This window comes from Chlorocebus sabaeus, chromosome 20 (assembly GCF_047675955.1).
Source record: "Chlorocebus sabaeus isolate Y175 chromosome 20, mChlSab1.0.hap1, whole genome shotgun sequence".
Taxonomy (NCBI): domain Eukaryota; kingdom Metazoa; phylum Chordata; class Mammalia; order Primates; family Cercopithecidae; genus Chlorocebus; species Chlorocebus sabaeus.
In genome coordinates this window covers 114,720,795-114,792,732 of record NC_132923.1, presented here as the reverse complement: position 1 = coordinate 114,792,732, position 71,938 = coordinate 114,720,795, and the positions used below count along the sequence as shown (strand labels likewise).

Here is a 71,938-nt window from a genome sequence, read left to right as displayed (position 1 = left end):
TCTTCCAGCTCACGTCAGGTTAACGCTGGCCGAGAGCTCCATGGATCAAGGGGGCCAAAGTTAGTTTCTCCAAATGGACTGGAATTGTAGCAGATCTGGGACAGGGGCATTCATAGGTTGCTGTGGCCATTCTCGGGAGAAGGCAGACACAGTGATCAAAGAGTTCATTCGGCTGGACTCCCTCAGGATGGAGAGATAAAAGAGAGAGAGGAAGGAACAAGAGAAAGAAGATGGATAGAGGGTCATTCCACGGGGAGGGCCACTCTGCCCACCTGTTGCCGATCAACTTTGTGTGCAGTTGGTGCCTGTGAGCCTCTGCTGGTGGCAGGCAGCCTCGGTTCCACGTGCCCCTCTGGAGCTTCTCCCTCTTGCTGCCCTGTGACGATCCTGAATTTTCATTCTGCCAGGCGCAGAAACCCTCCAGGTGTGAGATGTGGAGGAAAGAGCACCAGGCTGGGGTCATAAAAACCAGGTACTGGCCCTGGCTTAGACCTTGAGTGAACTTGGGGAAGTCTGTTCCCTTTCCTGGGTCTTGTGATCCCCCTCTGTATAATGGAGTGATGGCAAGAATGGGTGAGCTACTTTTCAGCTCTAAAATTGAATGTAACTGATCATTCGTTCAGTCAACAAACATTTATTGAGCACCTGTTATGTGCCAGGCTCTGCTCCAGGTGTTCAGGTTACCAATGAGAGGGAGACAGACAAATTCTGCTCTCAAGGAGCTTGTACTCTTGATGGAGAGATGGTGAACACACTAATAATAAATAAAGTAATTCCATTTTTAATTTTATTAAATTTATTTTTCTTTTCTTTTCTTTTCTTTTTTTTTTTTTTGAGACAGAGTCTTACTGTGTCACCCAGGCTGGAGTGCAGCAGTGTGATCACAGCTCTCTGCAGCCTCCACTTTCCAGCCTCGGGTGATCCTCCTACCTCAGCCTCTCAAGTATCTAGGACTACAGGTGCATTCCACCATGCCTGGCTAATGTTTCTGTAGAGATGGGGTCTCCTTCTGCTGCCCAGGCTGGTCTTAAACTCCTGGGCTCCAGGAATCTGCCTGCCTCAGCCTCCCAACGTACTGGCATTACCGGTGTGAGCCACCACACCAGCCTACTTTTATTTTTGTTTAAAAGGTCACCTTGGCTTCAGAAAATAAGGTAATTTCAGGTATCAAGAAGGAACAATAAAACACGGCCATGCGTGCGAGAGAAAGATGCTTTGGATGGGGTGATCAGAGAAGGGCTCCGTGATGAAGTGCTATCTGAGCTGAGATCTGAAGGAAGAGCTCATCGTGTGAGGATCTGGAAGAGCAGGCAAGGCTGAGGGAATGGCGAGTGCAAAGGCCCTGAGGTGGGACTGAGGTGGGAGTGACGAAGGGATGGAAAGAAGCCCAGCATGGCTCGGGTGGTGAGCAAGGGGAGAGTTGCATGAAATGAAGCAGGGGAGGTGGGCAGGGTGGATGGCTCTCAGCCAGGGAGGCACTGCCCTCCCCAGTGAATATTTTCTGGTTGTCACAGGGACTGGGGGACAAACTGCTGGCATTTGGTGCTGGGAGGGATGACAAATGTTCTGCAATACCCAGAAGTCCCACACAATACTGTCATTTCCCCCATTAAGAAACACTGGGGCCAGGCGCAGTGGCTCATATCTGTAATCCCAGCACTTTGGGAGGCCGAGGTGGGCAGATTGTTTGAGCCCAAGAGTTCGTGACCAGCCTGGACAACATGGCAAGGCCCTATCTCTATTTTAAAAAATGCAAAAATTAGCTAGGTGTGAAGGCATGTGCCTGTAGTCCCAGTTACTTGGGAGGCTGAGGTGAGAGGATCAACTGAGCCTGGGAGGTGGAGGCTGCAGTGAGCCATGATTGCATCATTGCACTCTAACCTGAGTGGCAGAGTGTAACCCTGTCTCAAAAAAAAAAAAGAAAAAGAAAGACAGAAAAAAAAGCAAGAAAGAAAGCAAGACAGCAAGCAAGAAAGAAACATTAGATCCCACTTCACACCGTTAAGATGGCTACTATCAAAAAACCAGAAAATAGCAAGTGTAGGTAAGGATGTGGAGAAACTTGAACTTTTGTGCACATTCTGTTTGCGGTAGGAATGTGAAATGGTACAACCACTGTAGAATACAGTATGGTAGTTCCTCAAAAAAATCAAACACAGAATTACCATATGATGCAGCAATTTCACTTCTAGGTATATACCCCAAAGAATCGAAAACAGGTTTTTTGTTTGTTTGTTTTGAGATGAAGTTTCGCTGTGTTACCCAGGCTGGAGTGCAGTGGTGCGATCTCGGCTCACTGCAACTTGTGCCTCCTCGGTTCAAGCAATTCTCCCACCTCAACCTCCTGAGTAGCTGGGATTACAGGCAGCTGCCACCATGCCTGGCTAATTTTTTTGTTGTTATATTTTTAGTAGAGACGAGGTTTCACCATGTTGGCCAGGCTGGTGTTGAACTCCTGACCTCAAGAGATCTGCCTGCCTTGGCTTCCCAAAGTGTTGGGATTACAGGTGTGAGCCACTGTGCCTGGCTGAAAACAGGGTCTTGAAGAGATATTTGCACACCTATGTTCATAGCAGCATTGTTCACAATAGCCAAAACGTGAAGGCACCCCAGGCATCCATTGATGAATGAATGGATATGGACAATGTGGTATCTCCGTACAATGGAATATTATTCAGCCCTGAAGAAGAAGAAAATTCTGACACTTGCTGCAACATGGATGAACTTTGGGGACATTATATCCAGTGAAATAAGCCAGGCACAAAATGACAAATACGGTCTGATTCCAGTTATATAGGGCACTTAAGGGAGTCAGATTCATAGAGGCAGAAAGTAGGATGGTGGCTGCCAGGGACTAGAGAGGAGAGGAAACTGGGAGTTATTGTTTAACGACAGAGATGAGTATGCGAAGATGAAAAAATTCTGGAGGTGGATGCACAGCCACGTGAATGGCTTTCTAGTAAACTGTGCACTTAAAGATGGTTAAGATGGTAAATTTTAACTTACATATATTTTCCCACAATTTAAAAAGAAACATTGAGCCTGATGCAGTGGCCCACACCTGTAGTCTCAGCACTTTGGGAGGCTGAGGCGGGCAGATCATTTGAGGTCAGGAGTTTGAGACCAGCCTGGCCAACATGGTGAAACCTCATCTCTACTAAAAATATTAAAAAATTAGCTGGGGGTAGTGGCAGGTGCCTGTAATCCCAGCTACTTGGGAGGCTGAGGCAGGAGAATCACTAGAACCTGGGAGGCGGAGGTTGCAGTGAGCTGTGATTTTGCAGCTGTACTCCAGCCTGGGCAACAGAGCAAGACTGCATCTCAAAAAAAAAAAAAAAAAAAAAGAAAGAAAGAAAAGAAAAGAAACAGAAAGAAACATTTGATCATCTTTTCTCCTTGGCTGAGTTTGGATACTTTTCTATTTTTCTAAGAGTAATGGGATGCCATTAGAAGGGCGATGGCCCTAAATATCTGGGCCGTTGTGTTTTGTGGCTTGGCTGTTGGGTTTTGTCTACCATACGAAGAAAGGGTGCCAGGGTAGTGGGCGCAGACAGGCCGGTGAGGAGACTGAGAAGTTGGCTGGGAGAGAGGGTGGCTTGGACTAGGGCAGTAGCGGCAGATGTGGTGAGAGGTGGGTGGATTCTGCAGGGACTGTGGAGGAGCATCACAGGACCAGTGGCAGATTGGAAAGGAAGGCAAGAGGAAGTGTCACTTGTGGGGTGCCTTGGGGAAGGCTCCCTCCATACACGACTTCTGAGCTCACATTACATGTTCAGCGCATGCTGGAGAGATGACAAAGGGGCTGGGCTCCTGTCTGGTGGGAATTTAGAGACGTCTAACCGCACTATCTCCAGGCTGGGCAATTCCACTGAAGGTTTTAAAGGATTTTGAGACTTCCTCGTGCCATCCTCCATCCTCCTGCCTTCAGATCAGATAGACTCATCCTCTCCCCAGACCCCAGCTCCAAGGGACAGCACACTGGAGGATTCAGAACCTGCCTGCCTCCCTCCCCCATATCCATAGAGGGGGTCACTATGAAGTGCCCTGTGAGACAGGCTTTCGAATTTCCCAAGACATGGTCACAGCCGCCGGCCATGTGATGGTCTTAGCATGCCTCAGAGGTTGGCTAGGAAGGTTTCTCCTTCATCACACAGTTGAGGACATAGACTCTCACAGTAACACATGCCTCATCCACGAAGATGTGTGTACTCCCTGGATGGCACATATATCCTCGGATTTCCAGATGACAGGAGGAGTTGAAGCAGGGGGTTAAGGGGAAGTGCCTGGCCGAGGGAAGCCAGGTTGGGGGACGTGGGTATGAGGCCAGGTTGTCACTGTGCAGTACGGGGTGGGAGCCTGGCAGCCTTGAAGAGCCAAGAGGGCATTTCCCTCTTTTTCTCCAAGCACAAAGCAAGGATTTCTGAGCTCCGCAGCTGCAGTCTCTTCCCAGGGCGGGCTCGGTGACTACTCCAGAGCGGCCCTGGACACTGCTGCCCTCTGACAACCTGGAAGCCATCGGCTCTCTCTCCTGCAAACTGCAGAACTTGGGCAATTTGAACAGGTCAGGCTGCAATTTTGTGTGCAGGGCTGCAGGATGGGTGCACACGTGAGTTTGGAGCATGCAGATGAGAACATCAGAGGTGTTCCTACATCTTTGAATCTCATCTGTGCCTTTTTGGCTAAGTCCAGGAATGTGTCTGGCTTCAGACCATTGGCGTCACAGCTGCAAACCAGAGACTTCCAGGGCTGGGAGTAACCGAGAGCTCCTCTCATCCATCCTTTTGCCTTCAGGGGGACTTCTACCCTCCCCCGAAGACCAACCCAGCCAAAGGGAACGTTATCTTTTCCCTAAAGAGCTCCTTTCCTCTCCCTCAGGCCTTCATTCCTGTGGGGAGCAACTTCCAGCCAAAGACCTCTTCCCACAGATTGCAGACAACTTTAATTCTGCCTGCCCAGCCCATGCTCCCGCTTCTGATGGCAGCACCCCCTCCCCACTCTCAAGTTGTGGGTTGGGTGGGGTTTACCTTGAGTGCACCTGTGGCCCAAGCCCGGCCAGTGAGAGCACCACATTCCCCTCGTCTTGTCTCAGGGTTGGTTTGGGGATGAGCATGTGATCAAATCAAGGCAAATCAGATTAAGTTCTGGAATTTCGCAGCAACAATGGAGAAGGTGTCCTTTCAGTTGGGTTTGCTGTTAGGATGGAAGCCTAAAGTTGCCATCATTTGGAGAAAGCCTACCTGAGAATGGATCCAACACAGAGGAAAGCAGGGTGGAGGCCTGGAGAAAGACAGCTCCTGACAACTGCAGTTGAGTACCTGGATCCAGCCATGCCTGAAGCTAAAAACCATGGACATTTTAGATATGTGAACTGATAAACTCGCCTTCCTGCTAAATATGCCAGTTTGAGTGGGGTTTCTGTCATTTGCAGCAAAGGTGCTCCAACCCCACCCTAGGTCCCTTCTTCTGCCCCACAGCCTTTGGCCTTTGGCTCTGCCCACAGTGGGACTGGAGGGTCTCTGGCTATGCCCTTAGCAGGAGATTCCTTCATCTCCTTGAGTCTGCTGGTCAATTGCTGCTCAACATCTGTGTCTCCACTTGGACCCACCCTGCTCCTCTGACTGTTTTCTCTTTGGCTTACTGTTATTCAGAATCCTTCCCATTACAGCTGAGAGAAGCCACATCACATTATCTTGAGCACAAAAGGGGACTTGCTGGCCTGGGAAGTGGCCCTGGGGAGTAGGGCTAGGGGGCTGGAATCCTATTTGCTCAGGGCAAATAGGATTATCTCTATCTGTCATTCACTCTTGCTGTCTCTGCTTCCCTTTGGGGCTGGCCTCATTCTCTCCCTTCTGTGAGGTGGAGAACTTGGCTACCATCAGCCCGGCTTGGGAACCCCAGTCTAAAATCAGGGAACTGCTTTCTTCTAAGATCCATATGTCAGTTCCAAGGAAGGACTGACTGACCTTGTTTGGGCCATGTGCCTGTGAGGCAATCACTGCGGCTAAGGAAGTGGGGGGACAATCATTGACCAAGTCTGGGTCATGTGGATGAGGCATTGGGGTTCAGTAATTGACAGACTCATGTAAGGAAGGAAGAGCAGTTTCCCACAGGGGACCAGGTGGCTGATAGTAAACTAAGGTTGGGGTAAGAGGGGTGCTGGGCAGAAAAGAGCAAGAGATATCCATCCCAGACACCACTATCATCACAACCATCATCTCCATCTGCCAGCATCTCCTGAATCCCTAGTACGGGCCTGGCTCCATGAGCAATCCATCCATCCATCCATCCATCCATCCATCCATCCATCCATCCCTCCCTCCCTCCCTCCCTCCATCCACCCACATATCTATCTATCCATCCATCCATCCATCCATCCATCCATCCATCCCTCCCTCCCTCCCTCCATCCACCCACATATCTATCTATCCATCCATCCATCCATCCATCCATCCATCCCTCCCTCCCTCCATCCACCCACATACCTATCTATCCATCCATCCATGCATCCATCCATCCATCCATCCATCCAGGCAAGCATCCATCCAGCACTGAATCTGCACCAGGCCCATCTATCCATCCATCCATCCATCCATCCCTCCCTCCCTCCCTCCATCCACCCACATATCTATCTATCCATCCATCCATCCATCCATCCATCCATCCATCCATCCCTCCCTCCATCCATCCACCCACATATCTATCTATCCATCCATCCATCCATCCATCCATCCATCCATCCATCCATCCCTCCCTCCATCCACCCACATATCTATCCATCCATCCATCCATCCATCCACGCATCCATCCAGCACTGATTCTGCACCAGGCCCATTATCCATCCATCCCTCCATCCATCCCTCCCTCCCTCCATCCATCCACCCACATATCTATCTATCCATCCATCCATCCATCTAGCACTGACTGCGCCAGACCCTGAGCTAGAAACACAATGGTGAGTCTCATCTCACTCAGAGATAGGGACTCCAGTCCTAGTTCAGCCTAGAGGGGAAGAACATTTAACAAGCCATTATATTCCTCTGGGGTAAGAGCACTGATAGGGAAGTATAATGGACTCAGAGCAGGGCCAGCTAATGTGGTTTTGGCAGCGTGGTCTGGAAAGGCTTCCAGGAGGAGGTGACAGTTAAGTGGAGACCTAAAGGAAGAGGAGGAGTAACCATGTGAAGAATAAAGAGTTTCCAGGAGAGGTGACACTGGGAGGTCAGGAGTTTCTGTCCCCGTGGAGTTGACAGTGATGTGGGAAGACAGGACTCCTCCCTTCCCTCACTCAGCAGTACGAACAGGGTGCAGGGATGGCCTCACCCTGGGCTGGGCCCAGGATCTGGAAGTGAGATTGCCCGGGTGCCTTCCCCCAGGAGCTCCTGATCCACAGGGGGAGGCAGGTGTGTGGTGTGAGAAGTGCACCGCATGGCGGAGGTGGTCTGGAGGAGAGCAGGGGTGCGGTGGGTGCTCCAGGGAGGACGTGAAGACTGCGCTCAGCCTTGACAAGACAACTCACTAGGAAAAATGAAGCCACAAGCTCCGGATCCTCAGGGCTGGTGCCTGGCGCCCTCCATCCTCATAACTCCCAGTATGTGGGTGTCCCGAACTGTGTCCTCCTGAGCACCCCTCACTCCCGGAGAAGCCTCCACACCAACGCTCCTTGGTCAGGGTCAGCCTGTCCTCTCTCCTTGGGCTCTGGCGGGGGTGTAGGAAGACGTCCATTCCAGATGCTGATGAAGAGGAAGGTAGGTACTTGGGCAGGGAGGGTAGAAGATGGAGGTTTGGTGAAGATCTGAGGTCAGGAGATGGGATTCAGGGCCTCCTTCAGCTACAGACTCACGGTGTGACGTTGGGCAAGTCCCCGCCCTCTCCGGGCCTTGGTTGATCCCTCGGTTTGGATGGGAGAGTGCATAGGCCTTATTCAGGCGCCATTTCTGTGCATTTGGAGGTGAGGCTGCACTGGGGCTCCTGGCTCCCGGCCGCGCCGCCTGCAGCCTACAGGTCCTGAGTCATCTTCCAGGCAGCGGGTGACCTCTCCATACCCCTGTCTCCCCACAGCCCCGTGACCCTGGGCGGCGCACAGGGCCAGGCCGTCCCAGGCGGGCGGCACAGTGGAAATCACAATATTGACCCAGCGCGCAGGAAGTGGGGAGGACAGGCCGCCGGGGTTCCCGGCCCAGGGGGAGACAGCTCTCTGAGTGATGAGCTCAGAGCCAAGCTCTCCCTCCCTCCTGGGTCACCGCACCGCTGCCCGCCGCCAGGGTTGTTCCTCCCGGCTCCAGGGCCCCCCTCCCCGGACCTCCCTCCTACACATTCCCCCGGCCCAGGCCCACGAGGGGAGCTGCTGGTGAGCTCCAGGCCTCAGGGCTTCTCAGGGCTTCTTGGGTCCTGCCTCCCTCTAGCCCAAGTCCCGGTTCCCTTGTGCTTCCAGCATCTGAGGGGCCAAAACTGGAACTGCACCCTCACAGGCCACTGACCTTTGGAATAGTCCTGCCTCCCATTTAACAGATGGGGGAACTGAGGCTCAGAAAGGTACTCAGCCAGTTGTATCAGAGCCAGGATCCACACTCAGATCTGTCCAACTCCTGGTCAGTGCTCTGTCTATGCTGTGAGTGAGTTATCCTCGGTCGTGATAATAGTGTAATAAACTGCTCAGTTAGTGAAGTCTTGGTCTCACGCAGCCCTCATGTCTGCCCTAGGAGTGGTTCCAACTTTACAGACGAGGAAGCTAAGGCTTAGAGATGGTGAGATAACTTTCCCAAAGACACAGCCGGGGAACAGCAGGGCTGGGATTCGAACTGTGGTCTGCCTGATCCCAAAGCTCATAATCTGGCTGTTCTGCCAAGCTGTGGGGCAGGAGGGGCCTGTCCTTGGAGGCCTACTCAAATGCCACCTACCCTGGGGGACCCCAGGACCACCTGTAGATCGTGTTCCTCCCGAGGGGTTCCTTGGGGACAGTGTAGCCCACAGCCTTGCTCTCCGGTGAGGGGTCCATCAGTTGGTGTTGCCTGGGGGGGTTGGGCCGTGGGGTTTGGGGGCTGGTGGGTCAACCCTGCTGGTGGGTTGAGCTGGACTAGGAAGTGCTGCTCAGGGGTGAGCAACCTCCAGGGGGAGTGGGGAAGTAGAGGGGAAATATTCCCCAGCTTAGAGTTGGGGACCTGGAGCCCCCTCCCTATCCTCCCAGGGTCTTGGTTTCCTCATCCGTAGAAAAGGACTTGGGGTCCATTTGAAGGTCTACTCTCCAATACCAGAGACTTAGCAGAGCTTTGGGCTTCTGTTTCTTCCAGCTCCATTCCCAGGAGCTGGGTGTAATGGGGGAAAGGGTTTACAGCACTCTCACTGGGCTCTGGTTAAGTTTTCTACCCAGGGCTTTCACTGTAAGGAGTCACCAGTGAAAATCTGCCAATGTGTTTCTTCTAGGGCTGCTGTTGAGGGTGTTTTCTGATTCATCACATGATCCCATTATGAGGAATCCCAGGAAAAATTGGCCGAGAGAATTCAATGTAGGCGATTTGCGTGAAGTCTGAGAAACTGGTATCATTTTATATTTTGGACACCGATTGTGTCTGTGGGTATGTGTGCATGCTTGCCTGAGTGTTTACATCTTTGTTTTGCCCATGATGAAGCTCAAGGCTAAAATTATGACACACGATAGCGTAGGACTTCCTGATCCAGGTCACCTCCCCTTCCCCTTGCCACAGGCCCCAGAATATAATTTTCATTTATTGACCTACTGCGCAGCATGAAGATACAGCCCTTTACCGATTTCCTCGTTTCCTTTGGGCTAGGGTGTAAACTGACTTTCAGAATGTGAACAAGGTGCATGATGGATCCATCCATTAGTGATGTCTGCCGTGGGCACACGAAGGGAAGTACTGGTGCATATGCCTCATTTTTGTCTTCCCTCATTCAAGCAATGTATAATATTGTATCTAATCACATTTTCTATTTAACCATATATAATTTCATAAGCTGCCTTTAAACCTTTGTGGAACAAGTCTTCATATTAATAATGGTAATTCATCGCAAATAACCATTAGGTTATTTAACATAGGTTATATTACTATGTCCTTACCATATCTCTGTAGGAGAAAATGGGTGGGTCATATGGCACCTTTGTGTATATTTGAAAACTATGCCCCTCTGGGCAATCATGGCTTAGAGAGCAGAGCACAGAGTAGATTTTAGCCCGATTCACTTCATCACCCAGGTGTATTTGTTCAGTGCACAACCTTAACAACCACACACAGCAACCCTCTTCAGTGTCTTGCCAAATCCCATGGTTATATCCTTCACTCCAAATCCAGTTCTCATTTTATTACATGCAGCACACAGACCATATTCTGAGTTTTGGACATCTATTCAGGCTCTAGGATGGTTGGTATTTGGTCTGAGGCTAAGTGAGGCAGTGGAAGGAAGAACAACGTAAACAACTTAGCTCGCATTTGTGCCACAAACAGGCAAGATCCCTGCGGGTGCCTGGCCCTGCCTGCCAGATTCCGGTGAGGATCCTGGGCTATGAATAGTCCCAGTGATGCCCTCTGAGAGGACCCACTGGACTTCCCCCAGGCCTGGTCCTTGGCCTCCACCCCACACTGGTCACTGGGAAATCAGGGACAAGACCTCTTCCCTGGCACCTTCATCCCGCATGTTTCTTCCCGCTCACTTTCCGCCTGGGATTACCAACGAGGCTGGGCTTCTGCACGCGGCTGTTGCTTGGGCCCCCACGTGGGCTGTTTGAAAAACATCTCTCTGAAAGCAGAGAAAGTGTGAGCCGTCAAGAAGGAGGGTGTGGAAGGAGAGAGGTCCTCAGAGGAGGGGAAATTTACAGCATTCATTTGGCCCGTTCTAAGGACACCGTGAGGCCTGCATGAAATGCCTTCCGGAGGTGAGCACGGGTATTTTACTGCCTAAAATTCAATGTCAGTGCTTCCATGCCCTTGGAGATTGCCTCCACCACCCCCTCCTGTGACAGATAAGGAAACTGAGGCCCATGATGGAAAGTGACTTGCCTAAGCCTGTACAGCTGAGTGAAAAATCTCAGGCACTGATGGGGGAGGTCCTGAGTGCATGCTAATTTCTCTGGACCTGATATGTGTATGATGTCAGGGCTGGAGATGCAGGTGGATGCCCTGCTTGGCTCCCTGAACTGTCAGCCTACTATGTGCTTTAGCATAGGTTATATCACTGTGTTCTCACCGTGTCTCTGTAGGAGAAAATGGGTGGGTCATTACAGAGGCAGAAACTCAGGTTCAGGGTCGGGACCACTGCAGGCCCATCGGGCACCTTTGTATATATTACAAAAATTTTCCCCTCTGGGCAGTCATGGCTTGGTGAGCAGAGCCACAGAGGGCCAGAGAGTCTGACTCACTTTCCGAAGGTCACACCGCACCGCGGCAGAGGAGAAAGCCACGTGATCACGGTCAGGAAGATCCTCTTCAGAGTTCAACAGTCTGGTTTCTGTGAATACCACTTACTGGCTCTGTGACCTTAGCCAGGTGACTTTGTCTCTCTGAGCCTCAATTTCCTCGCTGATAAAATAGGAGTAGTAACTGTAAGGCTGTTACGAAGACTTGGTAAGACAATGCAGAGAGGCACTCGGCACAGTCTTGGGATATCCTCATGCCCATAAATAGTAGCGCCAATGTCAGTGTGATTATCACTACCAACAGGAGCAGGCTGTTACAGCAGACATTTGTTGGATTGGTTGCCAGAGTCCAGCTTCTGGATTCCTTGGGGCAAATGGCCATGCCCTCTGTGTGCCATCTCGGTGGGGATGGTGGCGATGGGGGTAATTCTAGGGGCTCCTCTCCTTCTGTGAGAATAGAGGGAGCCACAGTCCCCCTCCGTCACCCCCATTCCAGCGCACACTCCCACTTGACCAGCTGCTTGTGCTCTGCTAAGTCTTTGAATCTTGAGCGCTGATCCAAGGTCAAAAGGAACAACGGCTGGGGATTTGTTGTTGTTGTTATGGTGGTTGTAGCAATGTCTTAATTGGCCTTTTCCTGTCATCAGATGCCCGTGGATTTATTCATTCGGCAGCTATCCCCGGAGCGCCACTCAGAGCCAGGCACCAGGCTGGGGGCTCAGGTCCCAGAAGTGCCCACAACAGGCAGCTTCCTGCTCCCCTCATTCCAGTCCTTCCAGAGCCTCCCTGAGACCTGCCTCTCCTGAGCTCACTCCTCCAGCCTCCTGTCAGTTCAGAGAGCCCCTGTGCTCCTTCTAGTACATTCCCCTCTGCTTATGTCAGCCAGGGCTGACTTGGCTGCTGACGATGAGGGAGGCCTGGCTAATTCCAGGCTGTGGTGGGCTTGAACCTCACGCTTCTCTGTCTCCCATGCCTGGACTCTTCTTGCCATCATCCTCCCTCCTGGTGCCCACAGTCATCTCTATGCCTGAGCCCTGCGGACCTTAAGGGTGACCTGGGTGGGATCAATCAAGTCACAGGATTTGTCTGAGAAGAACCAGGGTATAAACAGTTTTGTGGGTTTGAGATGCCATAAAACCGTCCAACAATGACTTCCGAACTGCGGTGTCTGCAGAGATCCCTCCTGGGCTGTCAGGATGTGAGAGTGGGTTGGGGCAGTTGAGTACAAGGGCTCACTCCCCTCCCTACTCCCACACCTATTTTAACCAGAGTGGCTTTACCTAGCACAGTATTTAAGAGGCATGCACTCTGGAACCACGCTGCCTGGGCTTGGATCCCATCTCCACCATGCATGAGCTATAAGACCTTGGATAAGTCACATATCACTCTGCACCTCGGTTTCCTCATTGGTAACAAGAGAATGGAGAGACCTCTGAATGGTGCAGTGAGGATCCCAGGAACGTATGCTATAAAATGCTTCACAAGTGCTGGCCTGTGGTGAGTCTTCAACACACGCAAGCCACTGTTACTCTTTGCTTTTCCTAGTGGGTTTCAGCGGAATATTCCATAAGAAAAAAGAAGGGTCTTTTTTTGTCGTTTAAGAAATGCCTGGGAATCTGTCCCCCGGTGCTCTCTTGGGCGTGACCCCCTAGACCTGCCTGGCGCTGGTGTCTTCCTCCAGCACAGCGCTCCTCTGTGGGATAACACCCAGCTCGAAAAAGCTGCTCTCCATTTGTGTAAGAAGTCACTCCTCGCTGGTGCTCTCGCCCCAGGCCATTTCAGGACGTCTGGCCTTGTGGCCAACGTGGAGAAGCAGGTGGCAGCTGCCCCTGCTCTGGTGCTGAGCTCCCTGGGCAGCGGGATTCTGTGGGATTCTGTTCTGCGCTGCAAGATGGACCTTTTACACAGGCATTTGGGCAACTGGAGGCTTCGTTGGGCCCAGTTTCTCAACACATCAAAAAAGTTTTCTGGCTGATGTCGCTGGTGTGGGGTGGGGGAGACCTCCCCTCCCCTCCCCTCCTCTCCCCCGCCCCGCTCCCCTCACTTCTCTTCTCTCTCTGCCACTCCTGTGTTTGTTTGTTATCTTTTGCATGGCTTACTTTATTCAAACACATAAACAATGAAATTTAAAAAGCACCGATTCTGGAGTCAGACACAAATGGTTCCTGTCCTGGCTTTGCCATTTACTGGCTGTGTGTCTTAGAACAAAGCACTCAACCTCTCTGTTCCTGTCTCTCCATCTGGGAAATAAGGATGGTGAGAAACTGAAACAGCAGGGAGGACTGAGTGAGCTCATGCATGTGAAGCACCGAGTGAGTGCTCAGGAAATGTGAGTTTCTGTTTTTTTTTTTTTTTTTTTTAATTATTTAATTTTTATATAGAGACAGGATCTCACTATGTTGCCCAGGCTGGTCTTGAACTCCTGAGCTCAAACGATCCTTCCACCTCAGCCTCCTGAAGTTCTGGATTACAGGCATGAGCCACTGCTCCCAGCCAAATGTGAGCTTTTGTGAGACCTGGGTTTAATGTGGTACAGGAAGGGGAAGCAACTCCATAGGAGGGAGTCAGGGAAGGCTTCTCAGAGGAGGTGATGTTTGGATTGAGTCTTGATGGATGTATAGGAGACTGTCAGGAGAAGGGCAGCTCAGGCAAAGTAAGCCCAGAGGCCTGGAATTGTCTGGTGTCTTGGGAACAGCATATCATTCCAGAGGCCTGAAAGGTGGGATGGGACTTTTGGGGGAAGCAGTTGGAGGCAAGGCCTGAGAGGTGAGCAGGGCCACATCATGCGGGACCTTTGGGCCAGGTTAAATGTATCCTGAGGGCAGTAGGGAGCCATGGAAGGGTTTGAGCAGGGGAGTGACCTGGTCTGCTTTAAGTTCTAGAAAGACAACTCAGCAGTGGCATGGAGAATGGGCTGGAAAAGGGGACTCTGCAGCTCCTTGCAGTCACGGTGATGAGGCTCAGAAGGAGACAGGATGTCAGCAAAGCCCTTTGACCTGGGCCTGGCAGTCGTCACTCTGGTCCCATCTGATCAGGGTGGCCGAGCTGACCTCCACCCCACGGCCCGAGGCCGCTGCTCTGAAGGCCCGCCGAGCTGGCTGGAGAAGAGGCCGACTCCAGCCTGCAACGGGGAAGTAGAAATATTTGCTCAGCTGCAAGGACAAGCTCGAGTCTCTTCTTCCACACGAAGGGGAAAGACGCTGCCTGGGCTGGGGTCTGTCCACGGTTCTCCCTCGGATCCCAGAGCTTGCCCCCGCCCCTCCATTTCTGCCTTTGAGCCATCCAGAAAAAGTGTCCCTGCTCTTTCCTGCAACAGCCACTCAGAGCTCTGAAGTCAGCAAAAGTGACCTTTTTCCTTTTCTTCTCCAATTGAACACACCCAGCTCTTTCATCTTTCTCTCATGTGACAGGGACTGACCTTTATTTTTATTTTTAGAGAAATGTCCAGATTCAGCAGCCATTGATTCAAATCTTTTTTTTTTTTTTTTCAACTAGCTGACACAGACAAGTCACCATAAGGGTTTAGAGCCAGGACTTTGATGTGAGGCTGCCTGGGCTTGAATCCCAGCCTGAGCTCTGCCACCACTCTGCTGTGTGACCTTGGACAAGTCACTTAATCTTTCTGACCCTCACTGGGCCTTTTCTCTAAAGAGGTATTTATAACCTTTTCTCAAAGAGTTGTTGAAAGAGCCATGAACAAGTATTTACAAAGTGCTTAGGACAGTATCTGGCATGTAGTAGGTGCTCAGTAAATAGTAGCTACTATTGTCTATGTCCCTGGATACCTCAGCCCCTCTTCAGCTTCCTTTAACGCATGGTGCTAGGCAGCTGTGCATTCATCAACTGCCAGGCCTTGATTCAACACTTCTGGGCTTGGAGGACTCTAAGATGGTCCCTCCCTAGGGGACAGGCATGGTGGCTCACGTCTGTAATCCCAGCACTTTGGGAGTCTGAGGTGGGAAGATCACCCGAGCCCAGGAGTTCAAGACCAGCCTGGGCAACAGAGCAAGACCCTGTCTCTACAACAATTTTAAAAATTAGCTGGGTGTGGTGGTGCATGTGTCTGTAGTCCTAGCTACTCAGGAGGCTGAGGTGGGAGGATTGCTTGAGCCCAGGAGGTTGAGGCTGCAGTAAGCTGAGATCACACCACGGCACTCCAGCCTGGGCAACAGACCCTGTCTCAAAAAAAACAAAAACAAAAACAAAAAATAATAATAAAAAAAGATGATCCCCAGTGATTTTTACCTATTTTTATTTTTACTTTTATCTCCTGCTATTATGCCTTGTGTCATCCCCTCCCCTTGAATTCGGGAGGATCTGTGACTTGTTTCTAACCAGCAAAGGTGACAGGAAGTCGCTTCTGGGATGATGTTTGGTAAGACTGTAACTTCCTTCTTGCTGGTAGGCTCTGTCCCTGACTGGCTTGCTGCAGCCAGCCGCTATGCTGTAAGCGGCCCCACGGAGAGGCCCGTTTGGCCAGGAACTGAGGGTGGTCTACAGCCAATACTAGCAAGACAACCTACAAGGAACTGAATGCTGCTGTGATACGATGAAGATTAAAAAAATATATTTATTCTTCATCTCTGATTCCTGGCTCAGAGCTTCTAAAATGCTTATAATTTCCTGCATGATGGGATGATAGGAGCATCTGTTGTTATAAAAGTTGGTCATAGTCCTTGGTTCCTGGCGTAAGAGCTTTTAAGACCCTTGGAATCTCTGGAGTGATGAATGTCTTTTGTGTGCTGATGAGATGACTGGTGGTTGGGGTTCCCTAGATAGCTTCAGGGTGGGGGCTGGTTGCCAGAAAGACTGAGGCAAGATGAGAAGGTTGGAACTTTCAGCCCTATCCCCCAGAGCTCTGGGGAAGAAAGGAGGGCTGGAGATTGAGTTTATCACCAATGGCCAATGATTTGATCAATCATGCCTACATAATGGGACCTCCATAAACACCCTAAACAACAGGTTTGGAGATCTGGGTTGGTGAACACATTTAGGTGCTGCCAGGGAGGTACACTGAGAGGGCACGGAGGCTCTGCACCCTCCCACGACACACCCTGCCCTATGCAACTCTTCCATTTGGCTGTCGCCGAGTTGTATTCTTTATAATAAACCAGTAATAGTAAGTAAAGTGCCTTCCCAAGTGCTATGAGTCTTTTTTTTAAAAAAATAAAAAATAGAAGTTTTTACTGAGTTCTTTAAATTCTACTCCATGTTTTTCTTCTTCTTGGAAAAGTTTTTAAATCAACCACTCATAATTTGACCAAACTTTTAAAAAACTGATATTTTGTAAATGTCTCACAGACACATGGGACAGAACCCTGCTTTTTGTAGAGGACCTTAATCTGAATAAAGTCATGAGTTTTTCAGTAAATCTCCACTGAGTTTTCTGGTAATGTTACAAAAACAGGCCCATCACTGTCCATTGGAAATGGGTTAAATAGATATTCTTTCAGTTTATCCATGATTTCATTCATCTTGTCGCCTGGAATTAACATCACAGTTCGCAAGGGTGTCATCCGTACGTCATCAAAAGACCATTTGCCTTCCAGACAAGTGTCGCTCTCCTCCTGCACTGAGTAGTTGAACTTCAGAATTGCCTTCTCATAGAAAAGTTCTTCCTCTGCATTTGCAAACATGAACGCAGCTTTCTTTTTGTTGCTAGGTTTCTTTTTTGGAATTATTTTTTCCTGCTTCCACAAATGTCTTACTAATCAGAAGGTAAAAGTAGCACTTCCCACATGGTTTATTGGTTCTGTGTGCCTTTGCCAGTTCTTTCTGAAGCTGATGGTACATGGGCAGAGCGATCTGTGGAGGGATATTAATGAATCTTTCACTTAGGAGAAGGCCCACAGGCTTGGTGGTGTCATTTAAAAACTTGTCCAGCTGTTCAACCATGCTCTTTTCACAGTTTTTCTCACAGAAGCTTAGAATCAACTCTTGAATTTGTTCAGCACACTGGGTACCCTTTCTTTCAGTTAAATTTAAAAGGCTTATGAAACCAAAAACCTCATCTTCATCCACATCATATTCGCTGTCTTCTGAAACATCCCTTTGCTTAATCACACTCACAATATGGTTCTGTTGAATTAAGAGATCTGTTAGTTCTGCAGTGTTCACAGGATCCTTTAGAAAAAGCTGCTGCAGTAATTTCTTAATTCCATCATAATCATTATCTGATAGGGAGTAAGCTTCAAATTCAATATTCACTTTCTCGTCAGTGACGTCATCCTCTTCATCCTCTTCCTCGTCACTGTCGTCATTGTCTTCATCCTCATCCTCGACTTCATCTTCCTCTTTGTCATCACACTGGACTAGGGGGTCTGGTGACTGCAGAACCCCACTTTCCACGGCCCGCCACTTAGACCTGGATGCCATGTTACTGCTCACCTCTGTGAGTCTTTCTAGCAAATTATAGAGAGGTGGTCATGGGAACTCCTGATTTATAGCTTGTTGGTGAGAAGTACAGGAAGCCCAGGACTTGCAATTGGTGCCTGAATGGAAGCAGTCTTGCCAGACCGAGCCCTTAACCTGTGGGGACAGATGTTAACTCCCAGTAGTTAGTGTCAGACTTGAATTGAATCACTGGACACCTAGTTGGGATCTGGAGAGTTGGAGAACTGGTTATTGTGGTATGGAAAAAAAACCCCTACACATTTGGTGAGAGAGATGTTGCACTATAAAAGACTTCAGCCCTGCCAACAACCACATGAGCTTGGAAGTGAATTCTTCTCCAGTTGGTCCTTCAGATGAGACCTTGACCTTGGCTGACATGTCAATTGCAGCTTTGCATAGGACTCAGGTAAACCATGCCCAGACTCCAGACCCACAGAAACTGTGAGATAATAAACGTTTTTAATTTATTTATTTTTATTTTTTTGAGATAGAGTTTCACTTTGTTGCCCAGGCTAGAGTGCCATGGCATAATCTCAGCTCACTGCAACCTCTACCTTTTGGGTTCAAGCGATTCTCATGCCTCAGCCTCCTGAGTAGCTGGGATTACAGGCGTGTATCACCACGCCTGGTTAATTTTTTGTATTTTAGTAGAGATGGGGTTTCATCATGTTGGCCAGGCTGGTCTCGAACTCCTGACTTCAAGTGATCCACCCGCCTCAGCCTCCCAAAGTGCTGGGATTACAAGTGTGAGTCACTGTGCCTGGCCTAAATGTGTTTTAAAAGCACTAAATTGCCTGGGCACGGTGGCTGATGCCTGTAATCCCAGCACTTTGGGAGGCCAAGGCAGGCCGATCACAGGGTCTGGAGATCAAGACCATCCTGGCTAACATGGTGAAACCTCGTCTCTACTAAAAATCAAAAAAAAAAAAAAAAAAAAAAAAATTAGCCAGGCGTGGTGGCAGGTGCCTGTAGTCCCAGCTACTTGGGAGGCTGAGGCATGAGAATCGCTTAAACCCAGGAGGTAGAGGTTGCAGTGAGCTGAGATTGTGCCACTGCACTCTAGCCTGGACGACAAAGCAAGACTCTGTCTCAAAAACAAACAAGCAAAAAAACGCACTAAGTTAATGGTAATATTGTTATTCAGCAACAGAGAACTCATACATTTGAGAGTGCGTTCGAGCAAAACCACAGTGGGCTGGCAGAGCTCTAAACTCCTCACACCAGCCGATGTGGCATCATGGGGATACTGTTAGTGAAGTGGTTTTACTAAACAACAACAGCAGCTTATGATTATTGAATGCTTGCCATGTTCCTTGCTCTATGCCAAGCCCTTTACATGTTTTATTTCATTTAGTCTTTGACATAACCCTATAAACAACAACTATTACCCCACTTGTCACCTGGGAGGGCGAAGGGTTTTTGATTTTGAGATGACCTCCTCATCAGCAAGGGATTTGGCCAACTCCCCTTTGGCCTGTCTAAAGACAAACACATTTCATCACTGCAAATGCTAGCTTTTTTTGTTTAATAAACATTTTATCCTGAAAAACATTTAGAGTTACAGAAAAGTTGTAAAGATAGTACAGAGAGTCCTTGTATACCTTTCACTCCATTTCTCTTAATGTGAGCATCTTGCATTACCATGGCACATTTCTCAAAACTAAGACATCACCGTCAGTACATTACTCTTAACTAAACTATAGATTATTCAGGTTTCACCCATTTTTCAATGAATGCCCTTTTGCCATTCCAGGATTCAATCCAGGATCCCACATTGCATTTAGTAAGCATGGATTTTTTCTTCCCCAGACCCAAGCCAGTCTGGTCTCACACGACGAGTGTGTAGCCCTCTGTTGCTATGCGTTGACCCTAATCCTCGCAAAAGAACAACTCTGGCATCACTGAATTAAGGGCGCGTTTGCTTTTTTCCTGAGCAAGAAAAGAATGTCCCATATTGGCTAAGAACACCTTGGTCTGAACCATTTGGGAGGTTGACTGATGTCAACCCTCAAATAATTTTGCTCTGGTACCCACATTTTTGAAATTTCTGAAACAGGGGGAGGAGATGTCAGGTCATCACTCAGCACACACTGTCTCACAGTTCCAGAGGCTGGAAGTCCAAGGTCCAGGTGTCAGCAGGGTCGGTTCCTTCTGAGGACTGTGAGGGAGAATCTTCCAGGCTCTCTCCTACAGACAGAAGGAGGGGCCCCTGGAGGTCATCTAGCTCCTCTTGTCCCCTCTTCCCACCAAACGTTGACTGAGCATCTCAGCATCTCTGTTGTCAGTTATAGGACTCCTCTAGTCACAAAAGATAAAAGGCATCCCAGCTGATCTAGAGGAAAAATAAAGGGAGACTTTTTAAGGGACTCAGTTCACATCAAAGTCCAAGTGAGGCAGAACCTTCCAGGCTCTGATGGTTTCCTGGCAATCTTTGGCATTTCCTGGATTGTAGAAGCATCACCCCCATCTCTGTATTTTCACATTGCATTCTCCACATGTGCATGTCTCTGTGCCCAAAATCTCCCCGATTTATAAGGACACCAGTCACATTGGATTAGCCACCCTATTCCAGGATGACCTCATCTTAACTAAGTACATCTACAACAACCTTATTCCTAGATTAGGAAATTCTGAGGTGCTGAGGGTTAAGACTTCAACAGATGAATTTGGGTGGGATGGGGGAAACACTATGGAACACATAATACTATCTGTGATTTCTCCCTGTGTCTTGGGCTTCCCATAGTGGGTGGCTGGACCCCTAGAGGGAGCACCCCAGGGCGGGTGTTCTGAGAAAGACAGCGGGGACTGCAAGGATTCTGACCTCCCCTCCGAAATCACACAGCATCCCTTCTGCTGCGTTCTGTTGGTTAAAAGTGAGTCATGGAGCCTGTGCAGGTCCAGGGGAGGGGCCCCACAATGGTGTGAATTTTGGGAGTTTGCTGGGAGCTGGCTTTCGAACCAGCTACCCCAGGTTCATGGCAGGCTAACATCCTGAATCCCAGATTAAAGCATGTTCTGTTCCCTGATTTTTGTCCCTCTGGGTAGCTCCCAGGGGTAGTTGCTCAATAAATTGTTGTGGCCTGGAATTTTATCGTGACGGGATCTGTTCCATCAGCAGGAAAGTGCCAGCTCCCACCACTTCTCTAGTGCACTCCCTGCCTCTTTTCCTTGGGAACCCAAGCCTGGCAGGGGCCAAGTCCTAGTACCGGAAGGACCCAAAGCTGGAACACAATGGGCTGCTTTTTCCTGCCCACACACCTGGGCCTGGCACTCAGGGGGAAAAGTGCCCCAGGCAGGCGGGCTTGCCAGACTTAGAAAGAAGGAGACCGAACTTGAAATGTTTTCTAAATCCTCCAAATGGAGCTTCTGCAGCACCGGTACCAGCTTCCCCCATCCCTACCCCGGGAGAGAGGAAAAACAGGGAGAGGAAGAGAAGGAGTAGGTTTTCAGTCTGTTTATATTTCAGGCTATTTTGGAACCCCCTGAAGGCACTCATACACAGGGGCACATTTAAATGCACCAGGAAGTGCTCCCGGAATGGAAACTGGAGTCGGCGGAACTCTGGGGCACTGCACTGCCCGCTCTGTTCTGCTGTCCCTCAAACAACCAGCAATTCAGGCCCTTCAATGCTCAACTCAAAGCCTCTCTCAAGGGAAGGGCTTCTGGAGGTCATCTAGCTCCTTCCATACCCCCTTCCCACCAAACATTCACTGAGCACCTCAGCATCTTCATGGTCAGTCACAGGACTCTTTGGGTCACAGGGAATAGTGGAAAGGTACTCAAGCTGATCTAGATGAACACCAAAGGGGGATTTTTTGAGGGGCTCAGTTTACATCAAAGTCCAAGGAGAGTTTGGCTTCAGGTATGGTTGAATCCAGCTGTTCCAACCACGTCATCAAGGGTGGGTCTCTGAACATCCCTCAGCTCTGCTCCCTCCATAGTAGCCTCATTCTCAGTATTATAAGGAGGCAAGGTGCCCGCCAGCAGCCCCAAACCTTTGTCAAGTCCCTCAGAAGACCTTGGGATGTGAGTTCCCATTGGCCAGGCTTAGTCACATGCACTGCTATCCTTACCACCTGGGAGTGGAGTCAACTCCACCTGAAGCTCAGAGGTCCCTCTTCCACCAAACCCTTATACCCAGACACCAGGCAGCAAAAAAAAAAAAAAAAAAAAAAGTAGTACCCATGCTGTCTGCTTATATCCCTCTAGTGATGTAGGACTCATCAGCCTAGGGGCATCCCTGTCCTCTGATAACTTTATTCAGATTTCAATATTTCATACCATACTTCAGTGCAATTTATTTGTTTGCCTACATCCCTTATTGTACTCCTTTGTTTCTGTATCTTCAGCACAAGGCCCCCACAGAACAGGTGCTCAATAAATGTTTATCAAATGAAGGATTAATATGTTCCATTACTAAGCACATACGATGTGCCAGGTGTTTGATGCATATTATCTCATTTGATCCTCGTGACCACTGTCTTAGCTAAAGAGCACTGTCCTGTTTTTGTATGTGAAGAAACAGGTTCAGACAGGTTAAGAAGTCAGCTTACCAAGGTCATCCAAGAAGAAGACAGTGGAGCCAGGATTCGAGCCCAGGTCCTTCTGACTTTAACCCGATATGGATGTGGGAAAAGCCAGGAAAGAAGGGCAGAGGACAAGAAAGAAGAAGAAGAGCAGATACAGTAGGGGAGGAAAAGAGGACAGAGGAAGGGGAGTGGGAGGAAGCTGTGAATGTTAAAATTTCTTCCTCTGATGGTTATAATTATTATTATTTAAAGACACAGTCTTGTTATATTTCCGAGGTTGGACTAGAACTCTTGCTCAAACTGCTGAAGTTTGAGTGGTCCTTCTGCCTTCTGCCAGAGCTACTGAGCTGGGAACACAGGTGTGCGCCACTGTGCCCAGCTGGATGGTTGTTCTTTCTTTATTTTTTCTTTTGAGATGGAGTCTTACTCTGCTCACCCAGACTGGAGTGCACTGGCCTGATCTTGGCTCACTGCCACCTCCACCTCCCAGGTTCAAGTGATTCTCCTGCCTCAGCCTCACCAGTAGCTGGGATTACGGGTGCACGTCACCACACCCGGCTAACTTTTATTTTATTTTATTTTTTAAGTAGAGATTCCATTTTACCATGTTGGCCAGGCTGGTCTCAAACTCCTGGTCTCAGGTAATCCACTTGCCTTGGCCCCCCAGAGTGCTGGGATTATAAGTGTGAGTCACTGTGCCCGTTATTCTTAATTTGCTTTTCGGTCACTAACTCCTTAAGGAATCTGATCCAAGTTAGTACCTTTTGGCGTGGCAATGCACCAAAGTACCACACAATGAGAATATTAAATCGAAGTAAATGTCATCCATATACTGACATAGTACATTAAGAGTATTAAGTTCAGTAAATGAAGAAAAAAGATGATATTTTATTTGGGGTACAGTTCAAAAATAATTTCAGCTTGGGAATTTTGTGGTGGGGTAAACTACTTATCAGTACTGTTTTTGTTTAGCAAGCCTCAAATCATTTTGTGAAACACTTGCAGAGAATTTAAAAAAAAGACTCAAATATCTGGGTCACCAGAGTCCCTCATTTTAATAAGTGACTTTCTGTTATGCTTGATAATGGCATTAATAGAATAAGAAGGGAGAAACAGAAGACCAAAACTGGTGACCAAGGATTACACCTGGCAGGTCTACAGTGTCCCCAAATCATGTCATCATCATTGGATTTGCTTTTTGAATTCAGAATAGGTGTTGGGTTGGAGGGTGGCTCTTTGTCTTCATTGCTGTGATGTTTGGAATATAGAAAAACTATGGAAAATAGGATGGAGGTCAACAGCCTCCTAATACTAAAACCGGGCAGAGATACAACAGGAAAAGAAAATTTCAGGCCGATATCTGTGATGAACATCAATGCAAAAATCCTCACCAAAATACTGGCAAATCGAATCCTGCAGCACATCAAAAAGCTCATCCACCATGATCAAGTAGGTTTTATCCCTGGGATGCAAGGTTGGTTCAATATATGCAAATCAATAAATGTGATTCCTCACATAAACAGAGCTAAAGACAAAACCACATGATAATCTCAATGGATACAGAAAAGGCTTTCGATCAAATTCAACATCCATTCATGTTAAAAACGCTCAATAAACCAGGTATTAAAGAAACATACCTTGAAAGAATAAGAGCCATATATGACAATTCAACAGCCAACATCATAATGAATGGGCAAAAGCTGGAAACATTCCCCTTGAAAACTGGCACAAGACAAAGATGCCCTCTCTCACCACTTCTATTCAACATGTTATTGGAAGTCCTGGCCAGGACAATCAGGCGAGAGAAAGAAAGGGCACCAACACCACTGAAAGAAATAAATAGGAAGGGAGAAAATCAAACTACCCTTGTGTTTGCAGATGACATGATCCTATAGCTTGGATAATCCCACAGTCTCAGTCCAAAAGCTTCTTAAGGTGATAAACAACTTCAGGAAAGCAGCAGGATACAAAATCAATGTGCAAAAATCACTAGCATTCCTATACAGCAACAACAGTCAAGCAGAGAGCCAAATCAGGAATGCAATCCCATTCAAAATTGCCACAAAAAGAATAAAATACCTAGGAATACAGCTAACTAGGGAGGTGAAAGATCTCAACAAGGAGGACTACAAAACTCTGTTCAAAGAAATCAGAGATGACACAAACAAATGCAAAAACATTCCATGCTTATGGATAGAGAGAAACAATATAGTAAAAATGACCTGCCTAAAGCAATTTATAGATTCAATGCTATTCCTATTAAACTACCATTGAGATTCTTCACAGAACTAGAAAAACCTATTTTAAAATTCATATGGAACCAAAAAAGAGTCTGAATAGCCAAGACAATCCTAAACAAAAAGAACAAAGCTGGAGGCATTATGCTACTCTGCTTCAAACTATACTACAGGGCTACAGTAATCAAAACAGAATGGCACTGGTACAAAAACAGACTGAAAGACCAAAGGAACAGAACAGAGATCCCAGAAGTAAGACTGAACACCTACAACTATCTGATCTTTGACAAAGCTGACAAAAACAAGCAATGGGAAAAAGAATAAATGGTGCTGGGATAACTGGCTAGCCATATGCAAAAGATTAAAACTGGACCCCTTTTTAAACACAATATACAAAAATTAACTCAAGATGGATTAAAGACTTAAATGTAAAACCCAAAACTATAAAAACCCTGGAAGACAACCTACGCAATACCACATAGGCACAGGCAAAGATTTCATGACAAAGATGTCAAAAGCAATTGCAACAAAAGCAAAATCTGACAAATGGTATCTAATTAAACTAAAGAACCTCTGCACAGCAAAAGAAACTATTAGCAGAGTAAACAGACAACCCACAGAATGGGAGAAAATTTTTGCAAATTATGCATCTGACGAAGGTCTAATGTTCAGCATCTATAAGGAAGTTGAACACATTTACAAGAAAAAAAAACAACCCCATTAAAAAGTGGGCAAAGGACATGAACAAACCCTTTCAAAAGAAGCTATACATGTGGCCAACAATTATATGAAAAAAAGCTCAATACCACTGATCATTAGAGAAATGTGAATCAAAACCACAGTGAGATACCATCTCAGACCAGGCCAGATGGCTATTATTAAAAAGTCAAAAAAAAATAATAATAACAGATGCTGGCAAGGTTGTGGAGAAAAAGGTGCGCTTATACACTGTTGGTGGGAATGTGAATTAGTTCAACCATTGTGGAAGACAGTGTGGCAATTCCTCAAAGAACTAAAGACAAAAATACCATTCAACTCAGCAATCTCATTACCAGTTATATGCCCAAAGGAATATATGCTCTTCTATTATAAGGACACATACACATGTATGTTAATTGCAGGACTATCCATGATAGCAAAGACATGGAATCAACCTGAATGTCCATCAATAGTAGACTGGATAAAGAAAATATGGCACATATACACCACAGAATGCCATGCAAACATAAAAAGGAGCTAGATCATGCCCTTTGTAGGGACATGGATTTTGCTGGAGGCCATTATCCTTAGCAAACTAACACAGGAAAAAAAAAACAAATACTGCATGTTCTAACTTATAAGTGGGAGCTAAATGATGAGAACACATGGACACAAAGAGAGGAACAACAGACACTGAGGCCTATTGGAGGGTGGATGGTGGGAGGAGGGAGAGGATCAGGAAAAATAACTAATGGGTACAAAACTTAATTCCTGGGTGATTCCATAATTTATATAATAAACTTCCAAGAAACAAGTTTACCTATGTAACAAACCTGCACACGTACCTCTGAACTTAAAATAAAAGTTTTTTTTTTTCTTTTTTTAAAAAAGAAAATAGAGTGGAGGCTCCAGATGACAGGTGAATAGTCAGGGGTCTTTCTGTGCATAGTTTCAGGGCTTTTGAACATTCCCTAAGTCCCATAAGCATATAAGCATGTGAAAAAATTGCCCAAGATGAGAAGAACCACCCCAAAGCATGAGAGAGTACTCAACACTCACACAGAGTATGCAACAGAGCCTATTCTCATCTGGCAATTGAAAAACCTCAAAACTCATGGGGCACTGGGGAGAGTACTCAAAAGAGTCTTGCTTCAACAGTGGAAATAATTATCCCTTTACAAAATGCAGCTCTCGTCACTCCTAACAAATCTAAGAAGCAAGACAAAATCGAACTATTTTCCAGCAATTTAATTGTGTCCCAGAACAAAGATCAAACATTTTTATAAAAATACAAAAATAGGCAGCACCCAATAAGGTCAAATTCACAATGTCTGGCATTTGATAAAAAATATCCAAGCATTTAAAGAAACAGGAAAATGCAACTCCAAAAGGAGGAGAAAAGTCAATCAAAACCAACCCAGAACTGACACAGAGGTTCGAATTAGCAGACAAAAAGCATTCAAAAAATTATTATAACTGTATTCTATTTGTTAAAGAAAAATGAGAGGAAAGATTGAACAGGTTAAGTGGAGTCAGAGAAGATATCAAAAGGACCCAAATAAAAAATCTGTTAAAATGACAACATCTGAGATGAAAAATAAACTGGATGGGAATAATAGCTGACTAGACATTGTAGAAGAAAGGATCAGTGGACTTGAAGATATATAAATAAAAATTATCCAAAATGAACCACAAAAAGTCAGGTGAGGTGGCTCATGCCTGTAATCCCAGCACTTGAGAGGCCAAGGTGGGTGGATCACTTGAAGCCAGGAGTTCAAGGCTAGTCTGGCCAATATGGTAAAACCCTGTCTCTACTAAAAATACAAAAATTAGCTGGGCATGGTCATACCTGCCTATGGTCCCAGCTACTTGGGAGGCTGAGGCATGAGAATTGCTTGAACCCAGGAGGCAGAGGTTTCAGTGAACCAAGATCATGCCTCTGCACTCTGGCCTGGGCGACAGAGTGAGACCCTGTCTCAAACAAAACAAAACAAAACAAAACAAACAAAAGCCAAAATGAACCACAGAGAAAAAAGATATTCAATTTTAAAAAATTGAACAAAGCATCATTGATCTGTGGGACAACTTCAAGCAGCCTAATACATAGGTAAATAGAGTTCCTAAAGGAGAGGAGAGAAAGGGGGTAAGGGAAAGCAACAAATCATTGGAAAGAAAAATACTCCAAGAAAAAATTATTGTATTTTTTAAAATTTGAGCCAAGACTTCCACTGAACTCCAAACATAGAAGCATGAGGAAAACTATACCAAGTTACACCGTAATCAGATTGCTCAAAACCAATGGGAAAGAGAAAAATCTTAAAAACAGCCGGAGGACAAAAAGACACAACGTACAAAGGAACGAAGATAAAGATGACAGCAGATTTCCAATTGGAAACAATGCAAGTGAGAAGACAGTGGAGCAATGTCTTTAAAGTATTAGAAAAATAAAAAAATATTGAACTGGAATTCTACACCCAGAAAAATATCTTTTAAAAGAGAAGGTAAAATGAACACTTTTTCAAGGCCAGGTGCAGTGGCTCTTGCCTATAATCTCAGCATTTTGGGAGGCCGAGGTTTGCAGATTGCTTAAATCCAGGAGTTCAAGACCAGCCTGGGCAAAACAGCGAAACCCTGTCTCTATAAAAAAATTAGCCAGGCACATTGGCTTGCACCTGTGGTCCCAGCTACTCAGGAGGCTGAGATGGGAGGATTGCTTGAGCCTGGGAGGTTGAGGCTGCAGTGAGCAATGACTGTACCACTGCACTCCAGCCTGGGCAACAGCCTAAGACCACGTCTCAAAATTTATATATTATAAAGACTTTTTCAGACATACAAAAGCCAAAATAATTCACTACCAGCAGATTCACACAGTAAGAAGTGTTCAAAGAAGTTCTTCAGGCAGAATAAAAAAATGATATTGTGTGGGATATGAAATTACACAGAAGAATGAAGAGCACCAGACATGATCACTCTAAAGATTAAAAATACAAACTTTTTTCTTATTTAAATCTCTTTAAAAGATAACTGACTACTTATACCTGTTAGAATGACTGTTAATGAAAAAGGTGAAAGAGAACAATTGTTGGTGAAGATGTAGAGAAAATGGAAACTTGTATGGAATTGGTAGCTATGTAAACTAGTATAGCCATTATGGAAAATGGCATGGACGTTCTTCAAAAAACTAAAAATAAAACTACCACATGATCCAGCAATTCCACTTCTGAGAACATATCCAAAGGGATTGAAGTCACTGAAGAGACATCTCCATTCCCATGTTCATTGCAGCATTATTCACAATTCATTATTGCAGATGAGCTATGGAATAAATACAAGTGTCCATCAGTGAATGAATGATAAAAAAAAGTGGTATATAAACATAATGGAATACTATCAAGCCTTTAAAAAGAGGAAAATGCTGTCATTTGCAACAACATGAAGGAGCCTGGAAGGCCTTATGCTAAGTGAAATAAGCCAAGTACAGAAATACTACATGATATCACTTATATGTGGAATCTAAAATAACTGAACTCATAGAATCAGAGAGGTCAATGGTGGTTACCAAGGACTGGCGTGGGAGGGCAGGAAATGGGGAGATATTGGTCAAAAGGTACATTTTCATTAGACTAGAGGAATAAGTTTTGGAGAACTGTGGTACAGCATGGACTATAGTTAATAATCATGCATTGCATGTTTGAAAATTGCCAAGAGACTAGATTGTAAATGACCTCACCACAAAAATAAGTATGTGAGGCGATGAATATATTAGCTTGAATTAATCATTTCACTATATATATATACACATATATATATGTTTAAAAAATCATACTGTACCCTATAAACACATACAATTAATATTTGTTAATTTTTTAAAAATCTAAGAGATATCTGACTAAACAAAATCAATAACAAGATAATGAGGAATTCATAGCATAGATAGAGGTAAAATGTATGAAAATAGCACAAATGCTGAGAGAGGAGAAATGAAAGAATACTGTTTTAGGGTTCTTATACTATTTGTGAAATGGTATAATATTCCTTGAAGGTCGGATGATAAGTTAAATATGCATACTGTAGACCTTAAAGCAATGACCAAGATAGCAAAACAGTTGTAGCTAATAAGCAAATAAAGAAAAGAAAACGAAATTAATTAATCTAAAAAGAGGGGGAAAATAGAGGAGAAAGGGAACAAAGAACGAATGGGACAATTAGAAAACAAACACTAAGATGCTAGATTTGAACCTAACTATGTCAATAATAGCATTAAATATAAGTGATCTGAACATCTCCATTAAAAGATAGAACTGTTAGGTTGGATGAAAAAGTAAGACCCAACTATATGCTGCCTATAAGAAACCAACTTTAAATATGGGGACACAAATAGGTTAAAAGTAAAATTATAGAAAAATAAATATCATCTTAACACTAATAAAAAGAACGCTGCAATGACTATATTAATGTCATACAAAGTATATTTCAAAGCAAATAATTTGACAATGGATAAAGAAAGTCATTTCATAATAATAAAGAGGTCAATTCATCAAAAGGACATAGCAATTCTAAGTATATATGCACCTTATAAAGAGGTTAAAGTAGAAGAAACAGAAACTGATAGACTGCCAAGGAGAAACATACAAATCTACAGTTATAATCAGAGATTTCTATACTCCTCTTTCAAGAATTGATAGGACAAGTAGAAAAAAAATCAGTGAGTGTATAGAAAGTCTAAACAGAATTATCAACCAGCTTGATCTAATTGATATTGATAGAACACACCACTCAAAACAGTAAAATACATATTCTTTTCAAGTATACATGAAATGGTTGCAAGATGGACTATATTCTCAATATAGTCTCAATAAATTTAAAGTGATTCAAGTCATAAAAGAATGTTCACTGATTATGATGGAATTAAATTGGAAATCAATAAGAGAAAGATCTCCAGAAAATCCTCCAAATACTTGGAAATGAAATAACACACTTCTAAATAACTCAAGGCTCAAAGAAGAAATCAAAAGGGAAATTAGAAAATATTTTAATGGAATGAAATTAACAACACAACATATCAAAATTTGTGGGATGCTGATAAAGCGGTTCTTAAGTGGAAATTTGCAGCACTAATATGTTACTAGAAAAGGAAAAAACATCCCAAATCCTGGACCTCAACTTCCACCTAAAGAAACTAGAAAAACAGGAGTAGGATAAAACCAAAGGAAGCAGAAGAAAGGAAATAATACAACTCAGAGAGGAAATAAATGAAATAGAAAACAGAAAAACCTGAGAAAAATCAATAAACACAAAAGCTGGTTATTGAGAATATCAATAAAATTGATAAACCTCTAGTCACACTAGTCAAAAAAGAGGGAAGATACAAATTACAATACCAAGAATGAGAGGTGACATTACTACAAATTCTATGGATACTAAAGAGACAATAAAGGAACAAGATGAATAACTTTGGGCTAATAATTCCATGAGTTAAAAAAAATGGACAAATTCCTTGAAAGATGTTAGCTACCAAGGGTCACTCAAAAAGAAATAAATAAGAAATAGACGTAAACCCATATCTATTAAAGAAATTGAATTATAGCTAGAAAACTTCTCTCAAAGCACCTTATAAAGAGGTTAAAGAAGAAGAAACAGAAACTGATAGAATTCCAAGAAGAAATAGACAAATCCACAGCTACAATCAGAGATTTCTATACTCCTCTTTCAAGAATTGATAGGACAAGTGGAAAAAAATCAGTAAGCGTACAGAAAGTCTGAACAGAATTATCAACCAACTTGATCTAATTGATATTGATAGAACACAGCACTCAAAACAGCAAAATACATATTCTTTTCAAGTAACTCTCAAAGGAAACCTCAGGCTTCACTGGTTAATTCTACCAAATATTTAAGAAAGAATAATATTGATTCTGCACAATCTTTTCCAGAAAACCAAAGAGGAGGGAATACTCCCCTACTCATACTATGAAGCCGGCATCAACCTTATACCAAAATCAGAAAATCACATTACAAGAAAAGAACACTACAACTAATATCTCTCATAAACATAGATGTAAAAATTCATAACAAAATGTTATCAAATTGGGTCCAATAACGTATAAAAAGGATAATACATCATAACCAAGTAGGATTTATTCCAGGAATGCAAATTTGGCTTAACATTGAAAATTAATCAATGTAATTCACCCTATTAACAAACTAGGATCAGGAATAAGACAAGGATGTCTGCTCTCACCACCTCTATTCAACACTGTACTGGAAGTCCTCACGAGAGCAATGAGGGAAAGTAAATATATAAATACATAAATAAGAGGCATTCTGATTAGAATGGAAGAAGTAAAGCTGTTGCAGATGAGATAATCTTGTGTGTAGAAAAACTAATTTGCACTGGAATTTGTTACTGAGTTTAGCAAGATTGCAGATTAATATTCAAAATTCAATTCTATTTCTGCATATTAGCAATGAACACTACAGAAACTGAAAATTTTAAAAAGCAACATTCACATCAGCCTCAAAAGACATGAAAACACTGAAACACGGTGCAAACTGAAAAACTATGCAAAACGTGTACACTGAAAGCTATAGAACGTTGCTGAAGTGCGAGAAAACCTACACAAATGGAGAGGTATACTATGTTCATGAGTTAGAAGACTCAATAGTTAAGATGTCAGTTCTCCCCAAATTAACCCATAGAGTCAACATAATCCAACCAAAATCTCAGTCTTTTGTGTAAGACCGATAAGCTGATTCTAACAGTTGCATGAAAAGCAAAGGACCTAGAATAGTCAAAGCAACCCTGAAAAACCATGAAGTGGGAGGACTTAACACTCCCTGATGTCAAAAGTTAGCATAAAGCTGCAGTAATCAACACTGTGTGGCATGGGTATAACAACAGACACATAGATCAATGGAATACAAAAGGAAATCCAGAAATAGATCCACATGTATACAGACAACTGATGTTTGACAAAGATGCAGAGGCAATTCAGTGGAGAAAGAACAGTCTTTTTATGGAATGGTGCTGAAACAATTGAATATCTACTTGCAAAAACAAAGAAAGAAAGAACTCCTATCTATAATTTGTACTATATTTTAAAAAATGAGCTCAAAATGGATCATAGATGTAAATGTAAAACTAAATCTATGAAATTCCTAGAAGAAAACGTTCAAGAAAATCCTTATGACCTTGGGTTAGGCAAATATTTCTTAGATGTAACACCAAAAGCATGGTCCATAAAAGAGGTGGATAAACTGGACTTCATTAAACATTTTTAATAAAAACCACTTATACTGTTCACAAGACAATGTTAAGAGAATGAAAACACAAGCCACATAGTAGGAGGAAATTTTTTCAAATCATATATCTGATAAAGGACTTATGTTCCAGAATACATAAGAACTCTCAAAAACACAAATAAGAGAGCACCCAACTTAATTTTTTAAATGAGCAGGATTTGAAGTCATTTAACCAAGTCACATATTCGGATGGTAAATAATCATGTGAAAAGATGTTTGATAGAAAATATGTCGGGGGTGGCTGGGGGAAGTGAGAGCATCAGGAAGAATAGCTAATGGATGCTGGGCTTAACACCTAGGTGATGGGATGATCCGTGCAGCAAACCACCATGGCACATGTTTACCTATGTAACAAACCTGCCCATCCTGCACATGTAGCCCAGAACTTAAAATAAAAGTTGAAGAAAAAAAAAAAAAGAAAGAAAACATGTCAGTCTCGGCAACATAGTGAGACCTCTTCTCTACAAAATATAAAACAATTAGCAGGCTGTGGTGGCATACACCAGTAGTCCCAGCTACTTGGGAGGCTGGGACAAGAGGATTGCTCGAGCCTGGGAGGTCCAGGCTGCAGTGAACCATGGTGGTGCCACTGCACTCCCACCTGGGTAACAGAGCGGGACCCTGTCTCAAAAAAAAAAAAAAAAAAAAAAAGTAAAACATGTCATTAGAAAAATGTAAATTAAAGCATAAGGAGATATCTATCACTACACATCTCTTAGAATGGCTGGTATCTGAAAGACTGATCATAGCAGGTGTTGGTGCTGAGTGTGGAGAATGACTGGGTCTCTTATATGCTGCTGGTGGGAGTGGAAGCTGGTACAAACATTTTGGAAAACAGTTTGGCAACTTCTAACAAAGTTAAACATGCATGTACCATATAACCCATGAGCAAAAAAAAAGCACGTGACCCATCTATTCATACAAAGACTTGTTCACAAATACTCATAGCAGACTTATTTGTAATAGCCTCAAACTGGAACCAAACAAATGTCCCTCAGCTGGTGATGAATGAGCAAATTATGGTATGTTCATGCAGTGGAGCAATAAAAAGGAACACACTCTAACATATGAGACTGCGTAGATGCATAGCAATATAATTAGGTGGAGTGAAAAAGCCATCAGTAAATACTGTATGATTACTTTTATATGAAATTCTAGAAAATGCAAACTGATCTTTAGTAACAGAAAGTAGAACAGTGGTTGCCTGGAGAACAGGGTGAGTTGGAGGAAGGAAAAATTACACAGAGGCTCTTTTGCTTGTAGTGTTGGTTTCACAGGTGCATCCACATGTCAAAATGCATCTAACTGTACAAGCTTATTGTAGTTCAGTAAAGCTGTTTTTATTTTTATCTTAAAAAAAAATTTTTTTTTGAGATGAAGTTTCACTGTGTCACCCAGGCTGGAGTGCAGTGCCGCGATCTCTGCTCACTGCAACCTCCACCTTCCAGTTTCAAGTGATTCTCCTGCCTCAGCCTCCCAAGTAGCTGGGATTACAAGCGCACACCACCATGCCCAGCTACTTTTTGTGTTTTCAGTGGAGACAGGGGTTTCACCATGTTGGCCGGGCTGTTCTCGAACTCCTGACGTCACATGATCCGCCTGCCTTGGCCTTCCAAAGTGCTGGGATTACAGGTGTGAGCCACTGCACCCGGCCTTTTAAAAAATGTTTTTGTAGAGACAGAGTCACTGTTGCTCAGGCTGGTCTCAAACTCCTGACCTCAAGTGATCCTCCCTCCTCAGCCTCCCAGAGTTCTAGGACTACAGGCATGAGCGGCCACACCCTGCCAAAGCCGTTTGTAAAAGCCACGTACACTTATTGGCTACTTACTATTCACAGACTATTACTTATTATTAATAAAACCTTTTTTGGAACCACAGACATACATTCATTTGTTCACTCAAAAGCATTTTTTGAGCACCTACTGTGTGTCAGATACTGTAATAAGATCTGAGAATACTTCAATCAACAAAATACACATGACATTTTTGACCTCTTAGAATTCACATTCTTGGGAGGGAAAAGTGGAGAGTGGGGAGACAAATGCTAGTAAATAAATACCTGTCCTGGCACAGTGGCTCACGCCTGTAATCCCAGCACTTTGGAAGGGCGAGGTGGGCGGATCACTTGAGGTCAGGAGTTCAAGACCAGACCGGTCAACATGGTGAAACCCAATCTCTACTAAAAATACAAAAATTAGCGGGGTGTGGTGGTATGCACCTGTAATCCCAGCTACTTGGAAGGCTGAGGCAGGAGAGTCGCTGGAACCAGGGAGGCAGTGGTTGCAGTGAGCCGAGATAGCACCACTGCACTCCAGCCTGGGCAACAGAGCGAGACTCCGTCTCAAAAAAAATAATAAAAAGATAAATAAACATCTAATATATCAGACAATGATAGGTAATATGATGGGAAAGAAAAAGCAGTGTTAGGGGGTGGGGTGTGGGGTGGGGTGGAGCTGTCATTTTAAGCAGAATGATCAAGGAAGGCCTGAACGATAACATGACATTTGAGCATCAACATAAAGAAGGTGAAGAATCCAGGTGTGGTGGCATCTTGGAGAAGAGACTTCTTGACAGAAGGAAGGACACATGCAAAGGTCCTGAGGTGCGAGTGTGCTTGGAGAACCTAGAAACAGCAAGAAGCCCAGTGTGGCCGGAGCAGAGTGAGGAGGGGGTGAGTGGTAGAAGATGAGGTCAGGGCTGGGGCAGGTCAAGTTCAACCACTGGAAGGATTTGGTCTTTTACAAACGTGCAATGGACCGTGCTCTTAGAAAGAGGGACGGTAAGTCAGTTAGCATTTTCCGTGGATCTACCATGTGCCTTCTGCCTCAGAAGTCAGAAAGTTCAGGAGGCTGCTTTATCCTACTCACCCAGTGGGCTAATACCTGAATGGCCCCCAGCACCATGCCTGGCACACAACTGGCATTACAAAATGTCACCTGTGATTATCAGGTTGTGGGAGGAGATTGAGACAGGCTTTTCTGAGCGAGGCATTTGAGCTAGGCTTGGAAGGGTTACTAGTATATTCTAGAACCTTTATAGTTGAAAATTATGGTATCTAGAGGAAGCCAGAAGGAACAGTAGGCTGTGGGTCTGCTGAAAAGATGGTCTCTGTGTTTCTTGTTAGCCTCCATCTGCAGGGCCTGACACAACATCTACATGTTTGTTGAATGAATACACGACAGAAGGAAGGAGCAAATGAATAAATGTGTCTGGGGCAGAGCCAGATGCAGACCTTCCTTTTATTTCTTTTTTCTTTTTTCTTTTTTTTTTTTTGAGACAAAGTCTTGCTTCATCACCCAGGCTGGAGTGCAGTGGTGTGATCTTGGCTCACCACAGCATCTACCTCCTGGGTTCAAGGCTCACTGCAACCTCTGCCTCCCGGGTTCAAGCGATTCTCATGCCTCAGCCTCCAGAGTAGCTGAGATTATAGGCATGTGCCACCATATCAGCTAATTTTTGTATTTTTATTAGAGATGGAGTTTCACCATGTTGGCTAGGCTGGTCTCGAACTCCTGACTTCATGTGATTCACCTACCTCAGCCTCCCAAAGTGCTGAGATTACAGGCATGAGCCACCGTGCCCGGTCAGACCTTCCTTTTCTATCCAGGAGCTGCCTGGATCCCAGCAAGACTTCAGCTCCTAGAATCAGAGAAACAGGATCCAAATCCCAGCCTCATCCCTTTTCCTGTGAGACTGTGGGGAGGCTACTTGACTGCTTGAAATCTCAGTGTTGTCCTCCGCAAAATGGGAACAATAGTAACATCTACTTCACAAGGTGATCATGAAGATCAAATGTGACAGTGTGGAGTGCCCTGCGTGGTGCTGGGCACATGGCAAGTGCTCAACAGGTATTAAACCCGGCTTTTATTGAGTAGTGCCTGGTAGCAGGCACTGTGCTAGGGACTTTGCATGGATTCACTCTAAATTTCAGCCTTATGAAGTAGGTACCATTATTATCAACCCATCTAACAAATGAGGACCCAGAAGCTCAGAGGGGTTCACCGACTTGCCTGAAGCCACACAGCTCAGAAGTGTGGAAGCTGGGATTTGAACCAGAGTCTGTGCTTGTCCCCGCTGTTCTGTTCTGTTAGGTCTCTCTTACTCTATCTCTTCCTCTCCCAGACTGGGGACTGGGGCTGTGTTCATGAGGCAGCAGAGAGCTGTGCACGGCTCTTGAGGAGGAAATTGGGGAGCCAAACCTTTCCTCCCCTCTTCTGTGGAAGGCTGGAGTCTCATCTGGAAACCGAAGGGGTGCGGGGTGCTTTGTGTACGAGAACTCACCCATGACCCTCCTTCCTCCACACTCTCCCAGCTGAGCTTGCCGTGCCCTTGGGGGAACTGGGGGGAACCTGCCCCCCACAGCCACGCTATCCCTGCGCTGGACAAGAGTAGCTGGGTGTGCTTTTTGAGTTGCTAGGTAGCTGGCCCTTTGGGGTCATTGGCCTCTTCTCCTAGAGGGACTCTTGCTGGCTGTGACCTGCCTGGGCAAGGAGAAGACCAAAGAGGTGCCTGAGGCTGGTCGTCTGGGCGGGGTGCACGGCAGCCGTAATTGCTGGGCACCAAAGTCCAGGCTGGGCCCTTCTTATGAAGACATTTATAGCCAGCCCGCCCGGAGGACCATTCAAGTGGTTTTCTCTCTTTTGTGTCCCTTTAATAAACGAGAAGAAGAGACATCAAATTAAAGCTGATTCTGGACAAACTTGGCTTTGCTGAGAGGCTCTGGGGAGGTCAGGGGAAGGTTATTCTGCTTGTGACCCTGAGGCCTGGATGTTTGACCACATGCTTTGAAAATGTAGATTTGGATGTCAGGGCCAGTAGGGCCTTTGAAGTCACCCAAGCCAACTCTCAGCCTTGTGCAGGGATCCCCTGAGCAGTCTCTGGTTGCAGCCTTCCAGGGATGGGGAACACACTACTTTTCTTTTCTTTTCTTTTCTTTTCTTTTCTTTTCTTCTCTCTCTCTCTCTTTCTTTCTTTCTTTCTTTCTTTCTTTCTTTCTTTCTTTCTTTCTTTCTTTCTTTCTTTCTCTCTCTCTCTCTCTCTCTCTTTCTTTCTTTCTTTCTTTCTTTCTTTCTTTCTTTCTTTCTTTCTTTCTTTCTTTCTTTCTTTCTTTCTTTCTTCTTTTCTTTTTCTCTTTCTCTTTCTCTCTCTCTTTCTTTCGAGACAGAATCTCACTTTGTTGCCCAGGCTGGAGTGCAGTGGTGCCATCTCAGCTCACTGCAACCTCCATCTCCCAGATTCAAGCAATTTTCTTGCCTCAGCCTCCCGAGTAGCTGGGACTACAGGTGCCTGCCACCATGCCTGGTTAGTGTTTGTATTTTTAGTAGAGATAGGGTTTCACCATATTGGCCAGGCTGGTCTCGAACTCCTGACCTCAGATGATCTTGCCCACCTTGGGCTCCCAAAGTGCTGGGATTACAGGCGTGAGCCACCTTGCCCGGCTGGGGAACTCACTACCTTTCAAAGCAACCATGATGTTAATAGGCAGCTCTCCATAGTCTCTCTTCTTGGGGGGCTTTGGAAACAGGTGAACTTTGGAAACTTTGGAAACAGGTGAAACAGGTAAAATCCCAGCTCAGATATCCTGAGCAACGGCTGTCACCCCTGTGAGTTTCAGCTTCCTCCTCTGTCAGGAATCCTTCATTCATGCATTCATGTATTCCACAGATATTTTGTCTTCGGCTGGGCTTCCCTGGAAGCAGACTGGAGACAAGGATTCGCGTGAAGTAGTTTGGAAGGGAAGCTCCGGAAGGACCTTGGGGATGAGAAGATTGAGACGGGGAAGGTGTTGTGAATTGAATCATGTGTTCCCCACACAAAGAGTCCTAACTTCTGACACCTGGGAATGCGACCCTGTACTTGAAAATAGGGTCTTGCAGATGTGATCAAGTTGAGGTCATATTAGGTTAGCGTAGGCCCTGATCCAGTGACCGGTGTCCTTATCAAATGAAGGGAATTGGGGCTCATTGCCATACAGGGAGGGTAGGGAGACATGTGAAGGCATAGGGACACACATGGGGGACACCATGTGATGATGGAGGGAGACGGCAAGATGCTGACATGAGCCAAGGAGCGGAATTGCCAGCAAACACCGGAAGTTGAGAGGTGTGGAACAGATTCTCCCTCTGCGCCCCCAAGAAGGAACCAAGCCTGCTAGCATCTTGACTTCAGACTTCTACCCTCCTGAACTATGAGAGAGTCCATTTCTGTTGCTTTAAGCTACCTTGTTTGTGGAAGTTTGCTACGGCAGCCCTAGGACACTAGAAGAGAAGGGGAGAGAGTCAACATAGGACAGTGTGCATGTATAGCAGATTCCAATGTGGGAAACTGAGGCCCAGTCCCTCGGGGTTGCTCAAGGAGACGGGGGGATCATGCCTCGGAGTTACCCCAGCTCAGGCTGGGGTCTTTTCCACCAGCTTCCGTCTGTTCTTGCCTGAAGGGTTCTCCTGGGGAGCACCCACCCCTGAAACTTCTGGTCTGAGTAATGTGTGGACAAGGCAGGCTTTAGGCTGCCAGAAAAGCCCCCGGGTGAGAACTGCAGGTGCTGCCAGTTGGGAATGTTGGGAGTCAGGAAGGGGGTGCTGAGGGGGTGTGGGTGGACCAGCAACAGTGTCCATCGGGTCTTTACTGAGGGCCTACAGCGTGGCGCAGGTGCCTTCTAAATACATGCGGTGCAGCTCCCCACCTGATACTCAGAGAGGGAGGCAAATGGTGACCTAGCAAGCCCCAAGGCAGCGGACAATGCCCAACAGAGCAGGCAGGGAACACACAGCGGTAGGTGGTTGGCCAAGGTCCCTGGAGGACACAGGGATGGCATTCATTCCTCCCGGATGGTCAGAACAGGCTTCTCTGAGGAAGTAGCCTCTGGGAGTGAGACCTGCACAGTAAGAAAATCAAAAATTCAGACATCTGGTGGAAGAGCGTTCCAGGCCAGGGAACAGTCAGTGCGGAGGCGCTGAGGGGATGGAGGGCCACCGTGAAGATGGAATGAGCAAGAGGACCCGGCGTGGGCCTGCTGCGGAGGAGGCTGGCAGGAACTGACTTCACTCCTCCCTTGTCAAGCTTCTGTCCCTGGCGCTGCTCTCCAGCCAACCAGTCACTCCACTTCCTAGTCCGAGGGAAGCCCTGTGAGGCCCCGGGCACAGGAGTCAGAGTGAGAAGGACTTGGACTCCCCCGTCCCCGCCCCTCACAAGCCTTTGACCTTGGACCAGGCGTTAGTGCTGAACCTCACTTTCTCACGCTGTAAGATGGCCATCATAACTGCATGCACTTCTTGAGACTGGTGTGAAACTTAAAGGCTGCCTTTTCCTTGGAGGTCCCTAAAGGGAGTGGGGGTCGAGAAAGGGAGGTGCAAATCCTTCTGTCCTTGGATTTCCACTGTTCACTCCTGTGGAAGGCTGGACAGTGGTCAACAAATGCTTTCTGGGGTGAAGGAGAGTCATTGGTGTTCAATTAATTGGAATAACACTAATACATCTTTACACATCTTTAATATACCAGTTTATAAAACACACAAACTGGGAATGAACAAGACCCCTGAAGAGAAAAAAATGAATGAGAAGGTGGGGGCTGGGCTGCCTCCCACCCCCGCCACCACCAGCCTTCTGTATGCATTTGCCCTTTAGATCCTCACAGCAAGAACGGGGGCTGAGGTTAGATTGTTTTTAATTTCAATTTTTTGGTTACAAAATTAGTACGTGCTTATTGGTTTAAAATTTTTCAGGCCAGGAGCTGTGGCTCATGCCTGTAATCCCAGCACTTTGGAAGGCCGAGGCAGGCAGATCATGAGGTCAGGAGATCGAGACCAGCCTGGCCAAGATGGTGAAACCCTGTCTCTACTAAAGATAACAAAAATTAGCCAAGTGTGGTGGTGTGTGCCTGTAATCCCAGCTACTTGGGAGGCTGAGGCAGAAGAATCGCTTGAACCCGGGAGGCGGAGGTTGCCTGAGCCAAGATCACATCACTGCACTCCAGCCTGAATGACAGAGCAAGACTCCGTCACAGAAAAACAAAAAAGCAAAAAAAACAATTCAAAGAGTGTATAGAGTAGGAAATGAAAATCATCCACCTCTCCCGCTCCATGACCCTTCTACACCTGTTTGGGGCGTTTCCTTCCAAGGTTTTGCATGTATAGCGAACATATAAATAAAAGGGTTTGCTTTTGTTTTTGTTTTTAACAAACATGGGAACATATTTGCCCTTTTAACTTATACCCTGGATGTCTTCCCTTATCAATGATCACAAGGTAGATATGATAGCCTCATGTTATTGACTAAAATGGCTGGGAGAGGTCAAGGCTTTTGCTCAAGGTCTCACACAGGTGAGTGGCAGAGCTGGGCCTGTGATCCGGGTCTGTCTGAGTCTGGAGCAGAAGGCCTCTGTGCTGTACGGAAACGCCGTCATCCGTCATCAGTCATTCTTAGCATCTCAGCGCCACCTGGTTAAGAGGAACTTATTTCTGGAGGTAGACAGCTGAGAGAGGCAGGAGATAGGAGGGAAATGGTGATTGAAGGGCTGGGAACATTGTTCCAGGACTAGGGGCAGAGCCAGGGAAGGCACAGCCCCCTGCAGGTCTGGGCAGGGAGTGCAAAGGGGCCAGGAGGAAGGGGGCTGGGTGCTGGGACCTCTTAAGTGGTCCCTGTTGTCTCTGCCAAGCTCCCATCAGGCATACTCACCTTCTTTTTTTGAGACAGGGTCTCACCTGTCACCCAGGCTGGAGTGCAGTGGTGCAATCATAGCTCACTTCAGCCTTGAACTCCTGGGCTCACACTATCCTCTGGCCTCGGCCTCCCAAAGTACTGAGGTAGATTGCAGGTATGAGCCACCATCCCTGGCCACTCACCTTCTTGATACCGTCTTTGCCTCTTGTCTGTCTGAGCCAGCCTGAAGTTCTGAGCCCCCTCCAGTGGGGCTGGCCGGCCTGCAGCCTCTCTCCCATCCTGTCCATGGCTCAGCCCCTATGTGAGCAAAGTAGTCAGTGTTTCCTGCCTCCCACCCCGTATAGGCTCAGAGGCATTAGTCTGGCCTCTCTCTAAGGGATGCTCGGATCCCCTGAAGCACCCAGCAGGTGGTCATTCAACTTTTGTTTGGATGACTCCAGAGATGGGGAGCTCATTACCTTCCAAGGAAGCTGGTAATGGCTATAATGGATGGTGGGGAACAAGCTTGGGCCCTGAGGCAGAGCCAGGTGTGTGGGGAGACTGGAGGAGCTGATTGATGCATAAGTCTGCTCCAGTTGTGTTTGAGGGGAGGGAGTCGGTGAGCCTCAGTTTCCCCCTCTGGCTTCCTTTGGATCAGTGCAGATCACAAACCATGAATGAGTCATGACATTAATTTAGTGAGTTGTGACCAGCATTTTAAAAAAGGAATAGAATCTATTCTATTAAGATAGAAATAAGATAGAATTAGATAGAAATAAGATAGAAAATAAGATAGAAAATATCAGCCTGTGTTTCAAGAATTTAGGGGTATCTCTTTCTGGAGGCTTTTGCTATTGGTGTGGGGGCCGCATGCTGGTACAGTGGGCACAGAGGTATCTTATAGGACGGGTGGGGGCAGGGGCCTCCGGCAGCGCTGAGGGTGGCCTGGAGGGGCCTCTTCCTGCCCACCCCGCACCCGCACCCCAGTCCAAGCAGGGGCCCCAGGGGCGGTGGGAACAGGGAGACCCTCTCAGCTCTCCCCTGTGCATCTCGTGGGCTTGGAGTAGTCCCATAAATCGTCTGCCCGGAGTCAGGGGCATAGAACTCCCTGATTTATACCCCACCGGGCCCGCCCCCTCTGCCTCCCTCTCCGGCTTTGTGGGGCCAAGGCCTGGCAGGCTGCTGGCTCCAGACGGCCCCTGCGGTTGCCGTGGCGACAGGTTCAGGCTGGGCCATTATCCCGGCTCCCTCACCGCTTCCCGCCCTCAGGCAACCCGCCCTCCCTCGCTTGTATCAGGGCTGGCATTTGAACAGCACCGAGGGCTTCTTCTCCATGAGCCTGGCCCCTCCTGCAGGATGCCCCCCAAGTCTGGTGGGACCCGTGCTTCCCTGTCCCAGTGAAGTGCAGCCTTGGGACTCACCAAGGCAAGGCAGGACGGGCTGCTGAGCAAGTGCCTGGCCAGCATGCAATCTCGCTCCTCCACTTCAAGGCTGGCCGTCTCAGTACCAGCCTCATGAGCTCGCTGTAAAGAACTCGTGAGGGTCTACAGGGAAAGGGCTGGTCCCTGAGACCCCTGCAAGTCTTCATCGCCTCATCTGTAAAGTGTGTGTAATGACATTCACATTCACTGCTGTCTTCCAGGGCCTTTAGCAGTGTCAGGCACACAGTAGGTGCTCAAAGGATGTGAGTGGATAAATGGATCCCATAGATTACTGTAAACGTTCTTTTTTTTTTTTTGAGACAGAGTCTCGCTCTGTCACCCAGGCTAGAGTGCAGTGGCGCAATCTCGGCTCACTGCAAGCTCCGCCTCCCAGGTTCATGGCATTCTCCTGCCTCAGCCTCCTGAGAAGCTGGGACTACAGGTACCCGCCACCGCGCCCGGCTAATTTTTTGTATTTTTAGTAGAGATGGGGTTTCACCGTGGTCTCGATCTCCTGACCTTGTGATCCGCCTGCCTCGGCCTCCCGAAGTGCTGGGATTACAGGCGTGAGCCACCACGCCCGTCTGTAAAGGTTCTTAAATGAGAACATAAGTGTGGTGAGTTGAAGATGGCCATCAGTCCTTTGACAAGCTTCTTACTGAGATGGGGGGGATTCACTTCCCATCCCGCTGGGATCTGGACCCATGTTATGCTTGTTTGTAGCCAACAGAATGCAGCAGGAGTGACGCCGCTGCCCTCCAAGGCCAGGGCGGAAGGACCTTGCTGCTTCTGTGTTAGTCTCTAGGAGACCCCAGCCACCACTGAAGAAAGAGATGACCCTCACACATGTAATCCCAGCCCTTTGGGGGCCGAGGTAGGCAGATCACCTGAGTTTGGGAGTTTGAAACCAGCCTGACCAACATGGAGAAATCCCATCTCTACTAAAAATGCAAAATTAGCTGGGGTGGTGGTGCACATGTGTAATCCCAGCTACTTGGGAGGCTGAGGCAGGAGAATCACTTGAACCTGGGAGGTAGAGGTTGCGGTGAGCCGAGATCGCGCCACTGCACTCTAGCCTGGCAACAAGAAACTGTCTCACCAAAAAAAAAAAAAAAAAAAAAAAGAAAGAAAGAAAGAAAAAAGAAAAGAAACTGATGACCCTGGGGACTCCATACTGGCAAGGTCACGTGGAGGCCCTGACCTGCAGGAAGAGAGGGAGGGAGGGACCCAGCCAGGCCCCAGCTCTTCCAGGCATTTGGAATCATCCCAGCTGAGGCAGAGATGAGTAGTCTCCACTGAGCCCCGTCCAAATTACAGACGCATGAACACAAACATATAACTCATTGTTCTAATCAACTTTGGATTGATTTGTTCTGCAGCATGGATTTGCTAGAACAGAATTAAAACCCTGAGCTCCATGCCTAGCACATAATAAGTGCTCAGTGAGATAGTAGTGGGTAATAGTAATAGTAGTAGTAGTTGTTGTTGCTGCTGCTGGGAAGCAAAATAGCCTAATAATTCAGAATCAAGGCTCTGGAGTCAGGATGCATGGGTCTGAATCCCAGTCACTAATTCTGCAACCCTGGACAAGTTACTTTCCCTCTGTAGGCCTCAGTTTCTTCATCTGTGTAAAAGTAGTAATGGGGCTGGATATGGTAGCTCATGCCAGTAATCCCAGCACTTTGGGAGGCTGAAGTGGATGGATCCCCTGAGTTCGGGAGTTCGAGACCAGCCTGGGCAAGATAGGGAGACCCCGTCCCTACAAAAAAGTAAAGAGTTAGCCAGATGTGATGGTGCATGCCTATAGTTTCAGCTCCTTGGGAGGATCACTTGAGCCTGGGCGGATGAGGCTGCAGTGAGCCATGATCATGCCACTGCACTCTAGCCTGAGTGACACAGCGAGACCCTGTCTCTATAGAAAAAAAGAAAGAAAAAAAAAGGAATGATGGTTGACTACATTGTAAGGTTATTGAGACGAGCACATGAGACCATGCTATACACAGTGTGGCACAGAGCCCGTGCTGGTACCTGACAGCCACCACCCTCAGCATGGGCATCATCCTCGTCAGCTTCAGTTAAATGTTGAAAGTGCATGCTCTCATTTTATAAGACCCTGAAGGAGTCAGAGTTGGGAGGAACAAAGTGATTGTGTGCAACCCTCCATCACACAGATGGGATTGGGTGGCTGGTGGAGGCTTTGAATTATGCTATTTTTATCTTTATAAAGAGCTCCGGGTGGTCCATTTGAAAGGCAAATAAATAATAATGATGACAATGGAGAAGGAAGGAGAGGAGGGGGAGAAGAATTTGCCTGGAGACTCACCTACATCACTGCCTCTAGAACAGCCTAAGGGATTGATCGGTTCCTCACTGACTGGGCTAAATTCTGCAAGCTTTTGGGGTTGGGGGGTAGAGAAGCTTCTCAGTTTCTTTGGGTTTGTCCATCCTGCCTGTTGGACACTGTCAGGATCCTCTAGGTCAGTCAGCCCATCCTCTCATTGTACATATAAGGACCAAAGAGGGACGGTGACTTGCCCAAGGTCACACAGTAGGTGAGGATCAGAGCTGGGACCAGAATCAGAGCCCCCCGCCTCCCTCCCCGGTTGAATCTTTCATGCTGCTTCCGGCCTCAGAAGCAACACGGTTTGGCAGGGGCTTTGCTTACAAAGCTTTCAGGAGCGGGCTTTGCCCCTCCCTCTTGCCTACCACGGGCTTTCTTGCATTAAAAATTCTCATTGTGGGAGTCTCCGCTATTACTCATTTCTTTCAAAATGGAATGCTAGCGGCTGACCAGGGGCCCGCTCATCTCCAGCACCGGCTAGAGCAGGCCAGGGGTGGTTTTCCCACCCCCCTTTCGCAGATGGGGAAACAGAGGCCCTCAACAGGCAAACGAGCCTGTGTTTGCTCATCTCAAAAGGCCTCCGTGGCCTCTGCTTATAAAACAACGAGCAGACGCCCATCTACCTGGTACACTCGGGAGGGCCCTAAGACCGCTGTAAGCTCCCCTGCTCAGCCACTGTCTCCCCAGTCACTTCGCCATGCCCAAGAATCCCCCTTTGGAGTTTCCTGCTTTTGAGTGAGAATGGTGTTCATGGAAACCTCCCAGTTGCCCTGCTGTTGCGCTGATGGTAAAGGGGTTGCATGGAAAAAACACAGAAGTTGACGTTGTTTAATCTTGCTTTGCCACTCGTTATTTTGAGCCCGTCATTTTACCTCTCTGAGCCTCAGTTTCTTCGTCTATAAAATGAGGTTCATAATTGGGTCTATGCTACCCTGTGAGGGTAAAAGATGGCGCTCTAGTTGCCTATTGCTACATAACAAACCACTCTACAACTGAATGGCTTCAAAACAACAATCCTTTGTTTTGATCATGAATTTGCAACTCGGGCAGGGCTGGGCAGAGCCAGCTGATCTCGCTCCCCTCCCCGTGGTGGTGTAGGTGGCTGCCAGGGCTGGCTGACGGGGGCTGGGGGATTGCCCTCCGCAGTGATGACTGACTTGACTGGTTTCTCCCCACCTGGTTCTCTCGACGGGGCATCTTGGGCGTCTTCGTACCATGGCAGCCAGGTTTCAGACATGAGCATCCCAGGAGAATGGAAAGTAGCTTTGGGCCTGGAAAGCATTACAGCAAACACTTCCATTGAATTCTGTCAGTCAAGGCCAGATTCAGAGAGAAGGGACATAATAAATGGCATTTACCATTGCAACAAAATACAGCCATGCCTCATGTAATGATGGGGGTACGTTCTGAGAAATGCATCCCCAGGCAATTTTGTCATTGTGCAAACTTCATAGAGTGCATTTACACAAACCTAGATGGTACACCATACCACACTCCTGGTCTCTATGGCTTAGCCTACTGCTCCCGGACTACAAACCTGTATTGCATGTTATTGCGTAGAATACTGTAGGCAACTGTAACACAGTGGTAAGTATTTGTGCATCTAAATATGGAAAAGGTAATGAGTTGCATTGATAGGGCGTCACTAGATGATAGGAATTTTTCAGCACCATTATAATCTTTTTTGTTGTTGTTGTTATTTAGTTTTAATTTCATCATCATAAACTTAACTCTGCAATCCAGCTAAGCATAGAAGGGAACAAGGAAAACATGGAACCCAAAGGGAACTAAGCGAGAGCACAAAGTTTCTAGGATACTGCGAGCAAATGGGGTGGAGGGGTGCTCTCGAGCTACAGAAGGAATGGTCTGGTGGTGAAGATAAAACACAAGTCAAATTTGATGGAGTTGTCCACAGTCAGCAATGGTGATTTTCTTGCTGGTCTTGCATTCCTGGACCCAAAGCGCTCCATGGCCTCCATAACATTCATGCCTTCTTTCACCTTGCCAAAGACGACGGGTTTGCCATCCAAACACTCAGTCTTGGCAGTGTAGATGAAAAACTGGAAACCGTTTGTGTTGGGTCCAGCATTTGCCATGGACAAGATGCCAGGGCCTGTATGTTTCAGGATGAAATTCTCGTCATCGAATTTCTCCCGGTGGATGGACTTGCCACCGGTGCCATTATGGCATGTGAAGTCACCACCCCGACACATAAACCCTGGAATAATTCTGTGAAAGCGGGAACCCTTATAACCAAATCCTTTCTCTCCAGTGCTCACAGCACGAAAGTTTTCTGCTGTCTTTGGAAACTTATCTGCTCAACGAACACGGTGGGGTTGACCGTGGCTGATAGTACACGGCTCCCGACGGTGGCGGTGTCTGCAAAGTGAACGCACCATTATAATCTTATAGGACCACGGTCATATACACAATCCAGAGTTGACCAAAACATCATTATGTAATGTGTGACTATGATTATCTACATAATTATGTACTGATGTCTGCTTTCCCCACCCCTTTAGATTGTCTTGTTCATTGCTGTATCCCCAGAGCCTAGAACAGTGCCTAGAAAGCAGAAGGCCTTCAATAAACATGATTCGATGTATAGCTGGATGAACGAACGGAGACTTCTCCCTTGAAATGACCACCCTGGGTCCCTATAGCTCAGGTTAGGGTGGGGGCAGGGAGGTTATGAAAGGCGCACCGGCTCCAGCAGCTGAGGTCTGGTTTGGGACCCCAACTCTGGCCCCAGGGTGCTGGGCGACCATGGGCAAGTCACAAACTTCTCTGTGGGTGTCAGCAAAAGCTAATAAAACCAGACCCTGCTTTTCAACTTGTGTCATCCAAAACTCTGAGTATGACTTGCTTTAATTAAGATAAGAGCACAGTGAAATGTTTGGACTTGCTGTTCATTCTTTGATGTTCGGCCTTTTGCGTTGTTGTTTTGATGTCCAGGGTCTTGGAGAACTGGACTTGGGTTGTTGGCCCTGGCTGGCGGGCTGCCTGCCTTCTGCTGTTTGCCTTGTTAAAAGCACTTATGATCTAATAAAGTGAGACTGATGTGGCCTCCCCGGGGATGAAACACTTTCCATTCCCCATATTCACTGTGCTTCCCAGCTGCACTCATGGTTGCCATGTACCATGTAGCGATTGAAAACTAGGCCCTGGGCTGAGTTTCATTTCATCCTGTGAGGTGGGTACTATTACTGCCCCCATTCTACTCATGTGGAAACTGAGGCACTTAGAGGCTACGGGACTTTTCTGAGGTCATGGTAAGTAATCGGGTAAGTAAAGGTATCAGGATCCAGGTCCAGAGAGCTGCATGGTCTCTCATGGGCTGCTGGTGATCCTGGCTTGGATGAGAAGCCCACAGGGGACTTGAGTGGGAGCTCATAGGATATGAAGCAAGTGAACCTTCACCTCTTTTTTTTTTTTTGAGACCAGGTCTTGCTCTGTCACCCAGACTTGAATGCAGTGACATGATCTCCACCTCCTGGGTTCAAGCAATTCTCCTGCCTCAGCCTCCTGAGTAGCTAGGACTACAGGTACGAGCCACTGCACCCACCTAATTTTTTGTATTTTTAGTAGAGATGGGGTCTTCCCATGTCAGCCAGGCTGGTCTTGAACTCCTGACCTCATATGATCCACCTGCCTCAGCCTCCCAAAGTGCTGGGATTACAGGTGTGAGCCACCATGCCCAGCTGAACCTCTGTCTCTGAGTTTGTTCAGTGACAATGTCAGGCCATGGAGAAAGATAACAGGCCTATGAGGTATTGTCTCTATGAATCTCCATTTTACAGCAGGGAAAACTGAGGCTCAGAGAGGTTGCCCAAAGAGGATTAGAAAGAACAATGGCTGGGAAGAGGGAAGTGCCTGGTTCACTTTCCAGGGTTAAGTCAGGTCAGAATGTTACAGTCATGCCAGTCTCATGTGCAAGATGTTGACTGAACTGACTTTGGCATCTTACTGCCCAAGAACAGCGGGGATGGGAAGTGACTGGGCCTCCCTGGGGGCAGCCTGTTCTGTGTGGAATGGTCCTCAGGAAGATGAAATCATGTAGGAAAACACCCCACATCCCTGGTTCCCACAGTCACTGATGGGGGTGGAATGGGGGGCTGCAAAGGAAGCTGGTACTCTTTCCTGATGCTCAGCTGAAGCTGTGGGTGCCCCCAGGAGCACAAATAGCCCAGCAACATCCTTTGCTTTTAGTCTGTTGCAACATCAAAAATTCCACCATTAACAGCTTCCAGAGAAAGCACAACCTTGTTGGGAAGAAAGGAAAGTCACACGCAAGGCCACTTGCACAGCAGCCTAGGAGATTCGGTTTCCTTATCTCGAAAATGGAACCAACACCAACCCCCTCAGGTTGTGAAAACTCCCAACACAGTTCCAGAGGGCAAAGGAGGTGTGTTCTTCCTGAATGGAGGGGCCTCCCAGCAGACCTGGAGCCTCTGGCCCTGCTGCAGAGTGCAGGAGGATGGCAGGCAACTCACTGGAATGCCACTGTGCCCAGGCCTCACCAGCCTGTAGGTACCCACGTCACACTTATGTTACTATCCAGATGAAGAAGTTTCTTAGACCTCATCCCCTCCAAACACCCCTCCCCAGTCCCAGCTGGAAGGCCAGTTACTCCCGGCGCCCCCAAGTGGTGCCCAACCCCCGGCTAGGAGTTTTCTTCACTTCTTGGTGAGATGCCTGGTGACTGCATCGGCCACAGATGCTCCCGCAAAAATGCCGCACCAGATGTGGCCACCCTCCTCCTTGGTCACCCGAAGCTTCCAGGTGCCACGTTTGTCATGGCGATAGAGGCACCACGTTTGCCACATCCCTGTGGAGGTGGTCAAGCAGTGGGCTTAGGCCAACTCCAGTTTGCAAACTATCACCTGGGCCCTAAGGCAGACCTTCCAGAGTCCTGGGTCTTGCATGGTCTCCATGACAATGGCTTGGGCTGCATCTTTCCCTGTCCTTTTCTCATCAAGACTCAAAAACAAGGTGGGGCAGGGGACATACCTTTTGCCCCCATCACCCTCATCTCCCGCATTCTCAACCTCAAGTACCCAGCTCCTCCCTACCTCTGTGAATCCCCACCAGAGAGGACCCAGCAGGGCCACCATCAGCCAGACTGGGAATCCCAGCATGGGTTCAACCCGCCCAGCCTGCTACAGAAAGAAAGGGAGTCCCACCTCAGCCCTTCAGCTGAGTGTCGGGCATGAGCCCCAGCAGACTCAGGCCCTCCGTCCTGGCTTGGCAAGCCCCTTCCCTGTCTGGGCCTCTACTTTCCCATCTGAGGGCTAGACACTTCCCAAGGCCCCCTCCAGCTCAGACATTCTGAGGTCTGATGTCCTCTCTCCACCTAAGGCAGCCGGCAGCGACCAGTCCCTCTTTTCCCTCCAGACCGTGCTGGAGCAGCCACATGCCTTATCACACACAGCCATCTTCGTTGTTTGCATGGTGCTCATTTCCCCTGGCTAAGAAAACATGTTTGCAAAATCAGATTTCCCTGGAAAGCCGGCAGGTTAAAAGGAAAGGAAACGTTGAATTCTGTGGAGTGGGGATGTGAAGGCAGAGACTGACCTCTGGGACTGCCCCCATGCTTCTGGGTCCCCTTGATTAGAGGAAGTAGGGCCTGATCCCAAATTCCTGCACCTAAGTAGTCCCCTCTGCCTCCCTCGGGTCTATTCCAGCACCCACAGGCAGCTGAGGCCTGGAGAGGCTTCGAGCCTTCTCAGGGTCACACAGAGTGTTATCATCCAGAACTTTCTGCGGCTCCCCACTGCTGGCAGGGCAAATCCACATGCATCCTGGTGTTCAAGGTCCTCCCCCTTTTCCCTTATGTGGCCCTTTGGCTCTAGACACCCTAACTCCTCACCAGCCCAGATAGCTTTGTCTTTGCCACGAGTGCCTCGCCCCCAGCCCACTTCTGTCTGTTCAGCTCTGTCCTACTCTTCAAGACCTCACTCAGACCCTGCCTCCTCCAGGAAGCCTTCTCTGACTAGCCCTGCCCACATGATCCTCTCTGAGGGGTTCTGGCCACACCAGAAGGAGCCTGGTCACTTCTCATCTGTACCCACCCTCTCCCTGGGGACAAACCCTGTTTGGGTTCAGGCTGTCTTCTGGGTCAGGGCCTGGTTCCCACTTACTGGAGCTGGCCTGGCTGGCTCAGGGCCGCCATGGGCCACCAAGGAGAGGACCGAAGGATTTTCTTGGTACGAAATGATACCAACAGCAGCCAAAGGCTGCCTAAGGACCCCACCTTGGGTTCTTTCTTAAAAGTGACTTTTCCTGATCTTCAATGTGGATAATGAGTGTGGTCACACAACAGCTCTACAGCTGTTGGTAAGATGAGATAGGCCTACCTGAGCTCCCATGAAGAGCCGTCCATGATGAACATGCAATCTACAGAATGAAATGTACGTGTGGTGCCATTTGTTTTTAATTAAACAAACAAAGCAAAACGCCTATAATGGCTCCTGTGCGCCCAGCACCGGTCTGAGTGCTTTGTGTGCATGGACTCACTCGATCCTCCTAATGACCCTGTGCGGCAGGTACCCTAATGACCCCATTTTACAGATGAGTAGACTGAGGTTCAGGGTAAGGATTCAAGTCCCGGCCACAGGCAGGCTCCAGCGCCTGTGCTCTCAACCCCTCCCCCGTGCTGGCTGCTGCATTCTTGGTGCTATTCTGTGCTTCCAAACAATACACAACCAAAGGGAGAGAAAAGCCGGGAGGAAGGTGCCGCAGGCCTTGCGTGGAGCCAGGTTTGGAGAGAGAAAAATAGGGAGACTTTCACTTCCTCTTCTTACATTCTGTATTGATTGGTTGTCACAAATAATATAATCTATTTGAAAAATAGAAAAAGCAGCACTTGCTCATTGTAGAAAACTCAAGAGAGATGAGAAAGGCTTCAGAAACTAGAGTCAGCCTGGGCTCTGGGAGCTGGCAGGGAAACATACTCAAGGCTAGAGGATTCTAGAAGGATCACCAGGAAAATGGGTGAGTAACGAGGATTATTGCAGGTCTAGCGGCGTCAGGAGTGAGAGCTGACTGCAGCTTGGTGTAGGAGGTACTTTATAACCCATCAGTGCTATTTCACCATGGAAAACGGCAGCCTTGTTTGGTGGTAAGCTGCCCATCTGTGCAGGCATAGGAGGAGATACCAGATGCAGGATTCATGCTGAACTGTTTGCTCTATGTCATGTGAGTTAGTCTGTTTCCCAGTCCTCCACCTTTAACTCAGGCTAGACAGAAATGGGATGTACCTGCAAGGATGAAGCCCCACGCCTGACTGGTTAAAAAAATATCAAATAATTTAAAAACAGGATTCAGAGGCTTGCACAGATACAACAGCTCCAGGAGCCCCTCAACATAGGTGGTTTCATGTGATTCCAGAACCTCCCAACATCACTGGCAGAAACATTTTGCAGAGGAGAAAGAAGAAAAGCTCAGGGAGGTCTCGACTTGCCCGAGGTCACCCAGCTGGCCCAGAGTTCCTGGATCTGCGCTGTCAGGTGGCCATCCCACGTCGGGGCATTTCTCACAGTGATTGTTCATTTCCAGGACCCACATCCAGGAGGTGCTCAGGTCCTTCACGGAACGTCGTCAGAGACCCTGGTTCTGGTCTAGCTCTGGCCGAATGTGCTGAGCGAGTCCCCCATCCGTCTTGTGCTGGGTTTGATATTTCCGGGCTCCCTTCCAGGTCTCATCTCTCTGCCACCCACCCCTGTTCCTTAGTTTTCCTAGCTTGTCCCCTGACATCAGACCCCAGGGAGTCCTCAGATGGACAGGGGAAGGGGGAGGGCCCGTGGGGCGTCAGGCGCCCTGATTCTTGGACCTTTCTTTCATTCTGCGCAGATTTATAGGCGTGTGTTCCTGAGCTCTCATTCACTGTCCACAGTCCAACACATGGCCTAAAAACAACAGATACGATGAAAGAGATCTTGCCTGCAGATGAAAGCAAGAGGGAAACCGGCCTCCCCCAGCCCTGGCCTGGCCCTGGGCCCACTGCACATTGTGGTCAAGGCAAAGTCAGGGCTGGGATGTCTGGAGAAGGCCAGAAGGCTCCTGCCCACCCATGGGTCTAGGGCTTCCAGAGGCCCTGGCGCAAAGTCTCAGATGAAGTACTGGGGGAGGCAAAAGGAAACAGAGAGCCCTGTTTCGAGGGGCAGTGGGCTGGCATGCCGGGAAGGGGGCCTTGACAGAGCCTAAAGTCAGACAGGGTGATGACAAATGACCCCGGAGCCCCTCTAGCACCACTCCTGGGGACTCTGCCTTGCCCACTCTACTCCAGCCTCTCAGGCTTCCTTCTGTTCCTTGAAACTCAGCAAGCTCATCTCCCTCCACCCCAGGGCCTCTGCACACACTGCCCGAACGCTCTCCTCTGCACCCTCCGGAGACCTCCTCGGCCTTCAGGTTTCGGATTGAATGAGGCCTCCTCCAAGAGCCTCCGACTGGTGACCCAATCCATTCTCCAATCCAGCCCTCTGTTTTCCTAATGTACTTGGCACACTTTAAAATCATTTTTTGTAGTGATTATAGGTGATTTAATTAACAGTTTCCTATCAATTAGATTGTTGATAATTAAATTGTAATTATTATCATTTATAGATTATTGAATGATTTAATGATTATGTGAAGGCCCCATGAGGATGTGTTCCTTGCACCCTCTGGGTAAATGGGGCCAGCTCTGCCACCAACTCACTGCTCTGGACCCAGGCATCAGCTCTTCTGATGATAACAGCAAATGATATTTAGCTCTTCCCAGGAGCAAAGCATTTTCCACATATGACTTTATTTAATCATCACAGCTACCCAATAAGGCAAGGCAAGGGTTATTTCCATTTTGCAGATGAGGAGACTGAGGCTGAGTGTATCTCAGCTGCAGCCTGGACACGGTCTGCTTGTACACCGTGCCTCTCTGACTACCTGAGTCCCCAGGAGCCTTGCTCACCTTTGGGACTCTCCTGTATGTCACATGTGAGTGCTACGGGGGAGGACATAGAACTGGTCATCAGGCAGTGACACTTAAGGCTGAATTCAGCTGTTCACTCCCTGAGCAGATTTCCTTCCAGGTGGGGAAGATAGGGATTCATCCCAGAGGGAAGAAAGCCAGAGCTCCCCACAGGGTGAGCCACTGTGGGGACTGGGATGCCACCAGGGGAGATGCCTGGGAGGGAGGGGGCTTTCTCTGCACAGCCCCCACCCACAGACCCCTCTGACCTTCTCTTGGTCTGCAGAGCGACCACCAGTGTTCCCAGGGGGAGGGACTTGGACCATCTCCTGTGTTGCAGGCAGAAGATGGGTGGTGGATGGTGAACTGTAAACGCTGGTCTGGGAGGGGGCCACACGGCACCAGGAGCAGGGTCTGTTGTAGCCTCCGTGCCCCTTGCTCTAGGTCATTCTCCTTCGAAGGATGCCTCCCGAGGAAGCAATCAGGGACAAGGACAGCGACTTCTGACAGGCAGTGCCCCCAAACTAACCACCCCAAACCCTGTGCCAGCCCCTTCCTGTGCTCAGGAGACCAGAAATGAGTGTTTTTAACCAGCTGGTGGAGTCTGAGGGAGCTGGGATGGAAAGGGAAGAAACAGCTGCGCAGCTTGCGTGCCCTTAACAAGACAAATCACAAACCGATGCCCCGGGACTCCCATGGTCTACACGGCTGACGGTCAGGGCTTCATAGGTGGGCAAAAGTCACAGCATGAGTGTTTATTTGCTCACATGATGAAGAGAAGAGAGGAGGGTTTAAAATGTCTGTTGGGGGTTCTTTATACTAGTCTTTAGACTTTTGTATAGCTGAGTTTTTCTATAATAAAAAGTAAAGAAAAATAGGAAGGAGGGAGGGAAAGAATGAAAGAAGGAAGGAAGAAGGGAAAGAAGGAAGAAAGGAGGGAGAAAGGAAGGAAGGAAGGAAGGAGTGAGGAGGGAAGAGGGAAGAGAGGGAAGGAGGGAAGAAAAGACGGATTCCGTATATGATTCCATTTTTTAAGTAAACGAGTTGTGTATTTGTATGCATGAAGAAAGTCTGGGAGCATATGTACAAAAATGTTAACAACTGCTATCTCTAGTGGAGTTATGGGTGATTTTCATTTTCTTCTTTATACTTTTAATTTTTCTAATTGGGAAGAAATAACACAACTATTAAGAAAAAGAAAGGGTGCTGGGCCCAGGGGCTCACCCCTATAATCCCAGCACTTTGGGAGGCCGAGACAGGCATATGACTTGAGTCAAGGAGTTCAAGACTAGTGTGGGTAACATGGTGAAACCCTATCCCTACAAAAAATACAAAATTAGCCGGGCATGGTGACTCACACCTGTAATCCCAGCTACTTGGGAGGCTGAGGTGGGAGGATCGCTTGAACCCAGGAGGCATACGTTGTAGTGAGCTGAGATCATGCCACTGCACTCCAGCCTAGGTGTTAGTGGAACCCTGTCTCAAAAAAAAAAAAAAAAAAAAAAAGAAAAGGAATGTCTTGTGTTCTAGACTCTCCTCCACCCACTCAGCAGCTCTCTGACTCTGCTTCAATGACCTCATCACAATGAGCCTCATCTCCCTCCCCGGCAAAATGGAGCCATCTCTAATGGGGATGCAGTGAGGACAGAAAGGGGCGGTGCTGAGGGTACACCTGGTAGGAGCGCAACATCTGTGATGCCCCCCACACACACTCAGGCACCCACACGAGTGAGAGCCCACAAACACCATAGACCCCAGAAGGACAGCAAGGCTTCCTGGCCCCACACACGTGCCCTGGCTCACCCTCGTGCCCATGTGCACAAACACACACTCATGGTGCACACATGAGTACACGCTGTAACCTGCGTGGGGTGGCTCTGTCAGCCGACAGGGTGGGTGAGAGGAGAGAGCCCCAACCCTTTCCAAGATAAACACAGGAAGTGAGGATCCCACAGTGTCAGGGCAAGGTTGGGAGTCATCCATAAACTCCAGGCAGGGGTGGGGGATGGAGAGGGGCCCAGAGAGGGGAGGGGGGTGTGGGAGTCTGGGCAGGGCCTGAATTTGACATCTGCTGTCTTGGGTTCAGATGTGAAAAGTTGAAACGGTGACTAAGCTTGGGGGCTATCTTAGCTCCGTCTGTCTGTCTGCCTGTCTGTCTGGGACAACACCTCCCACCCTCACCCACCCCTCTCTCCCCAGTCCTGAGCTTAGTGAGCCAGGTGTTCAGGCCAATCAGAGGCCTGAGGGCCCCCAGCCAGGCCTCCACACTTAGGGAAGCCAGAACCTGTGCTCAGCAAATGCTTGCAAAGCCCATGAGTAGATGGAAAGAAACAGTCATCACAGATTCCAGGATGCTCCCGAATCCAGCACACGCTTGAGTGCGTCCCGGCCCAGCTCAGATCTCTGAGAGATTATCCTGGGGGCAGCTGCCAGGGTCTGGTGCCCCAGCCTTCTCCTCCCGAGTCGCTGCTCCTACTTTCTTCAAAACCCACTGAGTCCCAGGGGAAAGGAGCAACGGGGCCTCTGCCAGGCCAAGGCGGGTGGGAGGGCACAGGGCTGACCACTCGGGGCCTCTGGAGAATGTTGTTGGATGAATTAGCACTTGCTGTGTGCCAGGTACTTTACATCAGCCTTAAATACTTTTCTGGAACAAATCAAGGGTTGGGGGAGAGAAGGATGTTTTCTACTTTACCCCCTAGCCACCCAACTGTCCTCACTTTGCGATGAGGTTACTAGCTGGATCCGAGTCGTACAGTTATAGGTGGTGGCTCCCACCTGCAGGGGCAGAGGGACGGATGGAAACCTTTCTTGAAGGTTTCTGTTATGAAACTCCCCACTCATTCCCCTGAGCAAGTGGGGTTACGTATAGAGTTTCCCTTTTGAAGACAATTGTCTGCCCATCTTTTGCTATCAGAAGGCTCCAGCCCCACAGCTAGAGCCCCCGGGCAGTCTGAGAGCCTGGGTACACCCCACCTCTGCCTTCTGGCCACTTAGGCAAGTCGCCCACATTCTCCGCCCTCTCCCTGCACCTGCTGCTTCAGGTGTACCTGGATTTCTTTGGCTTCTCATAACCTCACCTGTGCATCTCCCAACCATTACATCATTTGCTTCTCCCAGCAAACCAGGAGATAGAAAGATTATGTCCATTTTGTCGATGAGGAGACTGAGGCCTGGGGAGGTCATACGGACAATTAGAAGCAGAGCCCAACACACACCCAGGACTGCAGATTCCAAACCCAACCCTCTTCTCCCAGTCCCAGCTCCTGCCTCTGCCACGGCTGCTGGGTCATTGGTAGTGGCACCAAGGCTACTGCAGAGACCTCAGGGTCTGGGCTTCCTGTGGCTTCTGCCTTCCTTTTCACCTCCACCTCGCTACCAGCTTGGCCTCAGGCCCCAGACCCAGACTTCAGGCCCCATAAGGTCCAGCACTGCCTGGTCCCTGCCTGGGTACCCAAACAGTTCTCCCTTCCTTTGCTTTTTACTCAACACTTTCAGTCACGTGGTTCCTCTTTCAAATCCTCAAACTCTCTGTTTTTACCTACCCCAGGGGTCTTACTGTTACTTTTATTTTGCTCTTTAAAAAACCATATTCACTCGATGGATGTATGGGTGGGTGGATGAGTGATTGGATGGATGGATGGATGGATGAATGGATGGATAGATGGACTGGTGATTGAATAGATGGATGGATAGATGGATGGATGGGTGATTGAGTGGATGGATGGATGGATGGATGAATGGATGACTGAGTGGACAGATGGGTAAATGGATAAATGAGTGATTGAGTGGATGGATGGATGAATGGATGGATGGATGGATGGATGGATGGATGGGTAATTGAGTGGTTGAGTGGATGGATAGACTGGAGAGATGAAAGGGTGGTGGATGAACAAACTTGGCCAGATGAATGGATGGATGGGTGGGGTGGGTGATTGAGTGGATGGTTAGACTAGAGGGATGACAGGGTGGTGGGTGAACAAATTTGACTGGGTGGATGGATGGATGGATGGATGGGTGGGTGGGTGGTTGAGTGGATGGACAGACCGGAGGGATGAAAGGGTGGTGGGTGAACAAATTTGACTGGATGGATGAATGGGTGGGTGGTTGAGTGGATGGACAGATTGGAGGGATGAAAGGGTGGTGAGTGAACAAATTTGACTGGATGGATGGGTGGGTGGGTGGTTGAGTGGATGGTTAGACTGGTGGGATGATAGGGTGGTGGGTGAACAAATTTGGACGGATGGATGGATGGATGGATGGATGGATGGATGAAGGAATGAGATGGAAGGATGCTGCTACAGTTCTGTTCAGATTTTGGTCTTCTCTGTCCCCACCTAAGTGACTTGTACCTATAGTTTTCACCCCCAACTCTAATTTGCCCTGCCCTGCAAAGTTTGAGGGAACAACTGCAAGACCACAGTAATCCTTCTCTTTGGTCCCCAGTTTCAATTCTTGGGGTATCCTGACAGCTCCCCTCAGGACCCCAAATCAGCCCCTGGTGGGAAGGAGGCAGCCTCTGTCCTCAGTACAAATGCCTGAACATTTGAGCCTTTTGCCTGTTACAGTGAATCCTACTTTGGGGGTGGTTTTACATCTCTTTAGTTATCTTGAAACTGAAAACAAAACTGAAAATTCCCTCAAATAATAATGCACTTTAAGGTTAATTAACTAAAATTACTTTTGGTGACTTGGATCTTAAACTCTAAAAAACTAGAAAGATTGTATTGAAGTGTTCCAAAGTAAATTTATAAATTTTAAAGGGACACCCATCTCCTACCAAAACACTGTGTAGTTAAGAAATCCTTATTTAATCACCCCCAAATCACTCATGAATGTCTTTAAGCTGAGTAGCTAAAAAACAAAGAAAAAGCGGAGCAAGCAAAATCAGATACTCAGTGGGTGCAAAAACACTGAAGGGCGGCATCAAAAGGTAAACGGGTCATTGGGTTAACAGAGTTTTGGAGAATGTAGCAGACACCCCATTTTTCTCTCCCGGATCCCTTATCCCAACTCAGAGAGGCTGGAGCAGGAAGCTTCACACCTGAGTTCTTGTCCAGGGGCAGCCTGTGAGCCCTGTGCTCACCTGGTCACAAGAGGCAATCACTAACGCTCAGGAAGTACCTGCCGTCTTTGCCCTGGACCAAGCCTCTCACACGAGGGCCTCACTTCATCTGGACCCCAGCATTGTGATCTCCATCTGCCAGATGCAAGGCTGAGGTTCAAAACAGGAAGTGGCAGATCTAGGATCAAAGTTCACCTTAAAGAATATCTACCTCATATTCCCATGAAGTAGATAAAGCAACCAAAGGTTAGAGCAGACCAGACCACACAGACGGCGAGGGAAGACTGGACTTCAGTTGTACAAACAGCAGTGCAAGTGTCGAGTGAATGAGACAGACAGTGGATGCCGGAGCCATCACTTGGGAGATCAGTTTCTGCGAGGGTGTGAAGTGGTGGTAAATAGATGCAGAGATAAACAGCACTGGTCAGGGAGGACTTCCTGGAGGAAGGGGGCATTGACCAACACAGAACATCTGGCAGGACCAGTGTCCTCCTGAATTTCCATGGAGGTGGAGGAAAGGAGAACCTCTCTTCTCTCTCCCCCTGGGCTCTCTCGTGCAGCTGGAGTCAACAGAGTAGCCACTGGCTCCCCAACTTTGAGTAAAACCCCACCCCCTAGCAGCGCAAGAGGGGCAGAAGCAACCAGCAGCCTCCTATCAAGCCTTGACAGTAGTTGTCACCAGTGCAGAGCCAGCGGGGGCGTGGTGGGGCCCTGTCTGGCCCCAGCCCCACTGTTTACCTGTCTGGGCTGTTGCTGGAACCATTCATCTCAGTGAAGGATGACACGGCCTCCCTCTTCCCTCCTCTTGCTCAGCTCCTCCACTAGGCATCCCCTTCTGCAGATCTTCAGAGTGCTCCAAGTCTCCTAGATGCACCCCCTGCATGTATGCTCCTTCCTGGCCAGCCTTGACCCAGGTGTGAGCTTCCTCCCATTCTCATCCATGTGCTGAACAAGCGGAGCACCACTGGCCACATCAAGAGCTACCTGTGCAGCTGCAGCCCTGCTGGGTGTCAGTTCCCATGCTAAGGAAGCACCTGATGGTCATCACTTCTTGACTCTTCATCTACATAGTGGCTATGAAGGAAGAGAAAAACAGGTGATCACATTTCTGTGTGATCAGTGAGGTAGGAGAGTCCATATTAGTTATAGTGATCAGACTACAGAGATTGGAGCTGCTAATTCTGCCAAAGGAAGTGGAGAGGGATGGGAAAGTGGAAATGGATGGGTGAGTGGGTAGTTGAGTGGATGGATGGATTTGTTCACCCACCACCCTTTCATCCCTCCAGCCTACCCATCCTTCCATCCACCCATCCACCCACCTATCTGCTCAATCACTCATTTATCCATTTACCCATCTGCCCACTCAATCATCCGTCCATCCATCCATCCATCCATCCATCCACCCACCCACCCATCCATCCACCCACTCAATCACCCATCTACTCAATCACCTATCCATTCATCCATCCATCCATCCATCCATCCACCCACCCACCCATCCATCCACCCACTCAATCACCCATCTACTCAATCACCTATCCATTCATCCATCCATCCACTCAACCACCCATCCACTCAATCATCTATCCATCCATCCATCCATCCATCCATCCATCCATCCATCCATCCATCCACTCAATCATCCATCCATCCATCCTTCCATCCATCCATCCATCCATCCACTCAATCATCCATCCATCCATCCACTCAGTCATCCATCCATCCATCCATCCATCCATCCATCCATCCACTCAATCACCCATCCACTCAATCACCTGTCCATTCATCCATGCATCCATTCAATCACCCATCCATCATTCCATCCGTCCATCCATCCATCCATCCATCCATCCATCCATCCATCTGTCCATCCATCCATCCATTCATCCATCAATCCATCTCTGTGGGAAAGCCATAGAGAGGGGACCATCAAGGATGTCCTTGAAGGAGGGGTAGGTGTTTTCAGGTAGACCAGGGACAAAGCATTCCAGGCAGATGCAGGGTACCATGAGCACATGCACCTGGGTACTCCACACATGACCAGCAGTCAGGAGTGACCAGGTGTCTGTGTGTGGAAAGGGGCTGGTAACTTCCACAGGGCTTTTTGAGCACCCTCCTTCTGGAAAGCCCCCTGGTCACTGGTCCTCAGCCCCTTCCATGTTCTTGTAGCATTTGCAGATCGTACTTATAAGACACTTAAAAGAACAAAACTCATCTTCTGGTGTAACTCTCTCAGCCCACATTTCTACTATCTGAGGATCACAGGCCCCTTGAAGGCCAGAGTCATGTCTTATATTTTCTGACATATGTTATCCCCCACCCCTGGCCCTGTGTTTAGTACAATGGTGAAAGCATACTTGATGTTCAGAAAATATTGATTAAAGTGGCCCGGCCTGGTGGCTCATGCCTGCCCTCCTAGTGCTTTGGGAAACCAAGGTAGGAGGATCACTTGAGGCCAGGAGTTTGAGACCAGCCTGGACAGTGTAGTGAGACCTCATCTCTACCCAAAGAAAAAAAAAATTAGCTGAGTGGTGATGTGCACCTGTAGTCCCAGCTACCCTGGAGGTTGAGGTGGGAGGATCACTTGAGCCCAAGAGTTCGAGGCTGCAGTGAGCTGAGATCATGCCACTACACTCCAGTCTGGGTGACACCATCTCTATTTTAAAAAACAGAAATTAATTAATGGAATCCTTGGTGAATGGATGGGTTGCTGGCATCTCTGCAGGTGTGTGTGTGATAAGACCACTCATGGTGAATTCTCAGGACGTAGCAGGTGTTTAGGAGATGATGGTTCGGGCCACTTTCCTCTCTGCTCATGTAACTCTCAGAAGCCAGGTTGCCTCAGAGCTCACAGGGGACAGAGCTGAATGGGGGGACACTTCGCCTTCCACTTTCTCACCTGTGATGTGGGTAAATAGGAGGTTTCTTCCAGCTGGACAGCCTTTGGGTCCCGCGCCTTCTGTCTCTCACGCTGCTGCCTAGACTCAGGACACCTGCCGTAGGGTGTTTATGAACACGAGTTCTTGGGACTGGCACGCCTGGGTCTGGAATCTACCTCCCCCCGTACCCACCGTGAATGCTTGGAACGGTCCCTGCCACCTCCTGAGCTGCAGGGTCCCCACTTCTAATCAAAGACTCTGGAGGCTCTTCCCTGGTGAGCTTCTGTGGAAAGAATGAGATGCAGTGTGCATAGGGGTCCACAGTACTCTCAGTAAATGTTATTATCATAACCATATTTTAGCATCCTAAGAATACCCCCTCCTCCAGGAAGCCTTCTCTGACTGAGCCTAATAGAGTAAGAATTTCCCCCTTTTTGCTTCTGCTCAGCAGCTCCCAGCTCATACTCTGTAAGCTCTCAGTTTAGGATAGAACAGCAAAGCTGCTCTGACCCTAGTCATGGCCCCAACTCCAGTATCAGCTCTGGCCCCAACCCTAGAGTCCAGAGAGGTCTCATTTATGCAGTTTAAGTCAGAGGGTCATTTCTTGGCCCGGTGCCAGGCTCTATTCAAATGGGGGATCCCAGAGGGTACAGACCATGTCCCGTAAACTCACCCCAGTGGCTCCAGGAAGGCTCCTCGGGGTGTGAGACATGCTGGTGGCCAGCTACCCCACAGCTGGAGTCCTCATACTGAAGGCGAGACAACCTCACTGGCAGTGGCACTGGCTGTGCCTGACACTCTCACCTGGGACATCAGGCTGCCCTGCCCAGTCAACCACGGGACTGAGGCCTCACCACATTTGCTGCAATACCCGCTGCCCTTGGGCTCGCGGCCATCCTGTCTGCAGCAGCCTCTGTGTGAACTCTGCCCCATGACCCCGGCTGGAATGGAGGACGCCTTCTCCAGCAGCCTCCCATTGGTAGCCAGCAGCAGGGCAGGGCTGGGGCGGGAGCCATGGGACACTGGGGACCAGGCCAGGCTGTACTGGGAAAAGGGGCGCCTCAGTCCTCAGAAGACCCTGATGGAGGCTGCTTTCCCCATGGCCTCTTTGCTCAAAGGTCTGGTCAGAACCCCTGTGAGCGTGGAGACAGGGATCCCCAGAAAGCAGCCCTGGGGGAGGGGGCCTGCTCACCCTGGGGGAATGGGGCTTTCACAGTTTAGGTAGGAAAAGAGAAGCGGCTCGGCAGAGAGCCCGCTCCCGCCACCCACTCACCCTGGCCATAGATGTCCTCCCCAGTCCCCTACGTCACACCTTGTTGCTTTGTCTTCTCCTTAGCCCTTCCCACAACCTGAAACCCCCCACCACAGTGTGAGAACAGACGTTGTCTGGTTTGTCACATGTCCCCAGTGTCTGGAACAAAGCCTGGCACATGGTGAGTGCTCAATAAATACTCATTAGATGGATGACCACACTCGTTTAATCCTTACACCCACCCTTTGCTGTAGGCAACTTCAGTTCTATTTTGCAGATGGGGAAACTGAGGCTCCAAGAAAAGGGGAATTGGCTACTCTACAAACCCAGTAACCAGCGGAGCCTAAATCAAACCAAGGCCTCTCACCTCTTGACCACAAGCCGGTGTGTGATGACGCCAACTAGTTGGTTCAGCATAAAGAAAGAAACAGAGGCACACACTGGCCTGCTGGCCTCTGCCCCCCTCAGGCTGCTTCCCCAGGCAGGTTGTGCAGGCTTTCGTTGGGGTAGGGGGATGGATTTTATTCCCTGAGTTAAGTAATCTGTGATCAACCCCTTGTGTTAACAGCTATCATGTGTGACCTCAGCCTCTTGCCTTGCCCCTGAGAAGATCGGTGTTAAATTGACACCAGTGATGAACAGTGGGGCTGAGGGGCAGGGATGGGCAAGGAGGGGCAGGAAGCAGGGGCTGGCCTGTGGACATGGAGAGAGGCTCTGGGCCTTGCTCATGGCCTGGAATTGACTGGATGCGTGGTATGTGTACCAGGCGTTGTTCCCAGCACTTCCCATGCATCATCCGAGTTCATCCTCATGGCCCTCCTTGAAGATCCTCAGCATCATTCTCCCCAGTATCTGGACGAGGAGGCTGAGGGCAGGAGAGGCTGAGCTACTTGTCCAAAGTCACACAGCTGGCAAGTCAAGAAGCCGGCGCTTGGGACCCAGGTACTGGGCTCCAGAGCCCACCCGTGGCTCTTCCGTGTCTGGGAGAGGAACACAGCTTCAGAGCTGGATTCCAGCCTGAGTTGCATTGTGTACAAGCTGCCTGAGCCGGCTGTTTACTCTCTCCGAGCCTCAGTTTCCTCAGCTGCGCAATGTGGACACAATACCCACTTTGCAGGATCCCAGTGAGGCAAGGGATAGAAAGGGCATGGCCTGTGCCTGGCACATGGAAAGGGTATGACAAATGGGAGTGGCACTTGTGGTTCATGTCCCGCGGCCCGTGAGTGTGTCATGACTGATATTTCCACTCTAGTTTCATTTTCTAGAAATACGGGGTCAGTTACAAGTCAGTGAAACCAGCCTCAACCCAGTCTCAGTCCTTTCTCTGTATCCTGATGGTACCTGGAATTCCGCCACTGGGGTAGCATTCCCTGAATTGAAAGCTGTGTTCCTGGGTGAAACGCAACTTCCCACGGGTGTTATTATGGCTGGGGAAGGAGGTGATGCTGCACATGATGGCTGTTTTTGTTTTTGTTTTTTGAGGAGGAGTTTCGCTCTTGTTGCCCAGGCTGGAGTGCAGTGGTGCGATCTCGGCTCACTGCCCCCTTCCCAGGTTCTAGTGATTCTCCTGTCTCAGCCTCCCGAGTGTCTGGGATTACAGGCACCACCATGCCCAGCTAACTTTTTGTGTTTTTTGTAGAGATGGGGTTTCACTATGTTGGCCAGGCTGGTCTTGAACTCCTGACCTCAGGTGATCCACCTGAGGATCTCCTTGGCATCTCAAAGTGCTGGGGTTACAGGTGTGAGCCATCGTACCCGGCCAGCTGTTCACAGTCACTTTCACCTCCATGTGAATGAAGATTCCAGAATTGTGTGCCTTGGTGAAGGGGTCCCCAGAAAACAGGCAGAAAGGGGGTGACTGCCGACCTCACAGCTTTCTGCCTATCCAATGGCAGCCTTGGGTCACAGCCCACGTCCTTGGATACCTTCTTTCACAGGCCAGGTTTAGAATCCTGAGCACTTCCCTTTCCACCCAGGATGCTGATCTGAATGTGACTTTTAGTTCATATTGATGATAACACACTCTTTTCTCTTGTTTCTCCAGTGTGAGCATTATACCCCATTTCACAGATGAGGAAACTGAGGCCCGGCAAGAAGTGACTGGCAGTACCAAAGCCTGGGCTCAAAGCCAACTCCGGGGCTGTCTCTGGGGCTTGGGCCTGGTGGGCCTCCCCTGGGACCACCGCTGCCCCCCTGGCCACACTGTTTCCCATCAGAGAGGCCCAACCCCTGGGCCAGGCTGGGAACGTTCTTGGGGGAGGCCCACCCGCCCGCCCCGTGTCAAAGCCGTGTGTAAGTGTTTTATTGTTTGCCCGCAGAGGTGTGAATGAAGTAATGGGCCTTCTCCGGCACTCCATCCGTCTCAGGCTGACAGCCGCGCTCCGAGCCCGGGCTGCTCTGTGTAAACGCTGTCACCCTGCCATCCCCGAGCAGGCAGCTTCCTCCGGGAAACTGTAATCAGGGCCTCCCGCACCCGCAGCTGGCCCTGTCCGCAGCTCATAAATCACGCTGCCTTCCCGGAAAGCGGAGGGAGAGACAGACAGGGTGACGGGAGACAGACGAGGCCGGGCGAGGAAGAGACGACGGGGAGGCCGGTGGGGAGAGAGGGAGGCAGCGAAGGCAGGCTGGGCAGGCTGGGCAGGCAGGGCGGAGGAACAAGCAGAGGTGAGCAGGGAGCAAGGCTGAAGGAGGAGAGGAAGGGAGAGAGAGTGAGAGACACAGAGGCAGAGGGAGAAAAGAGTCAGAAAACGGAGGTATGAGAGAGAGAGAGTCCCACAGAGGGGACACAGAGATAAGGAGACAGAGAAAGGGAGACAGACTCAGAGACACAGAGAAAAGCAGAAACGAGACCAGAAGAAAGGTAAGGAGCCAGCAGGGGAAAAGCAGAGTGACAGAAACGAAGTGGAGCCAGAGGGAGTGGACAGAGGGATGGACACACACCTGACAGGTGGCCTTGACTGGGGACGAGGGACAGGGGTCCAGCCCATCAGTTAGAGGAGAGGACCAGGGGGCAGCAGCCTTGCTTCAGCTGACAGGTCCTGCAGCGCCCCCTGGCCTGGGCTGGGCCCCTCCTGGTGCTCAGGCCCCCCTCCCTCCACACCTGACCCAGCCAGAGTTTGCAGTCAGCCAGAGGGAGGGAGGGCTGCATGGGTGAGAGAGAGGAGGAGGGAGGGGGGAACCTCCTGGACTCCGATTCCAGGGGTCCTCACCCGAGCCCCACTTTCACCCTGGGAGGTCACAGTGAGCCTTTGAGGGAAGACAAGTCACTTAGCCAGCAGCCCTGGGGACACCTGGGCCTTGCAGCCACCCTCATGCTCCACACACTCTCACGTCCCCCAGTGTCCATACACACTCAGGCTGCAGGCACACGGGTGAGTGACCATGCACACCTGTTGGGAGATTCCCACAGTGTGGACAGGGAAACAATGGCGCTCAAAGCCCTGCTGGCCAGGTGGCAGCCCTGGCTGCCCCAGGAAAGGCCTTCCAAAACTGGGAGAGAATGTTTCAGGCGGCATTTGGCCTAGCAAGTGATTATTTTCCCAGCTTAAGTCATGAAAGTTGATTAAAACAAAAAAAGTCTCTCCACCACCAAGCCCTGTTATAGGCTGTCAGGATCTAGAGGGAAACAAAATCAAATATCTGTCTCCTGGACTCCACGTCTAGTCAGAGAGACAGACAATCAGCTTACAGAGCAAGCAGACAGCACATCACAGAACAAGCGCTGCAGGAGCCTGAACTGGGGGGAAGAATCAGGGTTTGACTGTTGTGAAAGGTGGTCAGCAAAGCCCTCACTGGGAGGAGGACCTCTGAGCAGAAACTCGAGGAAAGTGACGGCGCAGGGGAACAGCATGTGCAAAGGCCCTGAGGCAGGAACGTGCTTGGCACGTCTGTGGCTGCAGCAGAGTGGACAAGGGGAAGTGGGGTAGGGGGTAAGGTCAGGTCCCACAGTACCTTGATGGCCATTGTAAGGGCTTCGACTTTCCATGTGAATGCCGGGGAAAGTCACTAGGGGTGAAGATGACTTGAGCTGATGCATCTGCAAAAGGGCCTCTGGCTGCTGTTTTGAGAATAGACTAAAGCAGGTGGGGGTCGGGGGAGGGCAGAGCAGGGAGCCCCGGGAGGAGGTGATGGGCGACCGAGGCGGAGGTGAGGGAACTCATCCAGGCGAGAGGCGACGGCGCCTGGATGGGGCGGCTGTAGTGGAGCGGGGAGATGTGGTCAGATTTTGGATGTGTTAGAGTTGCTGATCGACTGGATGTGTGAGAAATAGAGGTCAAAGATGAATTCAAGGGTTCTGGCCAGAGTGACTGGAAAGAGAGAGTCGCCGTTGACTGTCATGGGAAAGATGGTGAGGATTCGAGGGCTGGGTTTGGATGGGTTCAGTGTGAAAAGCCTCTTGTGCCTCTAAGTGGAGACGATGAGTAGGCAGCAGCGGCTGCTCCCGGGTGATCCAGGGGCTGCGGACTTGGACTTGGAAGTGGCTGGGCTGCAGTTGGTATACAAAGTCACGGAGCTGGATAAGGTCAGCTGGCGAGCGAGTGCAGATCGTCCAGACTGGGGCTCTATGCCTCATGCAGAGGTTGGAGAGAGAAAGCAAATGCAGGAAGATGAAACAGGAGACTCAGTGAGATACAAGGAGAGCCAAGAGACAGCAGCACCTCGAAGCCAAGTCGAGGAAGCGTTTTAAGGAGTTGATCAGCAATCCTGCTGAAAGGCCAAGAAAGTTGAACCCTGAGGATGGGCCGTTGGATTTAGCAGCATGGAGGCCACTGGAGACCTGGATAGGAGTAGTTTTGGGGGACATATCGAGGGTGAAGACATGACTGGAGTGTGAGCTTGCAGAAGACTGAGAGAAGATGAACCGGAGACAATGAGCGCAGACAGTTCTTTGGGGGAAGTTTTGATAAATAAGAAGCAAAAAAAAGTGGGAGGGGTGTGGAATCAAGAGAAGGTTTTAAAAAAATAACCTTTTTATTTTGGAATAACTTTAGATTTCTAGAAAAATTGCAAAGATACTACAGAAAGTTCCCACATACCCTTCACGCTGCTTTCCCAAATGCTAACATATTCCTTAACCACAGCTATGTGCATCAGTTGGTGCATCAGCTCCGTCCACCACTGGTGCATCAGCTCCGTCCACCCCTGGTGCATCAGCTCCGTCCACCCCTGGTGCACCAGCTCCGTCCACCCCTGGTGCACCAACTCCGTCCACCGCTCGTGCATCAGCTCCGTCCACCCCTGGTGCACTGGCTCCATCCACTGCTCTTGTATCAGCTCCATCCACCCCTGGTGCACCAGCTCCGTCCACCCCTGGTGCACCGGCTCCATCCACTGCTCTTGCATCAGCTCCATCCACCACTGGTGCATCAGCTCCATCCACCCCTGGTGCATCAGCTCAGTCCACCCTGGTGCACCAGCTCCATCCACTCCTGGTGCATCAGCTCTATCCACCACTCTTGCATCAGCTCCCTCCACCCCTGGTGCATCACTGTGGGCCTTGAAATGTGTCAGGTGAGTGTGGTACAGCATAGTCTAACTGGGAACAAAGAAGTAGAAAAGGCAAGTCAGAGGCATAGAGCCAGGAGGGATGAAGCAGGGGACCTAGGACAGAACTTGGCCTCACTGTGTCCTGGCGAGTGGGGATTGGTGGATAACTCTAGCCCTCTGCCTGCTCCCCACTTTCTTTGTTTGTACCTGTAATTCACTTTATATATAAAGCGAACTTTGCTCTTTTCAACCGACCATACTGATGTTTCCAAAACTAATGGATGAATGAATCCCATTCTTCTGTAAGACCCAAAGCCAACATCTTGATGCTTGGTTGCAGAGATCAACCTTGCTAGACACTGGCACCCAAATCAAGCCTTTACACACACACGTACACACACATTCAATCACACACACAATCACACACGGGCACCTTGCAAATTGCTCTCCCCACCCCTCTTCTGGAAACTACAACTTTACCCTCGTACAAGTCCACAGTCCCTTATCTAAAACCCTTGGGGTCAGATACATTTCAGACTTCAGAATGTGTCCAATTTTAGAAGGGGGATTTGGTGCATATACCATAGATTTCATAATAACCCCTGTAGGGCCTGAGCAGCACTCAGTAAGCAAACATGACTATTTCTGCAGTGAAATGTGTGAATATTCACAGTAAGTGGGGAAAATAAAGGCCATAAATAGCCTCGTGACATTTCAAGTTGTGTTTTACCAGGCTCATGAGTTAATAGAAAACATGGCCTTCCGAGCTTCTTGGATTTCAGGATCGCAGGTGAGTGCCTCTCACGAGTCCCTTAGCCAGGTGGGCTGCTCAGCCCTGACATCCACCAACCCACATATTTGTTCACTTGTAATAAATGTCAAGAGCCATATTCTTACCATGGGAGCAGGAGAGACAGGGGCCGTGTGTGTGCGTGAGTGTGTGTGTGTGCACGCGTGTGTGTGCACCTACATACACGTCCACATACCAGGAACATTCTTGCCTCTTTCAGTCCTTGAGTTTTTCTCTTTCAAGGCTGGAGGGATCCTCAAAGGTATCTCTTGAATCCTCTCAACAACAGCCTCATCGAGTGGCTACCCAGCTTCTACTGCTGCGGCTGCCCTGAACCCCATCCTTCTCCATGACCCCTCCTCCTTCCTCTCTCCTCCCTAAGCATCTCCTTCCTATCCCTTCTAGACCTTCACCACCTTCCTCTTCCTCTTCTTCCTCTCCCTCCTCCCCCTCCCTTCCTCTCCTCCTCCTCTTTTGTCCCAGGAAACAAGGCTAGAAAATCAAGCAGCCCAATAGGTTATATTCATCAGCAAAATTCTCCCAGTGGGATCTGGTAGCACATTGAAAACTTAGGCCACTTCGGCTTCTGCAAGAGGGATCCAAGCCCCAGCTTTGGTGCAGCCAAACTTCTGGCCAGTGAGTTTACTAAGAGGAGGGTTCTGGATCACTCGAGCCTGGGAAAGTCAAGTCTATAGTGAGCCATGATCATACCACTGCACTCCAGCCTGGGAAATGGAGCAAGACTTTATCTTAAAAAAAGAAAAAAGAAGAAGGAGAAGAAGAAGAAAGAAGGAGAAGGAGAAGAGGAAGAAGAAGAATTCCCTGACGCCTACTCCCTCTGACCTTCAGAAAGGACTAACCTGAGCAGGCCTGTAGATACTCAAACAGACGCTCCCTGGCCTTTGAGCCTCTTCTTTCATTTTTATTATTTTAAAATGAGAAATATTTAAAGTTTTAAGTTTTTTTAACCAAGTAGTTAAAAAAAAGATGAATTATTTTGAAAGCTTCTTATTTTGAGATCATTTGAATCTACAGAAGAGTTGTAGGAGAATAGTACAAAGAATTCTTGGGTATCTTTTGTCCATATTCAGTATTTTGGACATTTTGCTGTATTTGCTTTCTCATTCTATGTATATATATATTCCCTTTTTCTGAACCATTCGAAAGCAGGCCATGTGATGCTACTGTTTGCCTTCCTACTTCAGTGAGTATTTTCTAAGAATAAAGATCTTCTCTTATATAACCCAGAACATATAATTTCACAATCCAAGATATTTAATATCGATACAATGTTTCTATCTAATTCACAGTTCTCCTCCATGATTTAAACGTCCCTTTCTTCACAATTTCCTGGACGAATCATCTATGTTTGGGGTAAATCCATGGTGCTGAGTCCAGCCATGGTGCCCTTGGGTTAGTGTGGATTTTAGACACAAACAATTCCAGGGGCCCTCAAACTAGGTACCACGGAACCCTAGAGGTTTCATGGAGGGAGGGGAGGCAGCACTTTGGAATGGAATTTGTTTGAAGAAAAAAATTCTACTTTAAAGAAAGAAGACAGATACCCACAGAGAGGCCGGTCTGTCCATTTTGTATTTGAGAGTGGAGGCTTAGGGAGGTTAAGCAACCTATCCTATGCCTCACTGAGCAGTAGCACTGAGTCGAGCAGGGATCTAAAACCAAGGCATTTATTCATTTAACCGATGTTTCTCGAACACAGTGGGAAGAGGGAAATGGGCTGCATCCTGGAATCTCAGAGAAGACGGACGCCCAGCCCACCCTCCTGAAGCCGCCTAGTACGGCTAGGAGGAGGCTCTCGTGATCCCCTGTGTGGCTCTGCTGAAGTGGGCCATGAGTTTACCAGGAACCTCGGAGAAGGGAAGCAGCCTGTGAATCAGCAGTGGCTTTTCCAAGAACAATAGTGTTCTCCCAACAAACATTCATTCCATCAGCAAACTTTGGAACATTCAACAAACATGGGCCCATTCAACAAATATTTGTTCTCTCACCAGTGTTGACTCAGCTCCTTCCCTGTGCACAGGGACTGCAGACGTGGTATTAGGGACAGAGCCCCAGGTGGCATAAAGTCAAGTTGGTCCTTGGCAAAAGACTCAGGGTGGCAGAACGCCTTCAATACCTCCCTCCTTTCCTCTGTCACCCCAAACCACAGCAGAAGAGACAGGATGACCCCGGCCCTTTGCTCCCAAAGGACTGACTCCCAAACTCCTCCTTTATCAACAAAACTCTTCCTGTTATCAAGCAGACCCTCTCATCCCAGATTCTGCTTTCCAGAGAGCAATTCAGCAAGAGTTAGTGGAAACTGGCCAAGCGCAGTGGCTTACGCCTGTAATCCCACACTTTGGGAGGCCAAGGCGGGATGGATCACTTGAGGTCAGGAGTTTGAGACCAGCCTGGCCAACATGGTGAAATCCTGCCTGTACTAAAAATGCAATAATTAGCCAGGTGTGATGATGTGCACCTGTAATCTCAGATACTTGGGAGGCTGAGGCAGGAGAATCGCTTGAACCTGGGAGGTGGAGTTTGCAGTGAGCCGAGATCGTACCACTGCACTCCAGCCTGGGTGACAGAGCTGA

At 48.2% G+C, this 71,938-nt stretch overlaps 1 long non-coding RNA gene and 1 pseudogene across 2 annotated transcripts; one reads left to right on the top strand and one right to left on the bottom strand.

Annotated features, from left to right (window-relative positions):
* Positions 1 to 16,704: 16,704 nt before the first annotated feature.
* Positions 16,705 to 17,743, bottom strand: LOC103225416 (BRCA2 and CDKN1A-interacting protein pseudogene; annotated as a pseudogene).
* A 30,200-nt stretch (positions 17,744 to 47,943) lies between these two features.
* Positions 47,944 to 53,560, top strand: LOC140709275 (uncharacterized). Of its 2 annotated transcripts, XR_012089757.1 has the most exons (4): positions 47,944 to 48,199; positions 48,372 to 48,472; positions 52,485 to 52,623; positions 52,779 to 53,560. It is a non-coding gene; the product is annotated as an uncharacterized lncRNA (long non-coding RNA). The 2 variants fall into 2 exon arrangements; XR_012089756.1 differs by having other exon boundaries at positions 52,485 to 53,560.
* The last annotated feature ends 18,378 nt before the right edge of the window (positions 53,561 to 71,938 follow it).